Source organism: Lathyrus oleraceus, chromosome 3 (genome assembly GCF_024323335.1).
Source record: "Lathyrus oleraceus cultivar Zhongwan6 chromosome 3, CAAS_Psat_ZW6_1.0, whole genome shotgun sequence".
Lineage (NCBI taxonomy): Eukaryota > Viridiplantae > Streptophyta > Magnoliopsida > Fabales > Fabaceae > Lathyrus > Lathyrus oleraceus.
In genome coordinates, this window is record NC_066581.1 from 514,063,695 (window position 1) to 514,135,783 (window position 72,089).

General features: G+C 38.0%; 1 protein-coding gene, 1 non-coding gene and 1 pseudogene across 2 annotated transcripts; 1 reads left to right on the plus strand and 2 right to left on the minus strand.

The window, feature by feature from the left end:
- Positions 1–18,162: 18,162 nt before the first annotated feature.
- TRNAI-AAU (transfer RNA isoleucine (anticodon AAU)) lies at positions 18,163–18,236 on the plus strand. The gene has a single exon. It is a non-coding gene; the product is annotated as a tRNA-Ile (tRNA).
- Positions 18,237–23,074: 4,838 nt separating this feature from the next.
- LOC127131905 (protein FAR1-RELATED SEQUENCE 9-like) lies at positions 23,075–23,897 on the minus strand (annotated as a pseudogene).
- A 6,018-nt stretch (positions 23,898–29,915) lies between these two features.
- LOC127131906 (uncharacterized) lies at positions 29,916–31,103 on the minus strand. Its single transcript, XM_051060791.1, has one exon. It carries the CDS (start codon positions 31,101–31,103, stop codon positions 29,916–29,918), a length of 1,188 nt encoding a protein of 395 aa, XP_050916748.1.
- Positions 31,104–72,089: the final 40,986 nt, after the last annotated feature.

Below are 72,089 nucleotides of genomic sequence, written 5' to 3' on the forward strand. Positions count from 1 at the left end.
TCGTCCTCGGCAATCCCGTCACAAAATCCATGGAAATGCTATCCCACTTCCATTCAGGAATCTTCAAAGGTTGCATCATACATGCCGGTTTCTGATGTTCAATCTTTGACTTCTGACAAGTCAAACAGGCATACACAAACTTAGCAACATCTCTTTTCATACCAGCCCACCAAAACAACTTCTTCAAATCTTGATACATTTTAGTTGCACCTGGATGGATGCTCAATCCACTCCTATGGCCCTCTTCAAGAATACTCTTTTTCAATTCAGACACCTCAGGAACACAAACTCTACCTTTAAATCGCAGGATGCCATTCTCATCAATCTCAAAATTACCACCATTACCCTGGTTAACCATAGTAATATGATCAACTAGAGCGACATCAACTTGCTGACCATTCCGAATATCTTCCAGAATTCCACTAGTCAACTTCAGCATACCCAACTTTACACTATCAGCGGAAACTTCACAACCCAAACTCATATCACGGAACTGTTCAATTAACTCAAGCTCCCGAACCATCATCATAGACATATGTAGAGACTTTCTACTCAGCGCATCTGCAACTACATTAGCCTTACCGGGATGATAACTCAATTCAAAGTCAAAATCCTTCAGTAATTCTAACCACCTTCTCTGCCTCATATTTAACTCTTTCTGATCAAACAGATACTTCAGACTCTTGTGATCACTGAACACTTCGAATCTGGAACCATACAGATAATGCCTCCACATTTTCAACACAAATACAACAGCTGCAAGTTCTAGATCATGCGTAGGATAATTCCTCTCATGAACTTTCAACTGTCTAGAAGCATAAGCTACAACTTTACCATTCTGCATCAAAACACCACCAAGACCCATCAAAGAAGCATCACAATAGACAACGAAGGACTCACCAGGATTAGGCAAGATCAACACTGGAGCACTGGTCAACCGCCTCTTCAACTCCACAAAACTCGCTTCACAAGCTGCATCCCACACATACACTTGACCCTTCTTAGTCAACTGCGTCAACGACAATGCCAACTTAGAGAAGCCCTCAATAAATCTGCGATAATAACCAGCTAACCCCAGAAAGCTGCGTATCTCAGTAGCAGACTTCGGAGTCTCCCACTGTAATACAGCATCAACTTTAGCCGGATCAACAGAAATCCCACCACTCGAAATCACATGGCCAAGGAAACTCACTTCCTTCAACCAGAACTCACATTTAGATAACTTTGCATATAATTTCTTTTCTCTTAACACCTGAAAAACAATTCTCAGATGTCCTGCATGCTCTTCTTCCGTCTTAGAATATATCAGTATATCATCTATGAACACCACAACAAAATCATCAAGGTACGGATGAAATATACGATTCATATATTCCATAAACACACCTGGAGCATTAGACACACCGAACGGCATCACAGTGTATTCATAATGACCATACCTCGTACGGAAAGCAGTCTTCGCAATATCATCTGACTTCACTCGGATCTGATGATAACCCGACCGCAAATCAATCTTACTGAAAATATGAGCTCCAACCAACTGGTCCATCAAATCATCAATCCTCGGCAATGGATACCGATTCTTGATAGTCACCTTATTCAACTGCCGGTAATCGACACACAACCTCATCGTACCTTCTTTCTTCTTCACTAACAATACTGGTGCACCCCAAGGAGAAACACTTGGACGCACAAACTTCTTCTCAAGCAATTCTTCAAGTTGCTTCTTCAATTCAACTAATTCAGTTGCCGACATTCTATAAGGAGACATCGACACTGGACTCGTACCTGGTACTAAGTCAATGGCAAATTCGACTTCACGTTCTGGAGGTAATTCACTTACATCCTCCGGAAACACATCTTGAAATTCACAGACAACAGGCAAATCTACACTCACCACTTTCTTATCCGCTTGCAGAGACGCAAATAAAGCGAATATCTGAGCTTCATCTTTCACAAAATCCCCCACCTGCTTAGCAGATAGAAATCTTGCCTCATCATTCTCTCCCACTTCAGAAAATCGCACCGTCTTCCTATAGCAGTTGATAAACACGCCATAGAATTCTAGCCAATTCATTCCCAGAATAATATCAATTTGGTGCAAGGGTAAGCACACCAAATCAACCACGAACTCTCTCTCAAAGATCGTCAACTGACAACCTCGACAGACCACAGAAGTCTTCACAGAACCATTAGCAGGAGTATCTATCACCATACTTCCGCCTAGGGACGACATAATCACACCAATCCTGGTCGCACATTCATACGAAATAAACGAATGGGTAGCACCAGTGTCAACAATAGCAAGCAATTCAACATTATTAATCAAGCAAGTACCTTTAATCAGATTATCTTCTTTAGGAGCTTCAGCCCCACTCAGAGCAAACACCCTACCAGTAGTATGAGCTGCAGTAGCCGCCTTCTTCGGTTTCGAGCACTGCGAACTGATATGGCCTTTCTCGCCACAATTAAAACATGTCGGACCAGCATCCTTACATTCAGTAACTCTATGACCAGCCTGACCGCATCGGAAACATCTCAGCACTTTCTTGGCACAGCTATCAGCACGGTGGCCTGGCTCGCCACACTTGAAACATTTACCAGCTATGGGAGATCCTCCCCCACTTGGCTTCTTCGCATCTACCACTTTCTGCTTACCTTTACCATTCGGAGATGCATAAGGACTACCACGATCCTTATTCTTCTTCTCACTAAGACTCTTGTAGTGAGCAGTCCTAGCCTTGCTATCTTCATCAAATATCCTGCACTTGTTAACCAGTGTAGGAAACCTACGAATCTCCTGGTAACCAATGCCCTGTTTGATCTCGGGACGCAACCCGTTCTCAAACTTGACACACTTGGATTCCTCAGCATCAGCATTATTATAATGAGGACAATACTGCACCAGCTCCTCAAACTTCGAAGCGTAATCAGCAACAGACATGTTACCCTGCTTCAGTCCCAGAAATTCCATCTCCTTCTTACATCGCACATCAGCAGGAAAATATTTCTCCAGAAAGGCCGTCTTGAACCTTTCCCAAGTCATCTCAGCACCTGGTACTTCAATCCTCTGTCGAGTGTTATCCCACCAGTTTTCAGCCTCTTCAGATAACATATGCGTACCAAACTGCACCTTCTGTGCTTCGGTACACGTCATCACCCGAAAAATCTTCTCAATTTCCTTCAGCCAAATCTGAGCACCATCCGGATCATAGCGCCCCTTGAATGTAGGAGGGTTATTCTTCAGAAACCTTCCCAAATTCCTAAACTCGTCGACCGGCGGATTCTGCTGCGCCTGCATAGCCTGCGCCATAGCAGCCAAAGCCTCAGCAATCGCACGGTCATTTTCTCCAGCCATACTCTGCACGACACAACTACAACCGTTAAATATCGACAGTGTCATTTACACTAATCGACCAACAGGGAAAACATCACATTATGACTCGACTGGACTGACCATGCTCTGATACCACTAATGTAACACCCTTCTACCCAAACGACATATTTAAATAGATTATCAGAGTACAACATGTAGAAGAGTTTACATTTCTTACAACATAACAATTATCGCATCACAACATAAAACATATTATTTATTTTATTAAAACTTCGCAGCGGACAACAACATTAATATTATCATTCATCATATAACAATTCATAATAATGGTTCAACATGATCTCAACAAAACGTCTCAACATGTTAGTCATCATAAACAACGTAAATAATAATCAATTATCTATCGAATCCCATAACCCCGGTGTCACATGACCAGAGCATTTGACTCGACTCTGTAGAATAACTCTACACTTATTCTTCAAACCTCAACAATAGCTACTCCTCTTTATCTGCACATTGCTCATCATAGATGAACATAAACACATGCAGAAGGGGTGAGAATTACATTATTAAATAATAATATAACGACAGAAATATAAACATAAATATATTTCTCATATGCCAACACAGCTCATCATAATCATCATAATCAACATATTCATGAACATCAACAAAACAACATATCAAATGCAATGCACACACCCATGCATGACTCAACACGACTCGGTATACCCATTTTGTGACCAACTACAGGATCACCACTCCCAGATTCATCACCATAGAATCCGAGTTCCCCGCAAGGAACCAAGCCTCTCAACAAGCCGGAGTCAACAACATCATTGGAACTCAGTCCGTTCATCACTAGGCACCGGCCTTTCATGAATGCATGCACACCAAGCATGCATCATAATCAACATAGCAACAACAGCATCATATAGTCATGCTATCATCATCATTAACACATTCTATCACAAAAGCATATCACATCATGCCACATAATCAAACACAGTATTATCACACTCTACTAATATCTATACCACTCAAAGCAACGGGAAATGATCCCTCGTATACCATGCATCAGCTAAGTTACCTCGCTCAGCCTAACCAACCAAAAACTGCACAACAACAGCCCAGGAAAGACCACAAGTCTGCCCATACGCGTATTGCCTATGCCCATACGCGTATTACCCACGCCTGACCAAATCCATACGCGTATTGCCCATATCCATACGCGTATGCTACGCGTATCACATTCCCATACGCGTACCAACAGAGACCAAAACACGTTCAAAACATCATCTTCTTCATCCATACGCGTATTGCCTAGTGCCATACGCGTACCAGCAATCTCATACGCGTATTGCCTAGTGCCATACGCGTATGACCAGGAACCAGATTTCCAGATCTGCAATGGCTTTTTCTGCTACGAGATCTATCCAAATTCATCCTTCCACAGTCCAAATTTCACACAAAATCACTCATATCATCTAATACAAATAGTCCCCTATTCGATTTCACAAATCCTAACATCATTGCATATAATTTCTACGAATTCCTTCGATTAAAAACCCAATTTCGTTCATCCAATATTTCACCATTTTCAGCATATTATTGTTTAATAAGGTTCAGACCCCTTACCTCTTTGGATTGAAGGAAGCTCTGAGCAATTTTTGGCCTTTTCCTCTTCCTTCTCTTTCTCTTCAGCGTTTCTCCCCCTTTCTCCGACTCTGAGGCAAAACACGTGAAAAAACCTGAGTCCTCACTTTGGCCTCTTTTATCCAATTTCCACTTTTACCCTTCCACTCTTCATATTCCATTTATTTTATTTAATTATTATTAAAATAAATAACATCTATAGTAATAATAAAAATAATCCAATAATTCAACTTTATTTAATTAAATTAATAAAATAATATTAACTCAATTAAATAATTCTCTTATTTTAATCGGGGTGTTACAAAAAACATCAAGAAAATTGTACAAAAGATGGTGGAAACCTATAAGGATTGGCATGAGATTCTCCCATTTGCGTTTCATGGTTACCGTACATCCATACGTACCTCCACTGGGGTAACCACCTTCTCTCTTATGTATGGCATGGGTGCAGTCCTGCCTGTTAAAGTAAAGATTCCTTCCTTAAGGATTTTGACCGACGTCAAGCTCGATGAAGTTGAATGCTTGAAACCTATCAATGAATGATCAATGGATCATTCATGATACTTCTAGGTATTGATAGGTTGCCTATATTTCAACCAAACTTGAGTCATTTGATACATAGATGAAGTCATGTTTGTGTATACTAACTTGCTAATCTATTTGCTTGTTTTGATTCCATTGATTACTAACCCTCTCATACTTGTACTTTCATATTTAACTTGTATATAACCTATACATAACTTAATCAATCCTTAACTTGTACATTAATCAACTTGTTAATTTGTAACCACTGAGTGGTACAATCTTCCATTTGTCAAATTATTGGTAGATGGACTTGGGGTTGTATAACTTTCTTTGTTTCAAATCTATTGTTAGATGATCATTGGATCATCTTCAATAATTTGCGTCAATGATAAGTTATCCCTTGATGTGCCATATTTTGAATATTTTGACCTATGGATAGATAATCCTCAAATGTTTACCTTGTATGTTTAACTAACCACTAACTGTTTTCATCATTAACTTTGTTTATTACTAACCTTTATTATTATGATCTTGTTGTTATTATTACCTTGTGATTTAATTTATGTTAAATATATTGCATTGTAATTTACATATAAGCATCCATCATCATCATTATATAAACTCCTCATGCATGTTTATTATTGTCACTTATCATATTGTTATCATACAATTGAAAACAACAAAAACATGATAAATTAAAAGACCCAAAAAGATGCATTTCACTTGTAATCAACCATTGGACTTAGAGGATTTTACTTAGGACCCCTGATTGGAGACCATGTCCTTAATCTTTTGACCATTTGCCTTAACTTTGGATTTCATCTGTAACTTACATTCATGTTATAAGAATGGCATCATGGAACTACATGATAACGAGAGATTGTATCATGTTTTTAGGCTTATATCATCTGTTATTCGTATTTATTTCAATATGTTTTATCACCTTTTAGTTCATTTTTATTCGTTTTGCAGTTGTCAGCGAGTTTCGGTGCTGATCTGAAAGCAAATCGGGAAACAAAAGAGCAGCAAAATAGAAAGATTTTGCCCATTCTGCCCAAAAGGCGTTCACCGTGTGTATATGGCGTTCGCCATTGGCCTGCCTGCCACGTCATTTAATGATCAAGGCAATGGTGTTCACCATTTCTCTAATGGTGTTCGCCATTATCATGCAGAAGTAGTTATGCGCTAGTGGGCAATTTTGTGCAGTTTTCTCCAACCTATTTTCCCTCCACTTTGCTTTCACCATCAAGGGAGGCTACAAGGATGCAAAACCTCTATAAATAGGACTCTTGGAGGTGTTTGAGGACATCCAAGTTGTGCGAAAGTTCTTTCGAAATTGATTCATAGTCTTAGGAATAAATGCACCTGTAAAAGTGACAATAACTCGCATTGAGGGATTGTCACACTTGATTTCCTTTTATTTTCATTGTACTCTTGGATCAAGAACAAGCTTTTCGAAATTTTCAATTCAACTCAAGTTTCTGTTTTCTTTAATTTCAGGTTTTTACTGCTTTATTGTTTATACTTATTATTGCCTTTATTACATTACATACCATGTTGCTTTTAAGTTTAGTTGCTTTGATCATCTTGTTTTTAATTAAAATAATGTCTTGCTAAATATCCTTGAGTCCGGTGTATGAGGATCGTTGTTACCGATGTGACTAGGTAGAAATAATAGGTGCGAAATTGTGATTAAATTTTGTTTTGGTTTTAGTTTCCAATTGTATGATTCATTATTTTGACACGAGAGTGAAGAACAAACTAAGGTTCTAGCCGATAGCGCGAGAGTGTGAGGAAGGAACCGGATAGTGGAAACTAGGCATCTATCCTAAGAACAGCGAGAGAACTTTATGCATCGTTTAGGATCTCATTGGTTTTCAATATGCGCTTTCTAATTGAAACGGGCGAGCGAGAGCAAAATCCCGTGGTTAGGAGGTGTGGTTTTAGTCAATAGCGCGAAAGTGTGAGACGGAGTCTTTAAATCAATATTTTCTACATAACATAATAAAATCGTAATTAGTACCCGAATTCTACCTAATCCCTTAGGAATGCGGAATCCATATTTCGGGCTCGTTTTATTATCATTTTCAAACCTTTAGGAATTAGCGTTTATATTTACGTTCATATCCTTTTAATCTTTAGCCTTAGCTTTGCAATTGCAACGATAGATAACATTAGTTTGATTATTAGTCTTTGTGGGTTCGACAATCTTTTAAAACTACTCAATAAACTGTATACTTGCTGAAATTCTGGTATCAGATATGAGATGTCGAAGGTAATGTCACGACACTAATATCTGAACAACAAGTGAAATATGAACAGAATAAAAACCAGGAAACAATTGAAAAACGACACAGGCAATTGTTAACCCAGTTCGGTGCAAACACACCTACGTCTGAGGGCTACCAGGTCAGGAAGAAATCCACTAAACAGAATTAGTTCAAAGACTCTCAGCAAACAACTTCAAGTTACAGTCTTTTCACCTAATCTCTACCCGTGTGATTTCTATGTAAAAACTCTTAGACATGAGACCCTACTCACTCCCCCTCAATCACAACAGTGATACTAGAACAAATACCAAAAAGAAAGAAGACACACTTCAAGGACACACACTTGATCTTGCTTAAAGGCTTCAATCAAGTAAACAAATACACTCGTACTTCAAAGCTTAGAGTGGACAAATTACAACTAAAAAACTCAGTCCAATTCACACATCAACAAGATGGATGAATGGCTCACAATTCACAAATGCACACCAGACTAAAACCCTAATACTCATTCACTTCACCGTTCGTGTTTTCTATGTTTAAAACAGGGTTACATAGTCTTTAAATAGAAGGTTTCTAAATGGGCTTGGGCAACATGAAACCCTGATTCTATTTATTGTGTATTCCCTAAGGAATAGCAACGAATCATTCCTTTTCGGGAAACAGAATATTCTGGTTTTAAATATAATTACTCCTTGAATAATGCATCATGCATCTCAATAATATCATCATGCATCTCAATTTCTCTTTGTTTTTCCTAGTACATGTAGTTTTTGTCTCTCTACTCCCATTTATATTGTTCTATAATGTCAACGACATCATAGTTGAACTTGTTGATTCTAAGAGATCCATTTTGTTTATGATTCTTTTGTTTAGATTTTGTTCTCTAAGGGTTAGATAAGATTCACATCATCTTCTTTATAGGATATATATCATATATGATTAAGTCATGTGTGCTTTTGTATAATCCTAACAAAACAATTTATGATATGGATATTTTGAAGTGTGACTAGGTAGAAAATAGTACTAGAGATTAGTACTACATTTGTTTGAATAAGACTTTTGTTATGAAGTTTGATTTGGATCATTATACTCTTTGGTTTGAATTTCATCCTAGGCTTCATGTTGCTTCATGTATTAAGTGTGATATGATTTGTTTCAATAAAGGTAACGAGGAAGAGTTAGAGTTCTTTTATGTACATAAGAATATTTTTATTATGACGAGTTTTCGTCTCCCCTTTACCTATTTGAGTGTGATGTGTTGGTTTAACGATGTTTCTTCCCAATTCAATTTCATTAGTTTAAAGTACATGAGATATTTTAAGTTGGTTTGTAATCTCTGAAAATTTATTTGTTTGGACGCCCTATTTTTCCTACTTTTATACCCTTAAGGCAAAGTGGATATGTGCCCCATGAGTGGTTAATTGTCTCGGAGTTTTTTTTCTTGTTTTTTTTCTTCTAATAAATCCTTCAAGAATAACTTCTTAAGTTTATTTTTATTCTTGAATAGCCACATATGTTCCACAATAAATCTAGAAATCTTAACTTCTTCTTTTATTACAATTAGGATATAGTATGGATTAAATCTATGGATGAGGATTTGTTGCTCCCTATCATACGTAGAGTATTTTTTGTATAAACATTTTATGGATTATATTGAAATATTAGGTTTTGATTATGATCCCATAATCTGAAGAAGAACTTTTCCAAGTATTTTTCATTGTTTTTCTGGTATATTTAGTTCGAATGTGAGTTAAATGTTGTTGTTGTTTTTGCATATATGAAAGCCTCAAATATGAGAATAAATAAGTTGGTTTTCTTTATTATCTCTTATGAGGTATTTGGGAATGTTCCTTGCTAGCCCATGTCACTACCGAGGTAACGAAACTGGATCGACTATGAAAATGTGTGCCTCTTGAAAGAAAAGGAAAACACAGAGTCACCGCCGAATTTTATTTGTTCCCATAAGAAGGAAAGGGGAAATAGTCGATAAAATCCTCAGGGAAAAAGAGATGCACACGGGAAGTGCAATTACGGATAAAGAATTGGTCTCAGAACCGAGATTGGGTCCGGAAGTTGATTACGCAAAGGGAAGGTATTAACACCCCTCACATCCATGGTACTCCATGGAAACTATTTAAGTTGTCTGCGTGTGTGGGTATTTATCTTAATATTGCTTTATTTTCAAAAAGAGTGTGAAAGAATGGCATTTTGGATTTTTATTATTGTGCTCGCTAAGGATTGTGACCCTTGGGCCTATGCATCATTCATCGGTGATGAAGAGTCAGAGCTTCGTAGTTCGAATAGAAAATGTTTGTGGGTTGGTTGATTTTAACTTTGAGAAAAGGGTTTTCGGTGTGATGCCCTAAGCACAAAATGAGTTTGATGGGTTGTGTTGATTTTACCTTTAAAAGGGTTTATGAAGAAAAAAAGGAGTTTGTGATTAGATTGAACTAAAGTCTATGGGCGGAAGCGAATATTCTAGACAGACAAGTCAAGTGTCTTGTGTCCAAAATAATCAGAGTAAGGGTATGAGAGTTTCATTATTACTCATTCTCCACCACTTAAGGCTCGTGGTGCGCAATACTTAAGGGTGGATCCCATTGAGTACAATGGAGATGAGGGGTGCCTAACACCTTCCATTTGCTTAATCGACTCTTGGACCTTAGTCTCTCCCATTAACTTTAGGTTTTATCATCGTTTCCGTATTCCTTAGGAACATATAAACAATGATGGTGACTCTATAATTTTCCATCCGCGATAGAGATTATGTACCCCTTTGAAAAATCGTCATGTTAGTGTGTCGATGAAAGACCTTAGGCTTATATATCCCATAGACATAATTATATATTAGGGCGTCGATGAAAGAAATCAGGTCATATATTCCACTAACAAATTAACATGATTCATGTGTGGTCATTTTATAATAATGAGTGGGTATAGATTATTCGTAGCACATTTATGGAGTGTTACCACCAATAGTTTGTGTTTCCCCCTTCCATTCCCATTATTTATACGACTTGCACAATCTTTTTGAACTTTTCATCTAGGTCACTCATGTCCTTCAGCGTGTTTTATGGAGTACCTATCAATCATTTTTATAGTCATCCTATTATGGACAACATTTGAACGGTAAGAAATTATTTGACCCAACATCTAGGGTTTATAGTGGTTTCAAGTCAAAGGGTGGTATATACCACTGTCACCTTGAGAATAACTTATGATACTTATGTAAAATTTTATATAGTATTATCATGATAGGGTTGGCAATATAGATATTACTCATAAGATGTATACATATATGAAGACTTGATAACTTTTTATGCATGATCCATGAGATATGATCACCAGTCTATCCACATAATAGATTTAATGTTTTAATGTTATCCCTCTTGATAATGAAGTTGTATTACACATAATTTAATAATATTGACCTTATATTTAATGTCGTCTCAATATTAAGTCGCATTTAATGTTTCATCAAACAAGCTAATTATTTTAGGGGCTTTGTTACTTTGGAAAAACAAATATACTCTACTACAAAATAGACCCTTCATAACACCAATTTAACAACGGTCGTCGTTTTAACCGTGTTAATAGTTTATTTTGGGACATTTTCTTTTGTATTTACTAAAGGACATGTATTAACGGTCATGTAGAACAACTGTGGTGAAATATACATGGAGTGAAATAGTTCGAATCTCAACACCAACAATTTGGTCATTTATCGTGATAATAATGTTATTGACCTTGTATATCACCACGATTGTTGTTTTTAACCGTGGTGAAAGGTGATACTCATTTATGTGTAAGCAAAATTACCTCTCACTTCAATACCTAACAGTCATCTCTCTAAAAAAAACTAACTATTTCACTCGTCTATCTCAAAATGAAACCCTAACAACCATGTTAGTCGTCTCTCTCATATGGAAACCCCAAAACAAAACCATAACATCAAATCTTAACCAATGGGTATTCACACGTTTGTTTTCACTGTAGTTTTTTTTAAATCTATTTCAATAGCTTGTTTTATAATGTTAGAAATTTCTGCTTGTTTTGACATGTAAGTAGGGATACTTGTTTCAATAAAGAGGACGAAGATAAATTTAGCGTTACAAACTTGTGTCAAAGATCCAGAATGACATCCATTTAAGATAGACACAAGTTTGTGTCTCTAACTTTAGCTTAATCCTTATTTCATTGTAGACACATCATTATGGGACATGTATGGTACATTACAGAAGCATTCTATGACTTGATATGTTTGTTGTATATCGTATTTGTTGTTTATGGTTTGTTGTTGATGAATGTTTTTTATGAATGTTGTTGTTAATGTTTATTTAAAAGATGAGTTTATTATATATTATGTTGTTTGCTTATTTTTCCAATTCCTTACCGAATATATAACTTTTCAGAATGCATTAGAAAATTATAATATGATAGATAAATTGTATTAGAAAACAAGTACATGTTCAATTCTTGACAATAATTCTTCACATTGTTATCTGCAGGTTGTTCTTTGACAATTAGAATTTGGTTTTGTGATTTTAGTTCTTTAACCACCCCTCTCCCCACCTCTAATTTTGTTTGCAAAATATTATTTACTTTGCAAACAAAATTAGAGATGGAGAGAGGGGTGGTTGAAGAACTACAATTATTAAACCAAGTTCTAATTGTTAAAGAGTAAAATGAGGATAAGGAGTTGAAGAACTCTTGTCAAGCATTGACCATGAACTTGTTCTTCTAATATAACTTAATTTGTTATATTATAATATTATAGTGTAGATTGAAATGTTATATGTTTAGTGAGCATGGACTATATAAGAATTCCACATAGTTTATAATAAACTCAAGTGTATATATCACAATAGTTGTTTAGTACAACCGTTATTAAATATTATGCATTAAAAAATATAACAATGGTTGTTTAAAGTAACCGTTGTAGTAGGAAGTGGGCTACATAGATACAACCACGGTCACACGACCGTGGTGGGAAGCATTATACATACAACCACATCTTACCTTACAACGGTTGGCTCAACATGGTGACATCCCTTTTCTAACCATTGTTGTAATAGGTATTTTCCGTAGTAGTGATAATAAAGAAATACCTTATTCTTATAATAGATAATTGGAAAATTATACTAGAGGTCCTTTAAGTTGTTTTTTTAACAGGTTGGTCATTTAAGTTTTTTGGTAATAACTTGGTCCTTTAGGGTGAGTTTTACATCCCTTTTCTCACATTTTGAATATTTAGAAATGTGTGTTGGTTGTATTTATAGTTGTATTTCATTATTTTCATACCACTCAAAATAATTTCATTGATAATTAGCACTTTCAATCTGTTAAAAAAGGGTAATGGTGCACATGTTTCTTAACTTAAAGGATTAAGTTGTTACAAAAAAAAACTTAAATGATCAATCTGTTGTACAAAAATAGCTTAAAACAACCAATGTTCTCTAAGATCTAGGTCACATCAAATTCTTCTTCTGATAGATATGATATATGATTAGAGTCTTGTGCACTTTTGTATAATCCAAACTAAACAATATTGTGTTACAAGATTTTATTTGAAATAAACTTTGAGGCATGTGGCATTCCACGAACTCAAATATTTTGTTCTAGTTAGGTCTTATAGTAGATATGTTCATTTTTTTGAGTATAAAGCTTATTGAATATGGTCCTTTCCAATTAGTTGTTAGTTTATAATATGGTATTCATTTCATTGCCTACTCATCCTTTTGCAAGATTTGATATTTTTGGTTGAAGTTTCTAGGTTTAAATTTCATTTTAAACATGTTTGCATCTCTGGATTTTTTAGAGTACTCAATTACGTGTGTCAACTATTTCACCTTGTTACGGCTAGAAAAATGACAGAGTCGCCACCATCTTTTATTCGTTCCTAAGAAACAGGGAAATAATGAGAAAACCTAATAACTAAGGGTGAGATGTTAAGTTCGGGAGTCGGTTAAATAAGGGGAATGTACTAGGCACCCCTCACCTCCATTGTACTCAATGGGATCCTCCTCTAATTTTAGAGTTAGTGTGTGTCTAAAGATGTTTGATTTATTATTTATTAATTGTGTAACTATTTATTTATTTTCAAAAAAAAGTTTTATTATTTAAAAGAAAATTTATTAAGAGGGGAAGACCAGAAAGTATTTTTGATTATTATACTCGCTAGAGTCTTACAACTTTATGCCTACATACCCTCAAATTTATCGAATGATCAGAGTCCCGTAATTTGTCTCGAAAATGTTGGTTAGTTGATTATTTTTATCCCTTGAAAAATTCTCACGCATCGGGGACAAAGAAATACTTAATTTTGAATTAAGACATCAATGCTCAGGGTAAAGGACTTACGATTTGAGGGGTGTTAGACTAATTTTATCCCTTTTTGATTTATTGCAAAAAATCTCATTACTTTGATTTTAAGAAACTAACCCCTAGTGATATTATATAATCATTCCAATATTAAAAGTTTGATTCAGAAATCCAAAGACCATATCTCTTATACCTGACTTTAATCTTTGATTTTATCCCTAAAAATTGTTATAGACTTTTATCTCATGTTATCCATAACTTATCTCATGATTATCCTATGAATTATCCCTAATTATATCCTCTCATGCTCTAATTTTTTTTAATTAATAGTGATAATATATATTCAATTAATAAAAATATTAAAAAGTTAATGACATATCCCTTATCCCTGATATTTTTATCCTAAAATCCTAGAAATTTATCTCATAATTTTATCACATATTATTCCTAAAATTATCCCATAGTTATCCCATAATTAACCCTAATTGATTAATATATCATAATTAATCTCATTATTACTTTTTTATTTATATTAACCCATTTTTAAGAATTTACCCCTAATTCCAACTTGCCTAATTGTTTCAAAATTAATCCCTAACATTAATTATATGTTTGTCAATTATAATTATCTAAGTAATTATTTAATTATTATTTTTATTGAGTCCCTAATTATATTAAATCCCTAAATTATTTTAATCAATTTAAATATTATAACTCTAATTAATAATTGTAAAAATGTTAATTAACCATAATTATCCTAATTTAATATTACTAACCCTAAATTCTCGATTAATATTTCATAATTAATTATATTTTTTATTCTTTTTATTTTATTCATGGAATTACAATAGTATAATAATCCTATTAATCTTAATATAATATTAATTAATTAATTTTTTTATATTTTTGATAGAGTTTAATTGAAATACACTGACAGTGTAAAAGGATTTTACACCGTCAGTTAATCATAGACGTCAAATATTAACAGAAGTTTGACTTTTATTTTAAAAATCTATAAAGTAATACAAACGGATGATGATGATGAATCGACGGTGTAAAACTTTTTACACTGACAGTGTATAGTAATTAATCTCTTTTTGAAATAAAGAATAGAAGAGCATTTTTGTATTTGGATTAGATGAGAAAAAATATTTTAGTATTTTTATATTTTTTTTATTATTGTTCAAATTAATTAAATATTATGATAGAAATAAAAGGAGGATTTTTTTTTGGTTAATAATAATCTAACATAATTAAAAATCCTAAGGAAACATAAATCAAACCAAACTTAAGAAAATGATATTTTAGTATATTTGCAATAGTCATTCTTAGGAACCTTTAGTAAACATAATGATTCACATGACATGTATATACATATGAATCATAAAACCCTTTTTTAGAAAAAAAACACTTTAGTCAATGTTTTCTTTTTATAAGGTCCAACACAATATTTTTATTTTAGACGAGAGAAACAAAAAAATTCTAACTACCAGATCATCATAACCGTCAAATGTTACTATAACATGTGCAAAAAAATTATGAGAGATTTTAATATATAAATCCTAAATACATACCGGATGAGTATTGGTTTAAGTTTGATAAAAACTAAGGTTTATTTTGAACCAGGACAACATGGAACTCGAATCTTTGAACTCGTTGTCTTACCCAAAAACTTCAGAAGTATGTAGTAGGAATTCTACTGGAAAGGATTTCGCAGAAGAGAAATATTGTCGCGTAAGTTTATATGATAGATACATGTATAAAAGGAAGAATTGGATGACTCAGATCGGGTAGACGGTACAGTTGCCATGTGTAATTTTCCTGTGACAATTGAATTGAATGTGACTCATCATTCATTTGTAAAGAATACCCAATTGAATGATCCATCGCTACCGAATCTTGATGGTCCAGCGATGAAGACATGTACGCTCACCGACCACTTCTTTGGGATGAATACATTGTTGTTTCTCGATGCTTGGGGCAAGAATATGTAGAGATATCCTTCCTGTAAAGATTTTTGAATAGAATGATTGTGTGGCATGGGAAAGTTTTATCGGGTCCTCACGGTGGGCGCTAAATATTTTTTCTACAAATATTAAAAGGGTAACCTCCCTGATGCTAGCTAGGGAAGGTCGTGTTTGTAATGGATAAGAGGTTCGTGGCCACCACTATTGATGGTCTAAGGTGTTTTTAAGACTTAATCTTTTCTATCTTATTCATAGTGTTTATTTTCCAAACTCTCAGCTGGTCTTAGGACCTATATATACCACCAACCTCCTCCTACTAAATAGTCATAACAACTAAGTTTTATGGTCATCATAAACATAACCGTTTTAATTAGTTTACTTGTAACAGAGGCAATAAGTAATTGTGACTGTTTATGACAATTAGTGATATGTAATCGGTTTATTAATCATTTTATAATGGTTTTCACCCCTTAGCCTGCCTCATAATTGCTTAAGAAACACGATCGTCGACCTCAGAGGTCTGCATATGTGTGTTGGTTTGGGGTTCCTATATGACAATCTCGACCAAAAATGGATATCTCAACTAAGTTAGAAATTTCAGTTTCATACCCCGATCGGCCAAATAATTTACGGGATGTACAATCACGACCTCTATAAGAGTTCAAGAACGGATGTGTTTAGTTTTCAAATTATTTGCATCTTTTACACTTTTAATTGGCTTTGTAATTTCATTGTATGGGTGATCGGTAATATCTTGACTTGAGCACCTTCCTTAGCCCTACAATGACTTTCACATACTCCTTCATGGATTTCCTTTATGGAATATTGTGACTCATTTTCTTCCAAACACTGCAATAAAAGTCAAAAGATAGACATTATGTATAACTTATTAATTATGATGGTGTATTGGGCACCAACTCGCTCGATTATTTGAGATTCTTTATCATTGTCACATAGTATCTCATTAGAGAGATAACTTTTATGATCCCCAATGAGTTGGAAGTCACTGTAGATACTACACCAATGGAATCCCACACAGTTTCTTGGTTTTTTCTATCCCCAATTCTCTAAAACAAGGTTACAAAATTCAATTTTATCTTTATTAGACATCATCCAATTCAACAACATATAAGAGGTCATGAACATACTTACAAAGTTGAGACACTTGAAAGTGATTTTGAAGGCAGGAAAGCGAATGATGTAACATTATATGGTAAGTTATATTATCGACGTGTTTCATAATTTGGAAAGGACCGGTAAAACGTGAAGTAAGTTTTCACGTTTTTAACACTCAACAACCTCTGTCACCATAGTGACCCTAAAAAATATAAGTTACTTGTCATGAAATTTCAAGTATTTCATTTTACTATTATGGTAACTTTTATACCTACTTAGATATGCTCTATTTTTTTTTCTAAATTACCTTTACCTTTTATGTAGTATACTAGACCACATTTAATCCTAACACAAGATTGCAATTATAACACCCTAACATTAATACTATTATGGAAAATACAATGATTGTAATTGGTTAGTATCTTAAAGGCGTTGATGCTTTTTTTAAAGTATTTACTAGTTTTTCCTTTACACATGACTTTTTAGTAAACTGTTTTTTACAAAAGTAAACAAGTGGCCAATTAGCTCAGTTGGTTAGAGCATTGTGCTAATAATGCGAAGGTCGCAAGTTTGAGACATGCATAGGCCATTTAGAATTTTTTTTTGTTAAATTTATGATTTTTTGTTCTAATACCCTTTCGGTACATACGCGAATCTGTTATTTGCAATCCTAGTAAAAATAACTTTAATCACAATTACAAATCCTTAATTGCAGTTTGTTATTTGCATCCTTAATTGCAAATGATGTTCAAGCCTCGTTAAAATTTATGAGAAGATTTTTAACTTCCCTAAAGATATTCCTAACATAACTTTAATCCTCCACCATTTTCCCTACCCAATTAAAAATCATCTTTTAATCTGTTTCGAAAATCACATTTTTAAAATTGTGTTTCATCGTTAATTCCATACTTAAAATCATAGTTATGATATTTGCTGTCACATATGAATCTTCAAACCTTTTTAAATAAGTGGCCCATTAGCTCAGTTGGTTAGAGCGTCGTGCTAATAACGCGAAGGCCGCAGGTTCGAGACCTGCATGGGCCATTTAAAATATTTTTGCAAAATTTGTGATGCCTCTTGTGTCGGGGAGACCTTTAATCATATACCTCAGAGTCCTTGAGGGGTCTATGGGATGTGTCCTCGATCAACATGACGAATCTGAAAGAAAAGAGCATGCCATATACTACTTAAGCAAGAAGTTTACTGATTGTGAGATTAGGTATCTGATGCTTGAGAAAACCTGATGTGCCCTTGCTTGGGCTCCCAAATGCCTAAGGAAATACATGCTCATGCATACGACACTCTTAATCTTCAAGATGGATCCAGTCAAGTACATCTTTGAGAAGTCTACTTTAACCGGTAGAGTAGACCGTTGGCAAATGGATTTAACTAAGTATGACAACCAACATGTCACTCAAAAATCTATCAAAGGGAGTGTACTGTCAGGTTTACCTTGCACATCAACCTTTAGAGGACTATCAGTCCATGCGCTTTGAATTCTATGATGAGGAGATTATGTTGATAAGGGATGGCAATATCCCCGACCTTGAAGAAGGACCAAAACCTGGGTCACGGTGGAAAATTGTGTTTGATGGAGCTTTTAAAGCTCATGGCAATGACATTGGGGCAGTCATCACCTTCCCGATTGGTTTTCACTTATCTTTCACTGCAAGGTTGTGTTTTGAGTGTACCAACAATATGGCAGAGTACAAGGCTTGTATCTTCGGTATAGAAGTTACTATTGAGCTTAGGATCAATATTCTTGAAGTCTATGGAGATTCATCCTTGGTCATCAGCCAAGTCAAAGGAGATTAGGAAGCCCGATATCACAAGTTGATCCCTAATAAGGAGAATGTCCTAAAGCTCATCCTATACTTTGATGAGATTACCTTCCATCACATCCCTCGAGAAGAAAATCAGTTGGCCGACGCATTAGAAACTCTTTCATCCATGTTTAAGGTCAAATAGAAAAATGAATCACAATTTTTCCACCTTGACTACGTAGACGAGCCTGCTTATTGTTTGGCAGTCGAAGACGGAGCTGATGGCCATCCTTGGTACTACGACATCATGAGATTCTTGGAAATCCTAGAATACCCTGAGAATGCATCCATGACCAATAAGAAGTACCTTCGAAAACTATCAACCAAGTTCTTCTTAAGTGGAGGGGCATTGTATAAATGGAATTATGATTCGGTTTTGCTAATGACGTGTAAACGAATAAGAAGCAAACAAAATTATAATGGAAACTGTCGCACCTCGAAAAATAGGGATACGACTTTAGAGCGAAGCGCGATCACACGCTCGCAATGATGGACTGAACAGAGTCGCCACCGAACTTTATTTATTCCTAAAAAGGAAAGGGGAAATATCGATAAAACCCAAGACAAAACGATAATGATTATTGGTCGTCGCAACCAAATTAGGGTTCGGGAGTCGATTACGCAAGGGGAAGGTATTAACACCCCTCACGTCCGTTGTACTCAACAGGAACCATTAGTTAGTTGTGTGCGTTAGTGTTAGTCGAAATATTAGGCTTTTCGAATTATTAGGTGGGAAAGAAAGGAAGGATGAGAAGAGAATGTTTTTGGATTTTTGACGAAGGACTACACCTACGTTTTTTATTAGTGGGCCTGACAAGATTTTAAAATCCTGCTCCTACGTATCTCAAAAGAGAAATCAAGGCTTACGTAGCTCTGGGTAGAAAAATGTTTGTTTGTTGGTCGATTTTAGCGAAAGCTATACTGTATTAATCGACATAAACATTGTTTTACCCAAAACAGATGAGGAGTAGACGCATACCACACATCGAACAGATTTATAAATCTACATTCGGAAAAGCATCACTTATCTCGACTCAACAATCGTGGCCGAAACATTGTTTTGTATCACCTTAAGATAATATATCTTTCATTTATGAAAAAGGTTTTTGATTAATCGCGCGACGGTGAGAAAGAATTTGATTGGTTGGATGTATTTTGAGTGATGGCGAGAACTTGGATGAGCGAGATATCCATCTCGAATCCTAGTCTCAGGAGTGCATGGTATACACCATGTTCCATTTCCATCTTTATTGGCGAAAAGTGTTTAATAAAAATTAGGTGTTTTGAATTTGATTGAGAAAGGGTTTGAAGAAACCGCATTGACAATTTTAAACGATGGCGAGAGCTAAGATAAGCGAGGCATCCGCCTCGAATTTTAATCTCAGGAGTGCACGGTATACACCATGTTCCATTTCCATCTTTATTGAAAGAGGTTAAGATAGGAATTAAGTATTTTGGAGTTTGAAAGACGAGCACTTATGACTTGCAAGCTCTTACAGCTTGGGTCTAGTACTCGGGACTACGTTTGGACATTCCACCCAGGCAGTCTGTTTCTTTCCAATATTGCTAAGAAAATGATTCGAATATTTGCGAATGTTTTGGAGGGAAGACGAATATTTATGGCTTGCAAGCTCTTACAGCTTGAGCCCAATATTCGGGATTATATCTGGATATTCCATCCAGGACAATCTTTTTCTTCCAACTTTATTAAGAAAATGGTTTAGATATTCATAAATGTTTTGGAGAGAAGACGAATATTTATGGCTTACAAGCTCTTACGGCTTGAGCCTAATATTCGGGATTATAACTGGATATTCCATCCAGGATAATCTTTTTTCTTCACGTTTTATTTAGAAAAGGGTTTGAATATTGGAGTGTTAATGGAAGAAAGGCTTGAAATTGTATTTGAAGGTGATGAGGAAATGAAATTGAATGTTGAATGTGATTATTTACATGTGTATAAGTATGGACATGGGTACTAATAACCTAACTAAATTAGTTAACACACAAAGATCGACTAATCGAATAAAACAATATCGGAAATTCAACCCCTAACTAAATCTAAAAGGTAAGCATTTAAAAATACAAACCACTAAATAACGACTAAATCAAATTAATAAAAGTAAAATAAATGGTGGAAGTTATATATAAAAAAATAAAATAGTAAGCATAACAAATAAAAACATGAAGATTTGCTATCCCCAAGTATCAAACCCACTCCACTAAAGGCAATGAAACTGCTCTCTCTCCACTAGACCACTTATGATTAGTTATTATTTACAATAATAACTTGGGTATATAAATAGAACTAGCTGAAGATAGTTTAGAAAACAAATTAATTAAAATGTGATGGGCTACTGTTAATGGACCACTTAACTAAATGATGGAGGAATATAAAACACAACCCTAGCCGCCTGGCTGTTGGGTTTTCAAAAGAAAAATTAATTGGTGGAGATAAACATGAATATGTTACTAATACCCATAGGCCAAAGTTAATGACCAACTGTAAGGGAAACTAAATGGTCACTTAAATGAATTTAATGGTCTGTTTAAGAAAGAGCAAATAAAAAAGAAAAGAAAGAGTGAGGATGCAAATGAAAGATCCAGAACTCAGTCGTCTTTCTCCCAATCGATTTCGCTCTCAAAATCTCTCTATCTCACACCTCTCTCAATCGCGTCTCTCTTTCGCTCATCCTCAACCTTTCGCTCTCACTCCAAAAATCAAACGCTTCAGAGAGATTCAAGCAAAAACTCACCTTCGGCGGCGGTAATGACGAGCTTGCAACTGCCTCCCTTCGCTAGCTTTCAAGTTTTCGTGGTCTCCGAATTTAGGGTCTTTCTTCGTCTCTTGTCCGCCTCCTCAATTTTTCGTCCTCTCACCTTTTTATCCCTAACAAATTAGGGTTTGGGGTTGTTGTATGGTAGATTGAAACAGGTATCTGCCAACTCCTTTCGGTGGACTCAGTTTGGATCGGTCTTTTTGATGCTTGGATTTGGAAAAGGTAACCTGAACCTATGCTTTTTTCTTTGAATTTTGTCTCCATTCCATTTTGGGATTTTTGAACTTTAACTGCCTTGGCTAATTTACCTTGCTCTTACTGTAGTGGAATTTGGAGCATTCATGAGTAACTTCGGTTCTTTTCACGTGGCCTTGGTTTTGAACTCAGCTTTGGATGGCTATTAGGGAGGTTTGATGGATATCATTTGGATTGAAATTCGTTGGACAGTTGGAAGTTCGGTTTCACGAGCGAGACGTTCAGCAGCATCCAATGCATTGCCGGTTTGAGTTGCATACAGTATGATAAGCTTATGCTGATGCTGCATCTCTCCTTGGTCTGTTGTAATGTAAACAGGTTTGCAATATCGGTTTGACTTACTATTTTCCTCAGTATATAATAGAATTAATTCCTCAAGGCTGGTTCTTGCAGGACTGATTTTGAGAAAAGTATGGAAATGGAAGTTTTTAACATTTTCCAAGGATCATTTCCGCAGTACTTCCTTGTTGCAGGTCTCCATGTATCACTGAGTGATATCCTTGATAAAAAAAGTAAGCCTTAGATAAGGTTCAGCAGAGTCACTATCATTTTCAACCTGAAAAGATGTTTCTGATTTAAGGGGAATGAGTCCAATCCAAGAAAGCAATCCTCTCAAGAGCCTTTCACGAAGACCAACAGGTGACAAAATCCCTTCATATCGAGTTACTGCCCTCTGAGCTGCCAGCCAAATAGGGAGTTCTTCATTTGGTACTTGGTTTACACCTATTTGCTCATCCAAAGCATTTTCATTGTGGAGCAGTGACTTTTTAAATACTGACAGTTCCTCTAGCCAAAGCCTAAATCTTTCTGTCCAACTGTGCATTTCATGTTTCTGACTGAAATTTTCATAAAGCTCGCTGATCCTGGTGGCAAGTTTTGCAAGTGGTTTTGATGTAAGAGAGAAGATTGTTTCTAGAAGCTTGGACTGATGTTGTACTGCTTTTCCTTTGCCATTTGCAGGTTTTACTTGGAATGTGTGTGGAGTATTATCATTGCAAACTCGTAGTGGTATGGTTCTGCAGTATCATTGCTCTAGGCCATTTGCAACACGATGTGTTTGGACTGATTCAACACCTTCTTCCACATACTTGATTGCTTCTTGACGCAAACTGTTGTAACGTACTGTCGTAGAGTCAGGAGAACTACAAGGCAGTTGAGTTGCACGTTCATCTAACGGGACACCAGTTTTGGCATTCCTTGTCCAGCGTTTCAACACATAATAAGGCGGAAGGGTAAGAACATTTTTAGCTCTAAAGACTGCTAATACGTGCCAGCAAATGATTCCTGAATATTCAAACATCTGATAGTTGCAACTAGCTTTCATCTCAGAAGAATTAAAAGTGACAGTGTGAGATGTTTGGTTTTCCCCAAATTTGGCAACCCGGTAAGTGGTGATAGTTCCCGCATCATCGATTTTGGTAGCAGGATTCTCCATTGTCTCTACTAACTCGTCTTGGAATTTGATGAATATATTTATGGTATTTGCAGCTTGCTTTTCCATAGGAGAGGGTGTTTTTTAAAACTGGGCTAGTATGGGTAGTTTCAAAATCTGCTTTCAGTTCTCTTTCATGCCAAGTTGATACAACCTTCTCATATTGTCTAACCAACAACTGTAATGTGGTGGATGCATTGACATGTCCGTCAAAGAAAAAGTTCAAACATTCATTTCCAGCATTTAAAGATGTCTGTCCAAAAAACGTGTCGCGCAGGTAGACAAGGACCCAATGGTGTCGTGCATTGTAAATTGAGTGAAGCCATTGATTATCCACGACACAGTATGCATCCAATAGGGAGCGCCAACAAGACTCAAACTCATCAATGGTCTCGGTGTCGTGAACACATTTCATGAACTCAGTTTCAAACGTAGGATGTGATTGACATAAATGAGGCAATTTGGGTGTATGTATTTGTATGGTTTATATATGAAATGGAAAGTTTGGAAATTGGTTCAAACAATGGTTTTTGTATTGAAGTGAAATGGTTTATGTAATAGGATCCCACATGCAATTGTGACTTGGGATTATGTAATGAATGTTCATTGAATTGTATTGAATGGAATTGGATATATTGAATGAAAGTTTGAAAGTTTGAATGAATGGTATGGTTGAATATGATTTGATTTGAATTTGGTTAAATGGTATGTAATTTTGAAATATAATGAATTTGTGATTGTAATCTGAACTTGGTTGAAGTGTTTGTAAAAATGTAATAAGAATGGTTGTAACTTGGTTTATGGAAATGGATATGGATTTTAGAAATAATCTAAGACTCATCTAAATGTCAATTTAAAATCAAAAAACCAATAAAACCAATTAAAATCAAATTAATCTATAATTTGTTAAAATTACTTTGATATCAATCCTATCATTTATTTGAAAATTAAAATCAATTAGAGTTTGAATCATTAGTAAAAAAATAATTAAGATTAACTTGAAATTTGGAATTAGACGTAATTTGAAATTAAAATCAAATTAAAAATTAAAAAGTCAAATAATTAGAATCCATTTTATAATCAAAAAAGCACCATGATCAAAAAAAGCCTAGACAATGACCAATGTTTTAACAAAAAATATGGATTTGGGAATGGACGGTTGCCTTTGGTCATGAATGTATGCAAATGAACTTTAGGCCACGTGCCAAATAAAAAATGAAAAAATGAAAAAATTCAAGACCAAAATCGGGGTATGACAGAAACCCATGAGGTTTCTTTGGGACACATGCTAGTGGACACATGATGGTGAAGAAAATGTTGAGGGACAACTGCTACTGGATCATTATGGAGGTTGATTGCTACCTCCACGTCCAAACATGCCATAAATGCCAAATTTATGCCGGCAAAATCCATGTACGACCAGTACCATTCAATATCCTAACATCACCTTGGCCTTTCGCCATGTGAGGCATTGATGTGATTGGACACATTGAGCCGACTACAAACGGACATCATTTTATCTTGGTAGTTATAAACTATTTCACTAAATGGGTGGAAGCAGTCTCATACGCAAATGTCACAAGGCAAGTGGTGGATCGTTTCTTGAAGAAAGAAATAATGTGTCATTATGGGGTCCCAAATAAAATCATTACTGATAATGGATATAACCTTAATCAAAAGATTATAAAATAGCTATGTAAGAGCTTCAAGATCGAACATCATAACTCATCACTATATCGGCCAAAGATGAATGGTGTTGTTGACGCAGCGAATAAAAACATCAAGAAAATTTTACAAAAGATGGTGGAAACCTATAAGGATTGACATGAGATGCTCCCATTTGCATTTCATGGTTACCGTACATCCATACGTACCTCCACTGGGGTAACCACCTTCTCTCTTGTTAATGGCATGGGTGCAGTCCTGCCTGTTAAAGTAAAGATTCCTTCCTTAAGGATTTTGACCGACGTCAAGCTCGATGAAGTTGAATGCTTGAAACCTATCAATGAATGATCAATGGATCATTCATGATACTTCTAGGTATTGATAGGTTTCCTATATTTCAACCAAACTTGAGTCATTTGATACATAGATGAAGTCATGTTTGTGTATACTAACTTGCTAATCTATTTGCTTGTTTTGATTCCATTGATTACTAACCCTCTCATACTTGTACTTTCATATTTAACTTGTATATAACCTGTACATAACTTAATCAATCCTTAACTTGTACATTAATCCACTTGTTAATTTGTAACCACTGAGTGGTACAATCTTCCATTTGTCAAATTATTGGTAGATGGACTTGGGGTTGTATAACTTTCTTTGTTTCAAATCTATTGTTAGATGATCATTGGATCATCTTCAATACTTTGCGTCAATGATAAGTTATCCCTTGATGTGCCATATTTTGAATATTTTGACCTATGGATAGATAATCCTCAAATGTTTACCTTGTACGTTTAACTAACCACTAACTGTGTTCATCATTAACTTTGTTTATTACTAACCTTTATTATTATGATCTTGTTGTTATTATTACCTTGTGATTTACTTTATGTTAAATATATTGCATTGTAATTTACATATAAGCATCCATCATCATCATTATATAAACTCCTCATGCATGTTTATTATTGTCACTTATCATATTGTTATCATACAATTGAAAACAACAAAAACATGATAAATTAAAAGCCCCAAAAAGATGCATTTCACTTGTAATCAACCATTGGACTTAGAGGATTTTACTTAGGACCCCTGATTGGAGACCATGTCCTTAATCTTTTGACCATTTGCCTTAACTTTGGATTTCATCTGTAACTTACATTCATGTTATAAGAATGGCATCATGGAACTACATGATAACGAGAGATTGTATCATGTTTTTAGGCTTATATCATCTGTTATTCGTATTTATTTCAATATGTTTTATCACCTTTTAGTTCATTTTTATTCGTTTTGCAGTTGTCAGCGAGTTTCGGTGCTGATCTGAAAGCAAATCGAAAAAGAAACAAAAGAGCAACAAAATAGAAAGATTTTGCCCATTCTTCCCAAAAGGCGTTCACCGTGTGTATATGGCGTTCGCCATTGGCCTGCCTGCCACGTCATTTAATGATCAAGGCAATGGTGTTCGCCATTTCTCTAATGGTGTTCGCCATTATATTGCAGAAGTAGTTATGCGCTAGTGGGCAGTTTTGTGCAGTTTTCTCCAACCTATTTTCCCTCCACTTTGCTTTCACCATCAAGGGAGGCTACAAGGATGCAAAACCTCTATAAATAGGACTCTTGGAGGTGTTTCAGGACATCCAAGTTGTGCGAAAGTTCTTTCGAAATTGATTCATAGTCTTAGGAATAAATTCACCTGTAAAAGTGACAATAACTCACATCGAGGGATTGTCACACTTGATTTACTTTTATTTTCATTGTACTCTTGGATCAAGAACAAGCTTTCTGAAATTTTCAATTCAACTCAAGTTTCTGCTTTCTTTAATTTCAGGTTTTTACTGCTTTATTGTTTATACTTGTTATTGCCTTTATTACATTACATACCATGTTGTTTTTAAGTTTAGTTGCTTTGATCATCTTGTTTTTAATTAAAATAATGTCTTGCTAAATATCCTTGAGTCCGGTGTATGAGGACCATTGTTACCGATGAGACTAGGTAGAAATAATAGGTGCAAAATTGTGATTAAATTTTGTTTTGGTTTTAGTTTCCAATTGTATGATTCATTATTTTGACACGAGAGTGAAGAACAAACTAAGGTTCTAGCCGATAGGACGAGAGTGTGAGGAAGGAACCAGATAGTGGAAACTAGGCATCTATCCTAAGAACAGCGAGAGCACTTTATGCATCGTTTAGGATCTCATTGGTTTTCAAAATGCGCTTTCTAATTGAAACGGGCGAGCGAGAGCAAAATCCTGTGGTTAGGAGGTGTGGTTTTAGTCAATAGCGCGAAAGTGTGAGACAGAGTCTTTAAATCAATATTTTCTACATAACGTAATAAAATCGTAATTAGTGCCCGAATTCTACCTAATCCCTTAGGAATGCGGAATCCATATTTCGGGCTCGTTTTATTATCATTTTCAAACCTTTAGGAATTAGCGTTTATATTTACGTTCATATCCTTTTAATCTTTAGCCTTAGCTTTGCAATTGAAACGATAGATAACATTAGTTTGATTATTAGTCTTCGTGGGTTCGACAATCTTTTAAAACTACTCAGTAAATTGTATACTTGCTGAAATTCTGGTATCAGATATGAGATGTCGAAGGTAATGTCACGCCACTAATATCTGAACAACAAGTGAAATATGAACAGAATAAAAACCAGGAAACAATTGAAAAACGACACAGGCAATTGTTAACCCAATTCGGTGCAAACACAACAAACAACTTCAAGTTACAGTCTTTTCACCTAATCTCCACCCGTGTGATTTCTATGTAAGAACTCTTAGACATGAGACCCTACTCACTCCCCCTCAATCACAACAGTGATACTAGAACAAATACCAAAAATAAAGAAGACACACTTCAAGGACACACACTTGATCTTGCTTAAAGGCTTCAATCAAGTAAACAAATACACTCGTACTTCAAAGCTTAGAGTGGACAAATTACAACTCAAAAACTCAGTCCAATTCACACATCAACAAGATGGATGAATGGCTCACAATTCACAAATGCACACCAGACTAAAACCCTAATACTCACTCACTTCACCATTCGTGTTTTCTATGTTTAAAACAGGGTTTACATAGTCTTTAAATAGAAGGGTTCTAAATGGGCCTGGGCAACATGAAACCCTAATTCTATTTATTGTGTATTCCCTAAGAAATAGCAGCACATCATTCCTTTTCGGGAAATAGAATATTCTGGTTTTAAATAGAATTACTCCTTGAATAATGCATGCAATCTCCACATAAGCACACAAAGACTTGCATGAAAAGCGCAACAATGAAATACATAACATTCAGACTGAATATTCTGTATGCACATGTTGTAACATCGGGTCTGACATCTTGAATAAATCCTGCACAACCATATCAAACAACCTGCAGAAAGCTGATATCACATGTCAAGACTACAAGCGTGACATCTTATGATAACACTAAATTTTACCAAAATTGATGCCAATTCATAGAACCAACAAACTCCCCCTTTGGCAAATTTTGGCTAAAACAAACAACAGATCACACGTTCACAAGAAATCAATCAGAGCAACAGTTCAGCAGCAGAAAAAAACATACACACATCACTAGCAAAAATAACAACTAGTAAACATCAGGACACACAAGTGCTTGTACTCTCACTCAAGTCATGCAACTTCCCAGAACACAACAACTCCCCCTTAAGCCAGTCCACAACAAGCAATAACCACACTGCTTCACACAAACAGAACACAGAGAATTCTCCCCCTGTACCAATCAAAGAAACACCAGAATTCTCCCTCTGTATTAGACAAGTAGAGCAACAACAATACTACAGAGCTAAGCTAAGATACTCAGCTACATCTACAACTACTTATCCCCCTTTTTATCCAAAAGAGACCAAAGAGACAAAATAAATGTCTATCTAGTCATTAACAAAAATACCAGAAGTTAAAGAGTTACATCACCAAGTACATACACAACTGTAAGAATTCTGAGAAACAAACAAAAAAACACAAAGAAATCCACCAAAAAACTAAGAAAACCATCAAAACAAGAGGGACCAAAGCCAACAGAGCTATTCAGTAGAGCTTGAGTTTGCAGCCTCTTCAGCAGCACCAGAAGCAGAATTGCCACTCGCATCATCATTGTTAGCAGACCTCTCACTAGAGGTGTGGGCTTCAACTTCTTCTTCATGGATGGCATTAGCATGTTCAACATTTTCACCCTCAGTATGCTCCAAGCTTTCAATCAAGGCTTCCAAAGATTGTTTTCTAGTTGTGGCTACCCTAATCCATTCACCTAGCTCTTTGCATGTCTCCTTAAGCTCAGCAATTGCTCAAACTTTTGAGACTGGCCTCCTCATGGCAGATGTCATGACAATATCCTCAACATGACTGCCTTCGAAGAGTTTGTAGTGCATAGACATAGCTGGTTTTCTCCTACTAGGTAAATCATTTGAGCATAGAATACCAGGATATTGATTCAAGATAATTCCACAGATCATAGAGGGAAAAGTAATTGGCAGCTTAACTGCATTAGTAGTTACATGCTTGATGATTTGATCAAACATATATCTACCGTAGTCAAATTTCACTTTTGTCCCAACAACAAAAATAAACCTCCCAATAGTACTAGCAATGGTGGAGATATGGTTGGTAGGGACCCAGTTAGCAACTCCTATTTTATGCAGGATGACATACTTGATAGTCAACTTCCCAGCAGGAAGATGCTTTTTAAAAGGCCAAACTTTTCACCTGCTTAGCTGTAATCTTCCTACAGACCTAATTGTCTGTAACCTCTAATTCTCCTGCACCCTCATTATTTATGCCTAGAAAATTATTAATAACAGTAGGAGAGAATGTTATACACTTACCCCTCACATACACCTTGCAGAACTCCTTGTTGTTCTTATCAGAAATACCCTCAGGAATATTAACAATAAATTCCTTGACTAAACCTTCGTAGCATTGAGAGAACCCAGCAACAGTCTTCAAAAGCCCAATAGCTTGTATCAGGTCCATGACCTCCTTGACATCAGCAACATCTTTTCCCAATTCCCTTTCCACAGCTACCATTCTCTGAATCACAAATTTCCACTTAGCAGCTCCATCCTCAAGATGGAAGGAGATGTTATCCAAATGAACAACAGGTACTTTAACAGGAGACTTCCTAACAGTAGTTTTCTTTGCAGGCGAGATGTCAGGGACATCTTCCTCAACATCCTCTTCAGGCTCAGAATCATCTCTGACCTTCCTCTTCTTTATTTCAACCTTGCTCCATGGTTTGGAGGGACCAATGAAAACAGTCTTCTTAGCTTCTCTAGCTAACATAAGTTCAGCCACAGATTTTCCTTTGCGAGTCTTCATGCGTTTAGCCACACTTGGATTTATGTGATGAATCAAGCTTTCCTCTTGATCATCAGAGCTACCATACTCTAGATCAATCACAACATTTTCATTATCATGCTTCTCAAAGTGGGAAGCATTAGCTGTGTTAGAGGCCACAAATTTCCCTTTTTCAGACACGGTTTTCCCTAGAGAGCGCAACCCTTCAGCAGCCAAGACCTTTTTAGAACTGGAGGAATCATCACCCTTACCACTAGGTTGTTCGACCTCAGGAGGGGGATACATTTGAGGAAGGGGAGTAGAAACCCCATTCACAGAGTGGCCTTCATTAAGAATTCTAGTAACTATGTCTCTTATAACACGATCAGTATAATGTGTTCCTTCCTTATACTTAGTGAAAGGAGTTGAACCAGACGGAATACTAGAAGGATTACCTTGATTGGAACATGCAGAAGCGGAGGCATCAATGGAGATAGGTTGGTTCAAATCAATGTCCGCAGCGAGAATAATAGAGAGATGAGCAACATCCAGAATCTCATCATCAGGGACGCCCATGGGAGGAACACTAAATTTTGGAGTAGACTTAGTATTTTTAGAAGCAGATGTATCTTGATGTTGTGACATTTTGGAGTTTTTCTAAAAAAAGTAAGGTTGCCCTAGTAGAGGTTTGTGGAGAAGGAAAAGGAAGATGGAATAGTTGGAATAGGTAATCGTGTTATGGGGGTAGCGTGTGAAGATGGAATAGATGGTATTTCCAATACAAGGTAATGATTTACCATAATGGGGGCATTTTATTTTAGGAAAATAGACTATAATTTGAGTACTTTTTCCACTCCATATTAATTGCTACAAATTTTCATAATGCAAATCCCTAATCTCCCTCTTAGGAATTCAAATTGATTTGCATCCAAGGCCTTTGTAAAAATATTAGCTAACTGCATCTCAGTAGCAAGATGCTTTAAGGCTACAATCTTATCCTCCACAAGTTCTCTAATAAAATGGTGACATATATCAATATGTTTGGTCCTGTTGTGCTGAATAGGGTTCTTTGAGATGTTTATAGCACTCAGGTTGTCACAGTACAATGTCATGACATCTTATGTGACATTGTATTCAACCAGCATTTGTTTCATCCACACCAGTTGAGAACAACTACTTCCAGCTGCTATGTATTTAGCTTCAACAATAGACAGAGAAACACAATTTTACTTCTTACTAAACCATGATATTAGATTGTTCCCCAAGAAGAAACATCCTTCTGATGTGCTTTTCCTATCATCAGCACTTCCAATCCAATAAGCATCACAATAGCCAGACAACGCATAATCAAATTCATGAGTGTATAACATCCCATAGTCACAAGTGCCATTGACATATTTCAGGATCCTTTTCACTTGGTTTATATGGATCACCTTTGGTTCAACTTGATATCTAGCACATACACCTACAGCAAGAGCAATGTCAGGTCTGCTTGATGTAAGATATAGCAGACTCCCTATCATGCTTCTGTAGAGACTTTGATCCACACTGACACCATTTTCATATTTAGACAACTTCAGATGAGTAGGAGCAGGTGTCCTCTTGTAGATTGTATTCTCCATGCCAAACTTCTTAACTATATTCTTGGCATATTTACTTTGAGATGGAGAGATAGAATCTTCCATCTGCTTGACTTGCATGCCAAGAAAATAAGTTAGTTCTCCAATAAGACTCATCTCAAATTCAGACTGCATTTGTTCAATAAAATGTTGAACCATCTTACTTGACATCCCACCAAACACAATATCATCCACATATATCTGAGCAATCATGAGCTTTCCTCCTTCATCTTTGACAAATAAAGTCTTATCAATGCCTCCCTGTCTGTATCCATTGTCAATGAGAAACACTGTGAGTCTCTCATACCAAGCTCTAGGAGCTTGTTTCAACCCATAAAGAGTTTTCCTCAACTTACACACATGCTTTGGAAGATTTGGATCTGTGAATCCCTTTGGTTGTTCAAAATATACTTCCTCATTCAAGTAGCCATTTAAGAAGGCAATTTTCACATCCATTTGGAACAGTTTAAACTTCAGAATACATGCCACTCCTAGCAATAATATAATGGACTCCAGGCGAGCCACATGTGCAAATGTTTCATCAAAGTCAACTCCTTCAACTTGAGTGTATCCTTGAGCTACTAACCTTGCTTTATTCCTAGTAACCACACCTTTTTCATCAGATTTATTCTTGTATACCCACTTTGTTCCAATAACATTTATTCCTTCAGGTCTTGGAATCAAATCCCATACTTGATTTCTCTTGAATTGGCCTAACTCTTCCTGCATGGCATTGATCCAGAATTCATCAGTTAAAGCTTCTTTAACATTCTTAGGCTCAATCTTTGACACAAAACAAGCATGTGAGATCACTTCCCTTGATCTAGTGGTGAATCCTTTATTTAGATCTCCTATAATGAGATCTTTAGGATGATCCTTCTGAATTCTGATAGAGGGTCCCTTGTTTACTTGATCAGCTTCAGGTTCAGCCTGGGTAGACTCACTCTCACTACTTTTATCAGAAGGTTCAGCTGGGGCATCATTTAGAAATGTTTCAACATCATTTGTGACATCAGTCTCTTGATCATCAACAACAACATTGATAGATTCCATCATAACTTTAGTTCTAGAATTAAAGACTCTAAAGGCTCTGTTGTTTGTTGAGTAGCCCATAAATATTCCTTCATCACTCTTGGGGTCCATTTTCCTTCTTTGTTCATGATCAACCAGGATATAGAATTTACTACCAAACACATGGAAGTATTTGACAGTAGGTCTTCTTCCCTTCCAGACTTCATATAAAGTGGTTGAGGTCCCTTTTCTCAAGGTTACTCTGTTGTGAACATAACAAGCAGTGTTCATAGCTTCAGCCCAAAAGTGGTAAGGCAACTTCTTAGCATGAACCATAGCTCTAGCAGATTCTTGAAGAGTTCTACTTTTCCTTTCCACCATACCATTTTACTAAGGGGTAATGGGAGAAGATAACTCATGTCCAATCCCTTCAGATGAACAGAAATCAACAAATTTACTGTTTTCAAATTCTTTCCCATGATCACTTCTGATTCTGATAACATGACTCTCTCTTTCTCTTTGAAGTCTTTAGCAAAGGTCTTTGAACACATCAGACACATCAGATTTTTCCCTTATAAAGTTCACCCAGGTATATCTAGAGGAGTCATCCACCACAACATAAGCATACCTTTTTCCACCAAGACTTTCCACCTGCATAGGCCCCATCAAGTCCATGTGGAGAAGTTCCAGCACTTTAGATGTGGTGTCATGTTTGATCTTCTGATGTGACATCTTTGTCTGCTTTCCAATCTGACATTCACCATATACTCTTCCTTCTTCAATCTTTAATTTTGAGATTCCTCTAACAGCTTCAACAGATATGATCCTCTTCATCCCTCTAAGATGCAGATGGCCCAGTTTTTGATGCCATAGTTTCACTTCTTCTTCTTTAGCTAGAGCACATATTGATGAATAGCTAGTTTCTTGAGGAATCTACATGTAGCAGTTGTCCTTAGATCTGACTCCTCTCATGATCACTTCATTTTTTGCATTAGTAACCAAGCATTCTGTTTTTGTGAAGTTCACATTGAGACCATGATCACATAGTTGACTGATGCAGATCAGGTTTGCAGTCAATCCTTTAACAAGCAACACATTATCAAGGTTAGGAACTCCATAGAATTCTAGCTTTCCAATCCCCTTGATTTCACCCTTTGCCCCATCACCAAAAGTTACATAGTTGGTGACATGAGATTGGAGGTCAACCAACAGATTTTTGCTTCCAGTCATGTGTTTAGAGCATCCACTGTCAAAGTACCAATCTTCTTTGGCTGAGACTCCAAAGGAAGTGTGAGCTATCAAGTTAGTAGCACCAACCCTAGGAACCCACTGTTTTCTGTTAGAAGAGATGTGTTGTTTGGGTCTAGGTTGATGAATAGGACTGGGATAACCATACAGCCTAAAGCAGAATGGTTTTATGTGACCAAATTTCCCACAATAATGACATCTCCATCTTTGGTATTTTCCTTTTGAGTGCTTATGTTGTCTTCCCTTGTGATGTTGAGACACCTGATGTGACATCTTTGGTTTGCTATTAGAGGGACTACAATCAGGAGAAGATTCATTGAACCCAAGGCCAGTCATGTCTCCTACCATCTTTCCAGCCTAGAGGATTTTGTATAAGGTGTTAGATCCATTGTTTAGCATTCTGACAGACTTAGTCATCTCATCCAGTTTGGAATTCAGGAACAAGGCATCAATCTTCAAATTATAAATGGTTTCTAAGTGTTTTGTCTTCTCAGCCTTTAGTTGGGTTATCAGTTTCTTCTGATTCTCCACTTGTTGACACACTTCTTCACTTCTGAGACACAACTTCATGTAAGAAGTAGCTAATTCATCAAAGGTTAATTCATCATCACTGTAATCTTCATCAGGATCACATCTCCCAGTCAAGGCAATCACAAGATTGGCAGATTCTCCTTCTGTTTCACTTTCAGAGTCATCATCAGACCAAGTAGCAGCAAGACTCTTCTTCTGTTTCTTGAGATAGGTCCCACATTCAGCTCTAATGTGACCATACCCTTCACATTCATGGCACTGAATTCCTTTGCCCTATTTGGATTTTTCTTTAGATCTTGTTCTTCTTCCAGCATCATTGGACCTACTGATGTCAAATGAGTTGTTCTTAACATTAGACTTTGACCTCACATCCATCCTCTTCAGGATTTTGTTGAATTGTCTTCCAAGTAACACTAAGTCATTTGACATACCTTCATCAGTATCTTGACTACTTTCTTCCTTTTTATCTTCAGTGTTGGACACAAAGTCTATGCTTTTGACTTTCTTTTCAGATACATCACCCATTCCCAACTCGAATTTTTGGAGGGATCCAATTAGCTCATCCATTCTCATCTTGCAGATATCTTGAGATTCTTCTACGGCTGTTACTTTCATGGCATATCTTTAGGGAAGTGACCTGAGAATTTTCCTCACAAGTTTTTCATCTGACATCTTCTTACCCAGGGCACCTGAGGAATTAGCAATCTCAAGAATATTCATATGGAAATCATGAATACTCTCATCTTCTTTCATCCTCAAATTTTCAAACTTGGTAGTAAGCAGCTGAAATCTAGACATCTTCACTCTAGAGGTACCTTCATGAGTGGTTTTGAGAATATCCCAAGCATCTTTAGCCACCTCACAATTTTTTACTAGTATGAAGATGTTCTTATCAATCCCATTGGATATAGCATTCAATGCTTTAGAGTTTCCAAGAGCTAGTTCATCCTCCTCCTTGGTCCATTCTTCCTCAGGCTTCTTATCAATTGTAACTTTTCCATCCTTAGTAATGAAAGGATGTTCCCAGCCTGTTAGAACAACTTTCTAAGTCTTATTGTCCAAAGATTTCAAGAAGGCTACCATCCGAGGTTTTCAGTAATCATAGTTAGGTCCATCCAGAATTGGTGGTCTATTTACAGATCCTCCGTCTCTATCCATAGTACCAGAAAGTAACGTCCTAAGATCTCACCCAGAACCAGAGCAGGATGCCTGCTCTGATATCAATTGAAATTCTGGTATCATATATGAGATGTCGAAGGTAATGTCACGACACTAATATCTTAACAACAAGTGAAATATGAACAAAATAAAAACCAGGAAACAATTGAAAAATGACACAAGCAATTGTTAACCCAGTTTGGTGCAAACACACCTATGTCTGGGGGCTACCAAGCCAGGAAGGAAATCCACTAAACAGAATTAGTTCAAAGACTCTCAGCAAACAACTTCAAGTTACAGTCTTTTCACCTAATCTCTACCCGTGTGATTTATATGTAAGAACTCTTAGACATGAGACCCTACTCACTCCCCCTCAATCACGGCAGTGATACTAGAACAAATACCAAAAAGAAAGAAGACACACTTCAAGGACACACACTTGATCTTGCTTAAAGGCTTCAATCAAGTAAACAAATACACTCGTACTTCAAAGCTTAGAGTGGACAAATTACAACTCAAAAACTCAGTCCAATTCACACATCAACAAGATGGATGAATGGCTCATAATTCAAAAACGCACACCAGACTAAAACCTTAATACTCACTCACTTCACCGTTCGTGTTTTCTATGTTTAAAACATGGTTTACATAGTCTTTAAATATAAGCTTTCTAAATGGGCTTGGGCATCATGAAACCCTAATTCTATTTATTGTGTATTCCCTAAGAAATAGCAGCGAATCATTCCTTTTCGGGAAACAAAATATTCTGGCTTTAAATAGAATTACTCCTTGAATAATGCATGCAATCTCCACATAAGCACACAAAGACTTGCATGAAAAGCGCAACAACAAAATACATAACATTCAGACTGAATGTTCTGTATGCACATGTCGTAACATCGGGTCTGACATCTTGAATAAATCTTGCACAACCATATCGAACAACCTGCAGAAAGCTGATATCACACGTCAAGACTACAAGCGTGACATCTTGTGATAACATTAAGTTTTACCAAAAATGATGTCAATTCATAGAACCAACACTTGCAGTTATTATCCGACAGACACGTCCGTCGTGATCGAGTTTTTTGGTGCCGTTGTTGGGAAATAATTTAGTTAATATTGTGATTCCGTTATTGCGCCGTATAGACTAAGGCAACTTTTATTTTATTTACCCTTATAAACTGTCAATTCTATATCAAGCACTCGCTCAAAAAGCAAAGAGCTTGAACAAACAATTGACGAAATCGAGCATTTTATTAATTTACAACGCCGAGTTCATAATTTCCAAATTAAGTACAATCTTCCTTTTCCAAAACAAAAATCAGAATCTAAACTTGTAATGGCTGAAGGACCACAGAAACGTCCTCTTAAGTATTATGTGTTTCCTTCACATGAGGAACCACATAACAACATTGTTGCTCCTGCCATCAACCGAAATGATTTCGAGTTAAAACCTTCGTTGTTATCAGCCGTTCAACAAAACTAATTTTCAGGTAGTCCTACAGACGATCCAAACTTACATTTGTCAGTGATTGTGTAGTACGCAGACACAGTGAAAGCAAATGGTGTCAGTCCCGGAGCGGTCAGACTATGTCTTTTCCCCTTTTCCTTAAGAGATAGAGCTAGAGCTTGTCTCCAGTCTCAACCTTCGAACTCTATAACCACATGGGATGAGTTGAAGAAAGTCTTCTTAGCCTGATATTTCCCACCAAGCAAGACGATTATGTTAAGAGCTGAAATCAATGGATTTAAGCAAAAAGAAAACAAATCTCTTTTCGATGCTTGGGAAAGATACAAGGACATGATGAGAATTTGTCCATACAATGGATTTGAGTAATGGCTGATTATCCATACTTTCTACAATGTTCTTTTGTACAACACTAAAATGAATTTGAGTGTTGCAGCTGGCGGTGCTTTAATGGACAAACCATATAATGAAGCCTATGAACTGATTGAGAACATGGCTCAAAATCATTTCCAATGGGGAGATGAACATGCTGTTGTAGAAAAATCAACTTCGAAAGGAGAACTGTACGAATTCAATGGCATAGACCGCGTCAACACTAAAATGGATGCACTTACTCAAAAGATCGAAAGCTTAGCCATAACACCAACAACTACAGTAGCTGTTGTAACACCAAACTGTAAATTGTGTGGAACCCCTGAGCACGCTAATGCTGATTTTTAGTTATTGGCTGGTATTCCTACCGACCAAGTAAATTACGCTCAAGGAAACCCATATTTCAACACTTACAATCCTGGCAAGAGAAACCATCAGAACTTTTCTTATAAAAATAACAATGCTTTATTTCCTCCAAACCCAACACCTGCTATTCCACTTGGTTATCATAAAAGAGCCCTTGTTGCTCCACATGCACCTAGAAAGTCAAATCTAGAGATCATGATGGAAAACTTTATGAATGTTCAAGCTCAATAAAACAAGGATTTCGCAAATCAAAATGCTCATACTAGCGAACTGATTAAGCAAATGTCAAGTAAGCTTGATGTTATGGCTACCCATAATAAAATGGTGGAAACACCAACTACAAGCAACAATAGTAGCCCCAACTGGAGCATTTATTGGTCGACCACAACCAAACCCAAAAGGTCATCCTAATGCTATCACATTGCAAAGTGGGACATAATTAGATAAGCCGGTTGACCCAAGACTCCCAAACCCAACCATGTATCAAAACTCTGGCAAAGGAACTGAAAAGGTAAAAGAGCCAACCAATGATGGAAAGGAAGACAAAAGCGGAGAATCAAAAGATAAAGAAACACCTTATGTGCCTCCGCCACCATACAAACCACCTATACCTTATCCTCAAAGACTTGTTAAGTCCGAAAATGAAGAATAATTTAAGAAACTCGTAGAACTTTTGAAGCAGCTTAATATCACTATACCATTCACAGAAGCCACTAAGCAAATGCCTTCATATGCTAAATTCCTTAAAGAAATCTTATCTAATAAGAAAAAGCTTGAGGATAACGAAAATGTTATGCTTACTGCTGAGTGTAACGCTATTATTCAAAACAACATGCCTCCAAAGCTGAAAGACCCTGGTAGTTTTTCTATACCATGTGTAATCGGAAAGTTTATCATATACAAAGCTCTGTGCGACTTAGGAGCCGGTGTTAGTTTAATGCCTTTATCAACATGCAAGAAACTCAATTTATGAGAACTAAGACCAACAAAGATGTCTCTACAACTAGATGACCGTTCTGTTAAATTCCAATAGGTATGCTAGAGAACATTTTCGTTCGAATATGTCAATTCTACATTCCCACCGACTTTGTAATAATGGATATAAAGGAGGATTCCCACATCCCTATTATTTTATGAATACCCTTTTTAGCCACATTTGGATCCATCATAGATGTCAATAAAGGAAATCTAACTTTCGAAGATGGGGAAGAAAAAGTCGAATATATTTTAGCTTAATTCTTACAGGCGCCAACTACAGAAGATTCATGTTGTCTCTTAGACGTCATCGACGAATATGTGAAAGAAATGGAGAGGGAACCATCTAAGTATACTTAAGTACTAAAGATTTCAGTACCTCTTATATTCGAAGATGATAATTGGCATGACCCATACGTAGATGACAATCTGAGGGAATGTCTAGCACTAACGCCCAATCCAATGCCATGCCCAAAGAAACCTTCAGTAGAACTTAAAACATTACCCAAAGACCTAAGGTATGAATTCCTAAACACCGATCTTGAACGACCAATAATAGTCAACACTGACTTAGGGCAGATAGAAACCGAAAAATTACTTCAGGTCTTAAGAAAGTATCCGACATCTTTAGGCTATAACATCTAAGACCTAAAAGGAACAAGTCCCTCTATATGTATGTATCACATTATGCTAGAGGAGGATTGTAAAACCTATAGAGAACATCAGAGACTAATAAATCCTATCTTGAGTGATGTAGTAAAAAAGGAGGTGCAAAAGCTATTAGAAGCGGAAATTATATACCTGATATCCGACAGTAACTGGGTAAGCCTAGTACATGTCGTACCAAAGAAGGGAGGTGTTACAGTTGTCAGTAACGAAAAGGGAGAATCCATAGCTAAGCGAATTCAAACCGGATGGAGGATGTGCATAGACTATAGAAAATTGAATAAAGTCACTCGTAAAGATCATTTTCCATTGCCTTTCATCGATTAAATACTTGAATGACTGGTTAAACATTCTTATTTATGTTATTTAGACGAATACTCAGGATTATTCCAAATTCCTATTCATCCTGATGACCAATAAAAGACTACTTTCACTTGTCCTTATGGTACGTTTGCTTATCGATGAGTGTCGTTTAGATTGTGTAACACGCCTGCAACATTTCAGAGATGTATGATGTCGATCTTTGCTGATTTTATAAATGACATAATGGAATTATTTGTGGACGACTTCTCTGTTTGTGGGAAAAGTTTTGAAGGATGTCTTTCGAACCTATATATTGTACTTGAAAGATGCGTTAAAGTCAATCTCGTATTAAATTGGGAAAATGCCATTTCATGGTCCGACAAGGTATCGTACTTGGACATGTTGTATCCGACCGGGGAATTGAAGTAGATAAGCAAAAATAGAAATTATAGAAAATATTAAACCTCTGAAAACTGTTAGAGAAGTTCACAGTTTCTTAAGAAACACCAGTTTTTACCGACGCTTCATTAAAGATTTCTCTAAAATAACCAAACCGCTAACGGGCTTACTAATGAAAGATGATGAATTCATATTTGATGAAGACTTCTTAAAAGCGTTCGAACATCTGAAAAATGCTCTTATTATAGCACCTATTATGTAACCACCTGATTGGAGTAAACCATTTTAAATAATGTGTGACGCTAATGACTATGTCGTTGGCGCTGTCTTAGGACAAAGAAAGGATAAAAGGATTCATGCGATTTACTATGCAAGTAGAACCTTAGACAACACGCAGATGAACTATGCCACAACTGAAAAGGAACTCCTGGTTATTGTGTTCGCTTTGGATAAATTTTGCTCCTACTTAGTGGAAGCAAAGATAATTGTTTATACCGACCACGCCGCAATTAGGTATCTGTTAAGTAAGAAGGATGCTAAACCAAGAATTTTAAGATGGATTCTGCTTTTATAAGAATTTGATTTAGAAATCAACGATAAGAAAGCCACTGGAAACATGGTGGTAGATCATCTCTCTAGGACTGAGGACCTAAAGCCCGAACAAGTGCCCATCAATGACAATTTCCCCCACGATCGACTTGTGGCCCAGTTAGAAAGTGAAACAGTTGAATGTTCTTTGATGTATAATGCGCAGAAACTAATGAAGTTGTGGAATCAATTTTCACAAAAACCACGCTACCATAGTATGCTGACTTTGTCAACTACTTAGCAGTTGGAGTACTTCCACCAGACTTAACTTATCAGCAAAAGAAGAAATTCTTCCATGATCTTAAACATTACTATTGGGATGAACCCTTACTCTTCAAAAGGGGTGTCAATGGTATTTTCCATCGATGTGTCCTTGAATCAAAAGTAAATGATATCATATTTCATTGCCACTCTGCATCCTATAGGGGGCATGCAAGCTCCTCAAAGACTTGTGCGAAGATCTTACAATCTGGTCTCTTTTGGCCTAATCTTTGGAAAGATGTTCACACCGCAGTTATAAATTGTGACCAGTGCCAACACATTGACAATATCTCTAGGCGTAATAAGATGCCACTGAAAGGTATCTTATAGGTAGAAGTCTTTGATGTTTGGGGTATAGATTTCATGGGCCCTTTCTCATCTTCTTTTGGTAACAAATACATACTCTTTGCAGTTGATTACGCATCGAAATGGATCGAGGCAGTAACCTATCCTACTAATGATGCACGAGTAGTCATCAAGCTTTTCAAGAATGTGATTTTTCCTAGATTCGGTGTACCAATGACTGTCATTAGCGATGATGGTTCCCATTTCATTTCAAACATTTGAAAGACTATTTACCACCCTCAAATATGGAGTCCTACACCGAGTAACAACTCCTTACCACCCTCAAACAAGTGGGTAAGTTGAGGTTTCCAATAGAGAAATTAAGCAAATATTAGAGAAAACCGTTGCCACTTCTAGGAAAGATTGGTTTGCGAAACTTCATGAAGCTCTGTGGGCCTATAAGATAGCTTATAAAACTCTGATAGGAACCACTCCATTTAAACTAGTTTATGGTAAATCATATCACCTGCCTGTAGAACTCGAGCATAAAGATTATTGGGCCATTAAGACCCTAAACATGAATTACACAGCCGCATGAAAGAAAAGAATCTAAGATACCATAAACTAGAAGAACTTAGATTAGATGCCTATGAAAATGCCCAGATTTACAAGGAAAGAACCAAACGGTGGCACAATAGACGAATAACAAAGAGAGAATTCCACAAGGGTGACTTAATCCTTCTCTTTAATTCTCTACTTAAATTATTTCCAGGAAAACTTCGTTCTAGATGGTCTGGCCGTTTTGAGGTCATAAGAGTCTTCCGAAGTGGAGTTGTAGAAATAAGAGGTAAATCCAATGAGACATTCGTCGAAAACGGACAATGACTTAAGCATTACCAAAGCGTAGAAAACAAGGATTTATGCATGAGTTACAAATTAGAAGAGCATCCCTCTCTTTTGAAAGAATATCCACATTCTGATTTTTGTCGAGTTGCCGACATTAAACGAAGCGCTATGTGGGAGGCGACCCACGATCTTAAGTTTTTATTTTCACTATTTATAATTGTTACTAGTATATTTTATTTTTATTTTTATTTTTATTTTTATTTTTGTTTTTACTTTTATTCTTATTTTTCTTATCATTATTACTATTATAATCTCTTTTAACACTACTTGCGGTTCAACTAACTAATAACTTAATTTTCTACACTTTTAGGCTAACGTAACTTAGGATAACTCAATACTAACTTAGGAGAATGCAACATGTTGATGACACGAAGGTTTTCTTTAGGAATGAAGGTCAGAGGAGACGTTTCGAAGTTTTAGCTCAGAGAGATATGGCATTATCTATTTATCCTGATGGACTCACCATGACCACCATAGGAATCCGAGACTGTGTGATGTACCTTCTTGACCAGATAAGTTGGGACAACTTTATTGTGAGGAAGAGGTTTACCCCGTATCATAGGCTTACCCTTTAGTTTCTCAGTTCCCTTTACTATGATCCTAACAGAGGACTTGGATTTGGGAGAAGCCTGGCTACTTTTAGACTATTTGGGACCAAATACTGTTTCATCCTCCATGAGATGGCTGACCTTTTAGGATTTCCTAATGGCCCAGATGCTTTTACCATGACTCCAGATGATGCCTTTACCAACCTTGACCTTGACTATTTCTGGGGAACCATAACCGGAAACTACAACCTTGAGCCACACACTATGTTTTCCGAAAATATTCACAACCCTGCTATCCGCTACTTCCATAAAATCCTAGCCCACACTCTATTTGGTGAGGAAGAAAACATTACCTCTGTTTCTAGAGACGAGTTATTCATCATGTATTGTGCCTCCCAAGGTAGACCAGTGAATGTTGCTACTTTCATGTTAGCAAACTTAGACAGAATTGCCCGAAAGACCCAAGGTACTATTCTCATCGGAGGGTTAGTCACTATGATTGCTGGTGTCATTGGCCTAAGATACCCACTTAACCGCATACACACCTTTGGAGGTATCCGTCCCATGCACCTGAACTTTTGCTTTAACCGTGGCATCATTGCTGAATTTGAGCTATTAATTGACAACCAAGTGGTCCTAAACTTTATACTACCTAACCATGAGAAAACGAATGTTTACAACCGGGATAATTGGCTGTATAATTTGGAGGGTCAAAGTGAGTCTCCCACACCACCTGACAGTCCTTAGCCTCATGAAAACTGAAATGGCAATATCCCTGATGCTGCTTCACACGTCTCTCGTGCTTAATATATTGATCCTCCCATTGATTTCGACACCGTTATCCATACTCTACAGTCTGAAGTTGATTTTCTTAGAGGAAGACTTACTTCTCTTCGAGTTGATCTCATCAAATTTATGGACGTTGCTAATGAGCAATTCGACCATATGTTCTAGCAAGTTTATTCCTTGCGACGTTCCTCCAAGCTTAATATTAGACACCGTGATGGCTAGTATTGTTAATTGTACCGTTGTTTCCCTGTTGATTGTACTGTCGTTTCCCTTCTTTCTAGCTTAGATTGTTTATTATTCATCTATATTTTCCCTTTGTTGTTCAGTTTTAGTTTATGTTTACTTCACTGTCGAAATATCAACGGTGAACATATGTTACTACTATTTAAATTAATGTAATTTCCCTTTTAGTTGTTTATTTTTATTTTGATGCCGTAAATCCCTTTAATTTCGTGCATTTTTATGTTTCAAATTAAGGCCTTATACGAAAATTATTTCAACTAGCAGTAGTATGACCATGAAGGCATAAAACTTCCCTATTTTTAAACCAAAATTCCAAATTTGCGCATTTTGGGCAGTTGGCGTTCGCCATTAGCCTCATTTTAAAAAAAAACTACATTTTAGGCATATGGCGTTCGCCATATCAGGAAAACATAAGTTTTTTCGTTTCTTAGTTTCCCTCCTGTGCAAATTCCAAAAATTCCTCATTCAAATCTCTCAACTTCCTACTCTAACCACCATTTATTCCTATTCCTCAACCCCTAACCATCCAACTTCCTTCCAATCATTATAAAACATATTACAATCCTTTTTCTCATCTCAAATCCTTATTCCCTCATTCTTCCCTTTTCACAATATCCATATCCCTTTCTTTCCAACTTTCTCATTCTCATTCATTCATTATGCCTTCTAAAATAGCAAGGCCAAGAAGAGAGATTAATTACATGGGTATCACATTCGCAGAGGGTATCATAGGCGAGAATCAAAGGAGCATTTATCACAAGATCTTCAAGAGGAATGTCTTAGCAACGAGGTATCCTGATAACTCTACTCTTTATGATTTAGGATTAATCGATAGTGTTAATTGGATGCTTAGCAACCTAGGTATGTATTACTTCTGTTCTTTAACTATTCCTACATACATTAGGATTACCTATGAGATCCTAAGTTCTTTTAGATGTGCCACCCCCGTAGGAGGTTCACGCACCACGAGCACTATTTATTTTAGAATGTTCAATAGAGACTACACCTTTAGCCAAGACTATATGGCCAATATATTTTCATTCCCTGATAGAGATGAATATGCTTGCCAAGCTCCTCTAGAGAGAGAATGGGAAGCTAGTGCTCTTGACTTTTGGAGGCAACTAACAGGCAAAACCACCTTTAACTTGGAAGGTCTTAAAGCAATTGCTATTCAGAACCCATCCATTAGGTACTTGTACCGCATTTTGGCCATCACTATCTTTGGCTGGGAAAACACTGGAAATGTGAATTCTAGGAATCTTTTTCTAATTTATTATGCATTATTTGCGACAAAATTTAACTCGACACCTTTCTTATTAGCACGCCTCCAATCTACTAGTGTTAGGATATGAGGTCCTATTTGTGTTGGAGGGTTGATTACATCCATAACCCCTGAGTTAGACTTAAGTACAAAGTTGGATACACTTGAGCCATTAGAGACTCCTTTTGTAGACCTTGATTACTGACGTAGCATGCTCCTTATTAAGAATAAACCAAATGGCAAGTATTATCTGATGATTAGTAACAGAAAGGTGAGGGGAGTTACTTTACCTTACGCTGCACGCATTAACGTGCGATTGAGCACTAACTGGATTTTTGATGCTCTTGCCCCTGACCCTGATGATACTATCAGGCCTGATCGCATGGAGCAAGATGCTCCCTAGACTGGCACCCATGCACACACCACACATGTTTTTCCTGACTCCTTTGCAGGTACCTCATCCGGATATCAACCCTGCGAGAAGTATGACTACACCACTATGAGGATAACTCTTGATGACATCCTAAGTGATCTTAGACATAAGAATGATGTCGATATGGATCGTGACGTGATACTTAGGAGTATACAGAGGCAGCAGGAGAAGATAAGGGTCACCATTGATCAGATCAGAGAGACTTAACTTGACTTTGTTGAGAGGACCGAGCTTAACATAGGTGACCTCACTGAGTAGATGAACGAAGCGCACATGTAAGTATCGACATGCGGGATTATATGCAGCATGTACCTCACCATATATATGGTAGAGGCAGTATTGGATGTAACAGAGGCCGCGATCGACATCACCAAGTCACCTACCAGGTTTTATCTACTCCTTTTTTCGCCTTGCATTGAAACACTAGGGATAATACGGGGGAGGAGTTTTCCAGCTTTATTTTACTTTATTTTATATTTTTACTGTTTTTCTAGTTAGTTTCTTTTAGTTTAAGTTGTTCTTTGCTGTTTATGTTTGATCGAGTCATACATGTGTTGTTGAGTCATATTACACGATATTCTTTTCTCTTGTTGGAAAATTCCCTTAGATTTGACCCCCAATGAAAAAATTGTTTTGATTAAATGGCATGACACCTCGAGAGTATAGGTTGTTTCTCATTCTTAGGCTTTGTTAAATAGACTTGGGAAAATTTCAATAATATCGGTACCGTCCTAACACCCTAAGCTCCCTAAGTATGCGACATCGATTTGAATAACCATTATGCCAAGACCTTAAATTCGAAGTTTTTAAAGTAGCCTTTTAAGTAGTTTATTTAAGTAGTCAACACCATCTTAAGTACATATTAAGTAAGGAAGTCGATGCAAATAAGTGTATGGTCTCAGGCTAAAAGCGAAAAAAAATTATGATAAGATATGTCCGTTTTAAGTTAGGTGATCCTCACCCGATCATTTAGCCCAACGGTACAAACTCTTAAAAATTCAGTTGATGCTTAAGCAAATTCGCTAAGTAAGTGCGAAAAATAAAAAAAAATATGAAAACGAGACCATAGTCACTAGCAGGTTCTCCTACCATGAATGTGTACGGATAACATGCTTAATGTGATTGCACTAGAATGAAAGAGAGGTGAAAAAAACAAAGAGTATAGGTTGAATTATAATGGCATGATTCAAATTGGTTTTACATAGGGGGAGTTTTTGTCTGTGTGATGCGAATATGTGTCATTACAGTATCCTTATTGTCGATATCTAATACCTATCTATTTCACACTAGCCTAGTAACCTCTTACTCTTTAGAGCTTTGTCATGCCTATGTCTCAGACGCTGTACTTGATTGTTTTTTCATTTGCGTTGGGTGATTGCTTGAGGATAAGCAACAGTCTAAGTGTGGGGGAGTTTGATAACGAGAAACTGTATCATGTTTTTAGGCTTATATCACATGTTATTCATATTTATTTCAATATGTTTTTATCACTTTTTAGTTCATTTTTATTCGTTTTGCAGTTGTTAGCGAGTTTCGATGTAGATCCGAAAGCAAATAGGAAAAGGAGCAAAAGAGAAAGATTCTGCCCATTTTGCCCAAATGGCATTCGCCATGTGTATATGGAGTTCGTCATTGGCCTGCCTGCCACGTCATTTAATGATCAAGGCAATGGCATTCACCATTTCTCTAATGGAGTTCGCCATTATCATGCAGAAGCAGTTCTGCACTAGTGGGCAGTTTTGTGCAGTTTTCTCCAACCTATTTTCCCTCCACTTTGCTTGCACGATCAAGGGAGGTTACAAGGATACAAGACCTCTATAAATAGGACTCTTTGAGGTGTTTCGGTACATCTAAGTTGTGTGGAAGCTCTACCGAAATTGCTTCACAGTCTTAGGCATAAATTCACCTGTAAAAGTGACAATAACTCACATCGAGGGATTGTCACACTTGATTTCCTTTTATTTCATTGTACTCTTTGATCAAGAACAAGCTTGCCAAAATTTTCAATTCAATTCAAGTTTCCGTTTTATTTAATTTCAGTTTTTTACTGCTTTATTATTTATACTTGTTATTGCATTTATTACATTACATGCCATGTTGTTTTTAAGTTTAGTTGCTTTGATCATATTCTTTTTAATTAAAATAATGTCTTGCTAAATATCCTTGAGTACGACGTATGAGGATCGTCGTTACCGACGAGACTCGGTAGAAATAATAGGCGCGAAATTATGATTAAATTCTATTTTAGTTTTAGTTTCCAATTGTATGATTCGTTGTTTTGACACGAGAGTGAAGAACAAACTAAGCTTCTAAACGATAACGCGAGAGTGTGAGGAAGGAACCAGATTGTGGAAACTAGGCATCGATCCTAAAAACAGCGAGAGCGCTTTAGGCATCGTTTAGGATCTCATTGGTTTTCAAAATATGCTTTCTAATTAAAACAGGCGAGCGATAGCAAAATCCTATGGTTAGGAGGTGTGGTTTTAGTCAATAGCGTGAGAGTGTTGTCGCAACCTGCAAAAAAACAACCGGCGAAGAAAGAAATGACAGAAGAGTCGCCACCGTGCGTTATTTATCCCAAAGGAGGGAAAGGAAACGCTCGGAGAAAACCTGAAGAAAAAGGAAAGGAAAAGACAAGGTCTCGCAACCAAATCTTGGGTTCGGGAGTCGATTATGCGAAGGGAAGGTATTAGCACCCCCTACGCATCCGTAGTACTCTACGGGATCCACTTTTGTTGTTCTTGTATAAAGGGTGTGTGTTTATCTAATGTACTATTTACTAAAAGAGGGTCAAAAGAAAATGACTCGCACGGATGTCGCATCCACTGCATACGTATCTCATCTGAGTATGAGAATCAGAGTCTTTGTAGCTCGGCTACCTATGGGTGTAAGAGAAGTGTGCTCGCTAAGACATCGCATCTTATGCCTATGTATCTCATCTGGAATGAGAATTAGAGCAAAACGTAGTTCAGCTAACTACGGGAACAAAGGGTCTCGATTGCAACTAGGGCTAGAGAAAGGGAAGGTCTCGATCGCAACGAGGGCGAGAGAAAAAGAATCGCAACGAGGGCGAAAGCAAGGATTAGTTGTTAGTCGTCAGTCAAAAACTCGGCAAGACATCACATCTCGTGCCTACGTATCTCATTTGGAATGAGAATCAGAGTTGCCGTAGTTCGGCTACATAGGGATTGCCATCTGAACATGGACTTACAAAGGACGACACCAGTTGTGTCAAAGGAGAGTGGGCAATATGTTCACGTCCTAGCAATAGGTGTCGCAGCTCGCTGAATCGAGTATTAGGCAGTTACCTCTTTGCAATAGAACAGACTACATGCCACAAGATCGGAGACGCACAGAAGGTCTAAAAAGTGGGGAAGCTCTGCCCTAAAGTTGTCATGCAATGTGGACCTAGGTGTTAGGATTTACAAATGGGAACATCTACCTAATGTTAGCATGCAAATAATAAGGGAATTCTACCTATGTTATCATACAAAAGAATAAGGGAATTCTACCCATGTTATCATACAAAGGGTTCTACCTAATGGGTGCTACCTAAGCGGAACAAGAATCGACGGATGGAGCAAGGAGAGGAACCATGGGTAAGGGTGGATGGCGATGCTAGAAGCAATCGACTTACAGGTATATGGCGATGCATGAAGCAATCGACTTACAAGAGAAATGGCGATGCATGAAGCAATCGACTTACAAAAGGAATGGATGAATACGTGCTGGTTCTGTTAAGTTTTGAAAATGATTACTCGACGTTGGATCGAGGTTTTGATCTTATTTTGAAATGGTTATCAGATGTTCGTTTTAGTTGTATTAACAGATGAATAAAGAATGAAAGAATAAACATTATACACTTCATGGGAGAGGGGTACATTTGTTATGAATGAGGATTGTTCATGACAATCAAACAATAAAAATATATGCCTCATACATCATACAAGTAGGAAACAGTTAATCAAACAATAAGATATAGAAACAAGTATATGATCAAGTCAAACAATCAAAGAATGAAATGATGAAGCATTAGACAATGCATGAGAAGTATATACATGTTAAGCAGTCAAACAATAGAAGCATGGATGAAAGAAACAAGTATAAAAAATATCAGATGAATCAGACAGATGCAACTATGCACACAAAGGATCACTGAATAATTTAATCGAGAAATGATGCAAGGATCAAATAAAATCAAGATGAAAAGCCTCTAATACATGGCATATGAGATGAACAAGGGAGGATCAAAAGATCTCTTCAATTGCACTAAGCAATCCCTAAGTCAAACATCAATCACAAAAAAGTCAACCGAAAAGTCAAGTCAACTTAAAAATTACCAAATAAATAGTAAATTAATCAAGAAAATTATGAAAAATTAAACTAACTAAGGTGGGGTCAGGAAATCATCATCCCCCAAAAATATTTTAAAAATAATGAAAATTAGTGTATAAATTAATTGAAATAAAACAGAAGTCAAAGGAAAAGTCAACCAAGAAAACTAGGTCAAAAATAAATCCAAAATAAATTGAAAATGGGAAATAAAATTCCAAGAAAAGGTAAGGTTGATCATGAGACATTAGTCAACCCTCATCCCAAAAATCAGAACCTAAAAATAATTTTAAGTCAAGAAAATAAAATTAATAAAATTATGTGTGTTAAAATGAACCACTTGAAATAAATAATTAAAATAAAATATTAACAATAAATAAATATGAAAATAAAAATTAAATAAAATTACTCAAAACATTAAGAAATCTGAAAAGTAGTTTTTGGTATTTTTATGAATAAATAAAATATTTTTATTATTTAAAAACAAAACAGAAAAATAAAATGAATTAAAAAAAGGAAATGAAAATGAATGTGTTAATGGATTGCTGATGGGCCAGGCGCGTGGGGGTGCCAAAAGCAGGTGCAAGGCCCGGTCCAACATGGATATTCACACGTGACACAAAAAACTAAATGTACATTTTAATAAGTTATGTGAACATTGCTCAACCGGTCAGCTTGTTCACTTAAGCACTAAATGACAAAAACAGTTGGACGGATGAGATCATAAAACACACGCACGATCCAAGGGCTTTGCAGCGTGACACCTCATCGTCTCTCTCATTCAACATACAAAACCCTAGGGCCATGCACTAAAACGCGTGAAAAACCAGTATGCTTCGCCAATCTTCCAACCAGCATTTCTCATGCTATGGTTCACCAAACGTCATGAAGTAAAAACCAAAGTTCTAGTATGGAACGAGTAGATCATCATGGCATTTTATTTTAATAAAAATAATGGCCTTAGCATAGAGAAAATTGAACAACAAGGGGAGCATGTGAACACGACATGAGTAGAAAACAATAGCACACATTCAAACTTAATGGTAATGCCTCATGTTGAGGGCTTCATAAACAAGTAGGGCACGATGTTAACATGGAAAAACAACATGATACAAGCATGGCAATGGCATGAAAAATAGTAATGAACAATGGTAAGCATGATGATAAACATGGATATATGGTCATGAAAATGGATAAGTAAAGGTACCTAGTGGATGCAAGGTCCATTGCCTCTTGGTGTTGGAGGAATGGAAGAAAGAAGGTGTTGTTTCAATGGTGCTGCAAACTTGAGAAATGGAAAAATGAAAATGAAAACCAGCCTTGCCCTTGCTCGAAAATAGTAGCAGCCTCTCCCTTTTAGATTAGGGTTTATGTGTTTTAAATATGTAGGGTTTAATGTGTCTAAATGGGCTGAAATATTTGGTTTGGATTCATGAGCAAAAAGTGCAAAAAGTGAGGTGTGAAATGAAACTCTAATTGTGGCAAAACTTAAGTGAGTGAAACAAAAGCAAATGGCCAAATGAGGTAAAGAGTGTGTTGGTTGGTTTGTGCAGCATGGCATGGAAATAAGTCCAACAGGGTGACTTTGAGACCTTGTATCTTGATGAGTATGTAACCAAATGGCAAGGCAATGCAAACAGTAGGAAGAGTGCATGGAGCTTAACATCTTTCATGTTGAACACAAGTTGAAATTATAAGTGGAAAGAGGTTAAAAATGGCCTTAAAGTTCAGGTTCCATAACTGCAAAATGGCTGGGCCAGTTTGGCCTAAATGCTGCCTAAACATTCATTCCATGATGCCAACTTTAGATGAGTGCATCTCCCAAACCAATAATCCAAATGGGATGATTACAAAAAGGTATGAAAAAGGACATTGCAAGGTACAATTGTTATGAAGAAAGTATTTTCAAAAGATGCCTTGAAATGAAAGAAATCTGGCCCATAAGTCTTGACAAATCTTGCAGATTTTGGACTTAGAAAATTTTCTAAGTGTCCTAAAATAATGTCTCACTTTGACTAAACATAACTTTCTCCATTTTGATCCAAATGGAGCAAACTTTATATCTATAGAAATCTTGGAACAAGAGGAACAACTTTCATGTTGGATAAATTTTCACATGAAGCTTGCATCTTGATGGATAATAGGCTTAAAGTGGGTGCAACAACCATGAAAACTTGCCTTAAATGGAAAGTCAACTATTTCCAAATTTAGTAACTTTTCCAACTCCTGATTAAATGATGAATCCATGATCCAACCTTGATAAAATTTCACATGTAGGCTCCCTTAGGCATGAATTTTGAGATTCCACTTTCAAAATGTCAAGAGTTGACTTTTCTGGCCCCACAGTTGACTTTTCCCAAACTATCTGATTCCCGATTCCATTGATCAATTGAAGGACCTCTAGCTCAAATAAAGAGCTGATTTTTTGTATGTAGACCCTTGTGGACATATAGAGCGCCATGGAAAATTTTTTTACCCAAGGAATCAGAAATAGACTGATTTTATACCAAACCCTAGTTTAGGGCAAAAATGATCGGGAACTGATTGCATTGATTGCCAATGGATCTTACTGAGATAATTGTGAATCTTCCTAGGCCAAGATGCCTCCCTAATCATGACATGAATGAGCTCTTTCACTTCCAACCAAACATTGCCTGTTGCAGATAGCCATGAAACCCTAGTTTCCTGATTAAATCCAGATGCACCCTCTGATAGCTCTGGATCTTTCACTGATGAACTGTAGACCATAATAGGATACCTGGACCACCTTGAGACCCTTGAGACTTGTATATTTGGAGAATGAAGTCCAATTCTCAATCTTGCTTTGTGTGGGCTCCTTCTATCAAGGGGTGATCAATCAAACCCTGATTTCCAAGTCACTAATGCAGTATGCAATGAGTATGACCTAGTATGATGCTAATGAAGTGTAAAGAAAAATCCCATGTTCCTAGGGGAAAATGAAAGGTAAATTTTGGGGTATTACAGCTTCCCCTATTCAATCAATTGGAGACCCGAAAAGGGAGACAGCAACGGCTTTCGCACTTTCGAGGTATCAAGGGATTGAATACAATAAAAACCCTGAAATTTACACTGAAGTGAAAACTAAAGTAACAATGCCTGTCAGAATCGGCAAAGAGATGATCTTGAAAAAAGAATCCGTCAGGTACGGTGAGAGTTGGTCTGAACACCAAAAAAAGAATGTTAGCCTGAATACCAAAATAAATGGTAATACAGAGATAATCCTGGTATGAATACTGGAAATGACTTCGATCTGAGCATCGAAACATACGAGATTATCAAACATCGATCTGGACACCGGGAAACTGGCCTGAATGCCACTTCGGTCTGAATACCGGAAAACTGGCCTGAATGCCACAAGTTACATCGACCTGAACGTCGGAAACTTCTTCGATCTGAAAATCGGAAAATTGGCCTTAATGCCACTTCGGTCTGAATACCAGAAAACTGGCCTGAATGCCACTTCGGTCTGAACACCGACAAACTGGTCTGAATGCCACTTCGGTCTGAATACCGGAAACTGGCCTGAATGCCACTAGTTGCATCGACCTGAACGTCGAAAACTTCTTCGATCTGAAAATCGGAAACTGGCTTGAATGCCACTTCGGTCTGAATACCGAAAAACTGGCCTGAATGCCACTTCAGTCTGAATACCGGGAACTGACCTGAATGCCACAAGTTGCATCGTCCTGAATGTCAGAAACTTCTTCGATCTGAAAAATAGAAAATTGGCTTGAATGCCACTTCGGTCTGAATACCGGAAAACTGGCCTGAATGCCACAAGTTGCATCGACCTGAATGTCGGAAACTTCTTCGATCTGAATATCAGAAAATTGGCCTGAATGCCACTTCGGTCTGAATACCGGAAAATTGGCCTGAATGCCACTTAGGTCTGAATACCGAAATTTTTTCATGCCTGCCAGCATCCGCAGAAATAGGGAAAATGATAATCGAGGCGGTACGTGGGCTAACGACCTATGCTGGGAATAATAGGATAAGTCATGAACAACCTTCAGTCTGAGTACTGGAAACAAGCTTCTGGTTTATTACTTGGGATACCGAGAATGTTTTATGCTTCACATGCGTATGTTTGAATTTTTCAATGGCGTAATGCTCCATGAAAATGGAAATGCTACGCGATTTGGGAGGATGCAATGCAATATGATTCTACATGCAGGGATGCGAAATGCTAGGAAGAATGCCAAGCCGAGGCAAGGAATCCTGCCGGGGAAATGATCACAATCTTCTGGACCCTAGCAATGCTGTTGGAGATACACATCATAATAAACTCTGTGGGGAAATGACCGGCCATGCGGTGTTCTGGCAATAACAAAATACCGAGACTCTGACTGGGGAGAGAATGACACTGAGAGCTTGTGGCTGAGGGAAACGACGGTTGTTCTGGCAACCATAATCTGCGAGAGAGACGACTCAGCCGAGGAAGCAAACATCGATACGGTACCGAGATTCTGCTTCAAGGGAAGAGACAGTGGGTCTGGCATCGAACTCTGAGGGGCAGCTGCTTCTGCTGGGAAGATATAGTCTAGCACTGTCAACTCCGCTGGGGATATACAGTCTGGCACTATCAACTCTACTGGGGAGTGTATAGTCTGAAATAACCGCTTGGGGGGAGCACAGTAGTGAGAACCTGTTGGGGATTGAAGAATCCAACGCTTGGACCAGCTCTGCAGGGATAAGATACCAGATACCAACTGTTGAAGAGAAACATCCGCGATCATCTGCTGGGAACCTTAAGGGAATGCCCCGAGTGTACCTGTTCTTAAATGACGATCCAAAGCACTTAAAATTTACAACAATTTTAAATGTTTATTAAGCATGTACCTGTAAAGCTCTTATGTTTCATGATGCAATGTTTATCAAAAAATTCGGACGTCATTTTTCCAAACAAAACAATAAAATGAAAATGCAAACAACGATATACTGAATAACATGATTTTATTGATTGAATGGCCTCTGAATAGGCATTTACATCAGGAAGCAATCCCTAGAAAGAGGTAATTGCACAAAAGATAAAAACAGGAAATTAATCTAATGGCAATGTGAAATGGATTTCTATCGGGTTCCAATTCTGCTATGACTCGCTCGTCTTCAAGATCCTTCAGATGATCAGCTTTCTGAAGAAGGGTGATTGGACTGTTTCCTATCCTTCGAAAGTTTCCAGTTATCGACACGGGATGAGATTCAGAACTACTCAGAACGCAATCATTCGCTTAATCCCTAACTTTTTCCTGGATCGCCCTTTCGGGTTTTCAATCCACCGGGATACCCATTTTTGCCTAAGTTGCCCTTTTCGGGTTTTCAACTTACCGGGTGTACAATCTTTTTTTCATTTTTAATCCCTAACTTTTTCCAGAACCTTTTTCATTTTCTTGGTTCTCCGGGATGCCCATTTTTGCCTGGACTATTCTTTTTATTGTCCAGCGGGTCTATGTTATGCGAAGTATTTTTTAACTGCGTCTGAGTTCACAGGGGAAGTGAAGTCTTCACCATCCATAGTTGTGAGCATTAAGGCTCCACCATCAAAAATCTTAGTGACAATATATGGTTCATCATAGTTAGGAGTCCACTTGCCCCTGTGGTCTGTCTGAGGAGGAAGGATCCTTTTCAACACCAAATCTCCGACTTGGAAGCATCGAGGACGCACTTTCTGATCAAAGGCTCTTTTCATCCGACTCTGATACAACTACCCATGACAAATGGCTGCCATTCGCTTCTCTTTGATAAGACTCAACTCATTGAACCTCGTCCGAATCCATTCAGCTTCGTCTAACTTGACATCCATCAGGACTCTTAGAGACGGAATCTCCACTTCAACAGGTAGGACTGCTTCCATGCCATACACAAGGGAGTAAGGGGTTGCCACGGTCGATGTACGTACTGAAGTACGGTGCCCATGCAAGGCGAATGGTAGCATCTCATGCCACGTAACGACCATCTTCTGCATAATCTTCTTTATGTTCTTATTTGCTGCCTCAACAACATCGTTCATCTTAGGACGATAAGAGGAAGAATTGTGATGTTGTATGTTGAAGTTCTTGCACAACTCCTTCATCATTTTGTTATTGAGATTAGAACCATTATTAGTAATGATTCTTTCGGGAACCCCATAACGACAAATGATCTCTTTCTTAATGAATGGGGCAACCACATGTCTGGTGACCTTCGCAAATGACGCTGCTTCGACCCACTTGGTGAAATAGTCGATGGCAACAAGGATGAAGCGATGCCCATTGGAGGCGGTCGGCTCAATCTTTCCAATCATATCAATGCCCCACATAGCAAACGGCCACGGCGAAGACATCACATTCAGAGGATTGGGCGGCACATGCATCTTATCAGCATAAATTTGGCATTTATGGCACTTTCGAGCATATTTGAAACAATCAGATTCCATGGTCATCCAGTAATAACCCGCTCTCAACAATTTCTTAGCCATTGCATGTCCGTCGGCGTGAGTACCGAAGGAGCCTTCATGAACTTCCTGCATTAACATGTCCACTTCGTGTCTATCCACGCATCTGAGCAAGACCATGTCGAAGTTCCTCTTATACAGCACATCGTCTTTGTTCAAGAAGAAACTGCCTGCCAATCTTCTCAAAGTCTTTCTGTCATTGTTGGATGCCCCTGCAGGGTACTCTTGATTCTTCAGAAAACACTTGATGTCGTGATACCAGGGCTTGTCATCAACTACCAGTTCAGCGGCAAACACATACGCGGCCCTATCAAGGCGCATAACATCGATCCTGGGAGCATGGTTCCAACGAATCACCCTGATCATGAAGGATAGAGTAGCAAGAGCGTCTGCCATCTGGTTCTCATCACAAGGTATGTGATATAGCTTTACTATTGTGAAGAAAGTCAACAGTCTTCTCGTGTAATCTTTGTAGGGGACCAGAGTAGGCTGGTGAGTATTCCAATCACCATTCACTTGATTGATCACTAGAGCTGAATCTCCGAAGATGTCCAGAGTCTTGATTCTCAAATCAATGGCTTGCTCGATACCCAAGATACAGGCTTCATACTCAGCTTCATTATTGGTTCACTCAAAAGTCAGACAAACGGTGAAAGGCATGTGGGCACCTTTCGGAGTGGTAATGACAGCACCAATTCCACTTCCTTTGGCATTGACGGCCCCATCAAACATTAAAGTCCACTTCTCATCTGGATTAGGTCCCTCCTCAACAACTGGATCTTCACAGTCTTTCATCCTGAGGAACATGATGTTTTCATCTGGAAAATCAAACTTCATCGGCTCATAATCATCAATCGGCTGCTGAGCAAGATAGTTTGATAGAATACTCCCTTTGATGGCTTTCTGGGATGTATATTGGATGTCATACTCTGTCAGTACCATTTGCCAATGAGCAACCCTTCCGGTGAGAGCTGGCTTCTCAAATATGTACTTGACTGGATCCATCTTTGAGATCAGTAAGGTTGTGTGAGTCAGCATGTATTGTCTCAATCGCTTAGCAGCCCATGCAAGTGCACAACATGTCTTTTCAAGCATTGAGTATCTCAACTCACAATCTGTGAATCTTTTACTCAGGTAGTAGATGGCATGCTCTTTCCTACCTATCTCGTCGTGTTAACCGAGAACACAACCCATGGAATTATCCAGTACTGTCAAGTACATAATCAACGGTCTCCCCAGGACTGGAGGCATGAGGATAGGAGGATTCTGCAAATACTATTTTATCTTTTCGAAATCCCTTTGGCAATCATCATTCCACCTGATAGCCTGATATTTTCTCAACAACTTGAAAATTGGCTCACACGTGGCTGTTAGGTGAGAGATGAACCTTGCAATGTAGTTCAACCTCCCTAAGAAACCACTGACTTGTTTCTCTGTTCTTGGCTCAGGAATTTCTTGTATTGCTTTCACTTTGTCAGGATCCACCTCAATCCCTTTTTCACTTACAATAAAACCCAGCAGTTTTCCAGATCTCACCCCAAAAGTACACTTGTTCGGATTAAGCCTCAGCTTGAATTTCCTCAAACGCTCAAACAGTTTCCGCAGATTCACCAAATGTTCTTCTTCTGTCTGAGATTTGGCAATCATATCATCCACATAAACCTTGATTTCATGATGAATCATATCATGGAAAAAGGTTACCATAGCTCGTTGATATGTTGCCCCAGCGTTTTTCAGACCAAACGGCATCACCTTGTAGCAGAAGGTGCCCCATGGGGTTATGAAAGTTGTCTTCTCCATGTCTTCTGGTGCCATCTTGATTTGATTATAGCCAGAAAAGCCATCCATGAAGGAGAATACCGAGAACTGAGCCGTGTTATCCACCAAAACGTTGATGTGAGGTAATGGGAAATCATCTTTAGGACTAGCTCTGTTCAGATCCCGGTAGTCGACACACATCCGTACCTTTCCATCCTTCTTGAGTACTGGGACGATATTTGCAACCCATGGCGGATAGTTGTAAGTGCTAAAAACCCTGCATCCAACTGTTTTTGCACTTCTTCCTTTATCTTGACAGCCATTTCTGGTCTTGTTCTTCTGAGCTTCTGCTTAACCGGAGGACAATCCTCTTTGAGAGGCAAACGGTGTACCACAATGTCTGCGTTAAGCCTTGGCATGTCCTGATAAGACCAAGCGAAGATGTCGACATACTCTTGCAGGAATTCAATCAACCCCTTCTTCACATCATCTTCCAAAGCAGCCCATATCTTGATTTCTCTCTTGACGTCCTCGGTGTCAAGATTAATCACTTCGACAGACTCTTGATGCAGTTGAATGATCCTTTCTTCCTGTTTCAACAACCTGGCAAGTTCTTCAGGGAGTTCACAGTCTTCATCACCCTCTTCTTCAGCTTGAAAGATCGGATTTTCAAAGTCGAAGTGAGCCATAGCAGAACTGTTATCAATAGGATTCGGTGACGTGCATCTGCATGAGTGATGGTATGTGCTTATGAGTGTGAACAGTGAGTGAAAACTAAACAAAACGTTGCCATTTTTTTTTTTTGAAAACTGCAAAAATAGAAAGACAGTGAACAAAATTTTTGGATGCAAAAAGACGTCCTTTATTTATGATAAAAAATTGCAGGTATCCACATAGATGAGCCCTACAATGAGTCATTACGCCCTGGGCGGAACATAAGACTTGGATATGCATGAACAAACAAGAAAAAAATTACTCTTCAAGAAGAGTGACTTGGATAATCTCCTCGGAAGACCAGTTGTTGATGACTTCACCCGGGACCCTTGGACGCACCCAGTTGTCAATGTCGCAATCATTATCCCCGTCTTCTTCGTTGATCGCAGAGATCTAGCCATACTGAATGACGCCAACACTGGAGAAAGTAATCGGCCCCTGACGATTCTGAGGCGCTGAAGTTGTAGAAGTCAAAGTTGGCTGATACCCAATCCCGAACTTGTCTTCTTTCATCGGTAACTCCAACAGACGTCCCCAACCGGGGGCAACACCTGAATCTACCAAGGCATGTGCCTGCTTGAAAGACGAGATAGAGGCACCCGCTTTAACCTCTTCCACTGGAGATGCGTCCTTGATCTGAATTGCCTCAAAGGCTTGACACAGGGTCTCATGAATTTCACCTTCTACCTCTACGTACTTGAATGTAGACAGGTTACTGACCAGAATGTCCTCCTCACCACAGACAGTGATAATTCTTCCATTGGCTGGGAATTTGATCTTCTGATGTAAAGTTGAGGAGACTGCCCCAGCATTGTGGATCCAAGGACGACCCAACAGGAAACTGTACGAGGGACTGATATCCATCATGTAGAAGACGGTGTTGAAGGTTTGTGATCCAATCTGGATTGCCAATTCTACCTCCCCGCACACCGACCTCTTAGAACCATCGAAGCCTCTCACAATGAGACCAGAAGGCTTCAAGACCAAACCTTCTACTTCTAACCTTGACAGGGCTCTCTTGGGTAGCACATTGAGAGAGGAACCTGTGTCCACCAGAACATGGGATAACACGGTGTCTTTGCATTCCATCGAGATGTGCAAAGCCTTGTTATGATTGCGTCCAGCTGGTGTTAAGTCAGAATCAGTAAAACCCAACTCGTTGCTTGCATGAACATTTGCAACGATCCCTTCTAGTTGGTTTACTGAGATCTCCTGAGGCACATATGTAGCATTTAGGACTTTCAGAAGTGCCTCCCTGTGTGCCTCTGAGCACAACAGGAGTGAGAGGATAGATATCTTGGACGGCGTCTGAATCAGCTGATCAACTACCTTGTAGTCGCTTTTCTTTATGATCCCCAAGAGCTCGTCCATGTCCTTCGCGAAAGCAGGCCCAGAGCCAGCCTGTGGTGCAGAGGTACCCTCATTCACAGCTTGCTTACCTTTGGCCTTGGCCGCGGTGTCAGCACTATCAGCTTGGGTAACCGGTGGTGAGAACAGTCTACCACTTTTGGTGAATCTCCCGATTCCACCAACATTGTCCACTACGGGATCTTTTATTCCGACTTCAAATTCAGACTTCTGATCCTGCACCTCTTCTGTTTTCAATGGTCGTTCCACCCCATGATCATGCGTGTACACGCTCCCCCCATAATGCCAAGGAATGGCCCTTTCGCTGGTGAAAGGTAAAGGACCAGGGGTCGTGATGGTCATAGTGGACGGTCGCACTGATGGCACCGGTTGCATTTCTGGCACACTAATCTGAGCAGTTGGGTAGAAAATGGTGATAGTAGCAACATCACAGTCATACTCAGAAATCTCATTCATTGAAACATAAACATTTGAAACATCGGAATCAAGTTCAATTACATCAGAATCAACCATATTGTTTGGGATATCAACAACGACATTGGAAAAATTAAATACATCATCAGGGATTACAATATCATCAGAAACAACACTCGGAAATTCTTCAATGGCATCTTCAAACACCTCTTCAGCAACCTCTTCAACGGACTCTTGGCCAGACAAGTCTTCAGCCTGGAGGATACCATTGTCAAGCAAGGTCTGGATACCCTGCTGCAACTTCAAACAACCTTTGCTCTGTGTAGCACAATCCAAACAACCATTTCCACAACCGGGGAAAACACTGGCCTTCAGCAAGTGTTCTTTAACCTCCAACAGCGGAGTCTTCAATTTCAACACATCCTTGATGGACTTGGATTCTCCTTCCACCATATTAACATTTGAACCACCATGCCGTAGCATGGGATTGTTGACGACATTAGGATTCGGCGCAAAGTTGATGGCCTTTGAGTCTATGAGGTCCTGAACTACGTGCTTAAAAGCTTTGCAGTTCTCAATATTGTTGTCAGGTGCCCCAGAGTGGAAGTTACACCTAGCGTTGGCATCATAACCCACCGGAAGCCTGCCGACAGGAGGAGCCAGAGTGCGTAACTGCACAAGTTGTAGTTGTTGAAGGCTAGGAAGCAACTGAGCATACCAAATTGGGAGAGTGTCGAAACGCCTATCCATCGCCTTTTGCCTTTGTTGATAGGCGGGTATGTTACCCTGCTGTTGTTGGTACTAAGTTAGTTGACGTTGTGGTTGTTGTTGTTGCACTGGTGCTGCAGCCGGAATGGTCATAGCAGCAACATACAGTTGCTGATGGTAGTTTTGGAAGTTGTTCCCTCTGATACCCCTGCTCTGGTATAAAGACAAAGAATTCACATCCCCCTTTCTCCGCTTCTGTTCCTGAATGAACGGCTTCTTCACCCCTGATGATGATCCAACTCCATTTTGGATCTTGCATGTCTTCAAATAGTTCTCCACCCTCTCACCGGTAGAGACTACATCAGCAAAGTTGGAAGCGTTGCAACCCACCAGACGCTCCAAGTAAGACCCGGGCAGAGTGTTCATGAACATGTTGGCCATCTCCTTCTCCAACATAGGAGGCTGAACACGGGAAGTTGTCTCTCTCCAGCATTGAGCATATTCCCTGAAGCCTCAGCCAAGTCCCTCCAGATTCTGGAGTTGAGTTCTGTCAGGCGCCATGTCTGCGTTGTACTGATAATGCTTTACAAAAGTCTCAGCCAAGTCCCTCCAGCAGCGGATGTAGGCTCTGTCCAGCCTCATATACCATCCTAGGGATGCCCCAGCTAGGCTGTCCTGGAAGAAGTACATAAGCAGCTTTTCATCATCAGAGTATGTAATCATCTTGCGGAAGTAGGCTTGCACATGAGTCTTCGGGCAAGAGTTGCCATTGTATTTGTCAAACAGTGGGACTTTGAATTTTGATGGCACCCTCACACCTGGGACCAGCCCCAAATCAGCAACATCTACCCCCATAGCATTATGTCCATCTACCTCCTTCAACCTCTCCTCCAATCTTCTAAACATGGGGTCCATGCCATGGCCCATGCCAAAGTCTTCCTGCACCAGGGTGAACTGATCCTCCTAATTGTCATGAATGGGTTGTTGATCAGGGTTAGCACGTGGGATTGGGATAGGCCCCGGTCCGTTGGGTCCGTTAACTTCTCCAATTGGAGGATCAGTTACCATCTCTGGTTGAGTAGTGGCGGAATTCCTGTACATCATCTGTCTGAGCTCTTGCTGTCCTTGAGCGACCCCCTGGACCACATCCATGAATTGGTTCATGCGAATTCTCATCTCGGCGAGCTTTGCTTGTAGGCCTTCCATTGCTCTCTGCTGATTTCTTCTAGTACCGTACCGGTGAATGCCTGAATCAGCTATCTTGCTAGTGGAACACCAAATAATATGAGAACACCGCAGCGGTACCTGTTATACAAGACATGCAAATGAGTATGTAAATGCAATGACATGTTTATCAATTCTAAAAGGGTATTCTACCCCCTTGATTCCAGTCTCACATCAGGTGAATAGTGCAAGAAGACCGAGTCGTAGATAAGCTTCTGAGACCAAGATGTAATAAAGAGAAACTGTCATACAAGCGAGTTCAAAGAGAAAGGCCTTGGCCAACAGTACACCAAAAGAGGATCTCCACAACAAGCATGTGGATCATCACTACAAAGCAACAAAGAAACAAGTGAAAAGAGGAGCAAAATCAGGAATCAGCCTCCTGTATACAACCCATAAGGACTGCTCCTCACTTCAGCCAATAATGCCATTGTGTCAGGATGATCTGGAGATTCTGTCAAACGTCGGATAAGCAAATTCCTCTTGTGAATAATCTCATCCAGTCCGTTGATGTGCTCTATGTAGTAATTCCCATCATCCTCTCCGAATACCTCTTCAAGACTGGATTTCTTCAAACCTGCCAGCACCTTGAGTTCTTCAATCTGTTCTTGAGCTTTGTCGAGTTGATCTGTGATGTAACCATTGGTTGAACGGACGCACAAAAGCTCATTGTTCTTCTCCTTCAGCAAAGTTTTCAATTTCTCCATCTGACCAGTCAATTCGGCAACCATCGCCTTCTCTTTCGCCTTCCTAGAAGCTGAAAACGCGTCCCATTGCTCTTGCCAACCAGTTGCTTGACTCGTCTCAACTCAGAACTGGATGACCTTAAGGCTTTGTCTGTCTTCCTGAAGAAGTTCACCTCCACAGCCAATTTATTCTCTACTTCCTCTTGCAATCTGATAGCTTCCTCCTTCTGATATTCCGCCTCATGGTATAGATGCGTACAGTCTTGCAACTTCACACTCAACTCCGAGTTTTCAGTTTGAAGCTCCTCCATGGAATTCTTCAGTTTGTCATACTCCTCTTGGCTCACCATTGTTGACTGCTCAGGAGTTGGTGGATACAAAGGTTCTTCAATAGCAAATGGCAGACCAAACTCTTCGACTCTTCCCTGAAGCCAATCTTCATACTGAGGATAAGTCCTGCAATCTCCTTTTCCAAGCACAGTCCTCCCTCTCTTGATTACCTTGAGCCAGGCCTCAGCTGCCTTACGGGATACAGTCAGATCAGATGAAGAATGGAAAAACAGAGATTCTTCCACATCCTTTTCCAAAGGCGGAGTTCTTAAAGCATATCCAAACTGTCTGACTGCTAGAGAAGGATTATAGTTGATTCCTCCTATTCTTCCTACCAACGGTACATTCGGGAAGTTCCCACAACTGTGAATAATATCCGCCCGAAGAAAGTTCTGATCTGACCACCAAGAAATATCTTTAGCTCTTATCCCCATCAGTCTCTTCGACCAACTCAACGAGTCCTTGAGATCAACGAACGCTCCTGACTTGGGTAGGTGGGAACTGAACCACTTATGAAACAAAGGCGCACAACAATTCACCAATCCTCCTTTTCTATTCTCATTCCTGTGATGCACTAAATGAAATAAATCTCCCAACAAAGTCGACACTGGGTTTCCCAACACGAAGAGGCGTATTGCGTCTATGTCCACAAATTTTTCAACATTAGGGAACAGGACAATCCCGTATACGCAAAGAGCCAACACAGCATTGAAACCCCTCCAATCACCATTTTCAAGCTTCTTCTCGGCTTCTCCCACTAGGAAACTCAGATGAAAACCATTGACTCCTCCCTTCTGACACATATTAGACTTCAAGACTGATTTCCCCAAATATGTGGCTGAAGCAACCATGTTGAGATCGGGCAGAAACTCGAAACTGTAGAATAGCAACTGCGGCTTGATAGGAACTCTGAGAAAACTAGCAACCTCCTCCAAAGTAGGGACCAAGATATAATCCGGGAATGTAAAACACCTCAATGGAGGGTCATAGAACTGCAACAGTGTAAAGAGAGCATCATGTTGATCTTTGGAGAGAACCGTGACGAAACTGAGAATCAAACCGTAATTCTTCAGGAATCCTTCTAGAGAATCATGATCCATTAACTTCATCAGCTGTTGAATGGGCTCCAAACAAACACAAGGAAACTTGTAGGCGATGTGTCTCTTTCTGTCAATATCCATCTTAAGAGAACCAGAAAACCCCGACCGAAATCAAGAAGAAGATGTAAACCCTTAGAAATAGATAAACATGTGTTAAATGATATGAATGCAAAATGATGCGATGCAATACAGTGACATGGAAATCAGGACTGCTGTATCTGCTTGAACATCTGTCAGGTTGCACTGTCTGAAGAGAAACCCACTCAGGAATATAATACGAGATCAAAACTCTGCTCCAGAAAACCGGGTCGGTTGGAGGTTAAGGTTTCCTGAATTTAGCCCGCCCCTCACTGGTAGGTTCTAAGAACAGAAGTTTGTCAGCTTCAGCCCTTCAGTCTAGAGTAATACGTTTACCACTGAAGGTTTGGCATTATTACGGGATAAAAGACCTCCACTGACTCCCCTCAACAGGACATCCTAAAGCAAGTTCCCAGTCTCGGGGTCCTCGAACTGAGCAGCGAGAATGCGCCCACCAGAGCTAACAGAATCACGTCTCGGAGGAGAGGCCTCGACTGAGTTCTCAGGAAATGGTCACCAGAGTCGATGATTTCTAAAGGAACATCTGTCATTATGGAACACCCATAGGACATAATATATCCAAAAGAAACCTCATCTAGACGTGGGTCTCATGAACAACTTAACGTAGCAACATGCCACGCAAGCCTCATGACTATCCACTCTAAAACCTATGTGTACGCTCAAGCCTGGTTAGTGGGCTTATCTCTCATAAAACATCCCACCCCAACAGACAATCAACCCCATAGAGCCAACAGATACAAGTAATGATATGTACACAAATGTAATAAGATAAAGTAGGTAAATGCTGAAAGTAAATAACTGTACAAAAGAATAAACACCCTACAAACAAGGAACCTACAAAATCTAGGAGGGACTCGCTTAGGGAAACCGGTTCCCCAGCAGAGTCGCCAGCTGTCGCAACCTGCGAAAAACAACCGGCGAAGAAAGAAATGACAGAAGAGTCGCCGCCATGCGTTATTTATCCCAAAGGAGGGAAAGGAAACGCTCGAAGAAAACTTGAAGAAAAAGGAAAGGAAAAGACAAGGTCTCGCAACCAAATCTTGGGTTCGGGAGTCGATTATGCGAAGGGAAGGTATTAGCACCCCTACGCATCCGTAGTACTCTACGGGATCCACTCTTGTTGTTCTTGTCTAAAGGGTATATGTTTATCTAATGTACTATTTACTAAAAGAGGGTCAAAAGAAAATGACTCGCACGGATGTCGCATCCACTGCATACGTATCTCATATGAGTATGAGAATCAGAGTCTTCGTAGCTCGGCTACCTATGGGTGTAAGAGAAGTGTGCTCGCTAAGACATTGCGTCTTATGCCTACGTATCTCATCTGGAATGAGAATCAGAGCAAAATGTAGTTCAGCTAACTACGGGAACAAAGGGTCTCGATTGCAACTAGGGCTAGAGAAAGGGAAGGTCTCGATCGCAACGAGGGCGAGAGAAAAAGAATCGCAACGAGGGCGAAAGCAAGCAAGGATTAGTTGTTAGTCATCAGTATAAAACTCGGCAAGACATCACATCTCGTGCCTACGTATCTCAACTGGAATGAGAATCAGAGTTGCCGTAGTTTGGCTACATAGGGATTGCCATCTGAACATGGACTTACAAAGGAGGACACCAGTTGTGTCAAAGGAGAGTGGGCAATGTGTTCACGTCCTAGCAATAGGTGTCGCAGCTCGCTGAATCGAGTCTTAGGCAGTTACCTCTTTGCAATAGAACGGACTACATGCCACAAGATCGGAGACGCACGGAAGGTCTAAAAAGTGGGGAAGCTCTGCCCTAGAGTTGTCATGCAATGTGGATCTAGGTGTTAGGATTTAGAAATGGGAACATCTACCTAATGTTAGCATGCAAAGAATAAGGGAATTCTACCTATGTTATCATACAAAAGAATAAGGGAATTCTACCTATGTTATCATACAAAGGGTTCTACCTAATGGGTGCTACCTAAGCGGAACAAGAATCAACAGATGGAGCAAGGAGAGGAACCATGGGTAAGGGTGGATGGCGATGCCAGAAGCAATCGACTTACAGGTAGATGGCGATGCATGAAGCAATCGACTTACAAGAGAAATGGTGATGCATGAAGCAATCGACTTACAAAAGGAATCGATGAATGCATGTTGGTTTTGTTAAGTTTTGAAAATGATTACTCGATGTTGGATCGAGGTTTTGATCTTATTTTGAAATGGTTATCGGATGTTCGTTTTAGTTCTTGTATTAACAGATGAATAAAGAATGAAAGAATAAACATTATACACTTCATGGGAGAGGGGTATATTTGTTATGAATGGGGATTGTTCATGGCAATCAAACAACAAAAATATATGCCTCATACATCATACACGTAGGCAACAGTTAATCAAACAATAAGATATAGAAACAAGTATATGATCAAGTCAAATAATCAAAGAATGAAATAATGAAGCATTAGACAATACATGAGAAATATAGACATGTTAAGCAATCAAACAATAGAAACATGGATGAAAGAAACAAGTATAAAAAATATCAGATGAATCAGACAAATGCAACTATGCACACAAAGGATCACTGAATAATTTAATCGGGAAATGATGCAAGGATCAAATAAAATCAAGATGAAAATCCTCTAATACATGGCATATGAGATGAACAAGGGAGGATCAAAATATCTCTTCAATTGCACTAAGCAATCCCTAAGTCAAACATCAATCATAGAAAAGTCAACCGAAAAGTCAAGTCAACTTAAAAATTACCAAATAAATAGTAAATTAATCAAAAAAATTATGAAAAATTAAACTAACTAAGATGGGGTCAGGAAATCATCATCCCCTAAAACTATTTTAAAAGTAATGAAAATTAGTGTATAAATTAATTGAAATAAAACAGAAGTCAAAGGAAAAGTCAACCAAGCAAACTAGGTCAAAAATAAATCCAAAATAAATTGAAAATGGGAAATAAAATTCCAAGAAAAGGTCAGGTTGACCATGAGACATTGGCCAACCCTCATCCCAAAAATCAGAACCTAAAAATAATTTTAAGTCAAGAAAATAAAATTAATAAAAATATGTGTGTTAAAATGAACCACTTGAAATAAATAATTAAAATAAAATATTAACAATAAATAAATATGAAAATAAAAATTAAATAAAATTACTCAAAACATTAAGAAATATGAAAAGTATTTTTTGGTATTTTTATGAATAAATAAAATATATATTTATGATTTAAAAACAAAACAGAAAAATAAAGTGAATTAAAAAAACGAAATGAAAATGAATGTGTTAATGGATTGCTGATGGGCCAGGCGCGTGGGGGTGCCAAAAGCAGGTGCAAGGCCCGGTCCAACATGGATATTCACGTGTGACACAAAAAACTAAATGTACATTTTAATAAGTTATGTGAACATTGCTCAACCGGTCAGCTTGTTCACTTAAGCACTAAATGACAAAAACAGTTGGACGGATGAGATCATAAAACACACGCACGATCCAAGGGCTTTGCAGCATGACACCTCATCGTCTCTCTCATGCAACATACAAAACCCTAGGGCCATGCACTAAAACACGTGAAAAACCAGTATGCTTCGCCAATCTTCCAACCAGCATTTCTCATGCTATGGTTCACCAAACGTCATGAAGTAAAAACCAAAGTTCTAGTATGGAACGAGTAGATCATCATGGTATTTTATTTTAATAAAAATAATGGCCTTAGCATAGAGAAAATTGAACAACAAGGGGAGCATGTGAACACGGCATGAGTAGAAAACAATAGCACAAATTCAAACTTAATGGTAATGCCTCATGTTGAGGGCTTCATAAACAAGTAGGGCACAATGTTAACATGGAAAAACAACATGATACAAGCATGGCAATGGCATGAAAAATAGTAATGAACAATGGTAAGCATGATGATAAACATGGATATATGGTCATGAAATGGAGAAGTAAAGGTACCTAGTGGATGCAAGGTCCACTGCCTCTTGGTGTTGGAGGAATGGAAGAAAGAAGGTGTTGTTTCAATGGTGCTGCAAACTTGAGAAATGGAAAAATGAAAATGAACACCAGCCTTGCCCTTGCTCGAAAATAATAGCAGCCTCTCCCTTTCAGATTAGGGTTTATGTGCTTTAAATATGTAGGGTTTAATGTGTCTAAATGGGCTGAAATATTTGGTTTGGATTCATGAGCAAAAAGTGCAAAAAGTGAGGTGTGAAAGGAAACTCTAATTGTGGCAAAACTTAAGTGAGTGAAACAAAAGCAAATGGCCAAATGAGATAAAGAGTGCGTTGGTTGGTTTGTGCAGCATGGCATGGAAATAAGTCCAACAGGGTGACTTTGAGACCTTGTATCTTGATGAGAATGTAACCAAATGGCAAGGCAATGCAAACAGTAGGAAGAGTGCATGGAGCTTAACATCTTTCATGTTGAACACAAGTTGAAATGATGAGTGGAAAGAGGTGAAAAATGACCTTAAAGTTCAGGTTCCATAACTGCAAAATGGCTGGGCCAGTTTGGCCTAAATGCTGCCTAAAAATTCAGCCTAGGATGCCAACTTTAGATGAGTGCATCTCCCAAACCAATGATCCAAATGGGATGATTCCAAAAAGGTATGAAAGAGGACATGGCAAGGTACAATTGTCATGAAGAAATTATGTTCAAAAGATGCCTTGAAATGCAAGAAATCTGGCCCATAAGTCTTGACAAATCTTGCAGATTTTGGACTTAGAAAATTTTCTAAGTGTCCTAAAATAATGTCTCACTTTGACGAAGATAACTTTCATGGGTGCGACAACCATGAAAACTTGCCTTAAATGGAAAGTCAACTATTTCCAAATTTAGTAACTTTTCCAACTCCTGATTAAATGATGAATCCATGATCCAACCTTGATAAAATTTCACATGTAGGCTCCCTTAGGCATGAATTTTGAGATTCCACTTTCAAAATGTCAGGAGTTGACTTTTCTGGCCCCACAGTTGACTTTTCCCAAATTGTCTGATTCACTATTCCATTGATCAATTGAAGCACCTTTAGCTCAAATAAAGAGCTAATTTTTTGTATGTAGACCCTTGTGTACATATAGAGGGCCATGGAAAAGAGTTTTACCCAAGGAATCAAAAATAGACTGATTTTATACCAAACTCTAGTTTAGGGCAAAAATGATCAGGAACTGATTGCACTGATTGCCAATGGATCTTCTTGAGATAATTGTGAATCTTCCTAGGCCAAGATGCCTCCCTAATCATGACATGAATGAGCTCCTTCACTTCCAACCAAACCTTGCCTGTTGCAGATAGCCATGAAACCCTAGTTTCCTGATTAAATCCAGATGCACCCTTTGATAGCTCTGGACCTTTCACTGATGAATTGTAGACCACAATAGGATACCTGGACCACCTTGAGACCCTTGAGACTTATATATTTGGAGAATGAAGTCCAATTCTCAATCTTGCTTTGTGTGGGCTCCTTCTGTCAAAGGGTGATCAATCAAACCCTGATTTCCAAGTCACTAATGTAGTATGCAATGAGTATGACCTAGTATGATGCTAATGAAGTGTAAAGCAAAATCCCATGTTCCTAGGAGAAAATGAAGGGTAAATTTTGGGGTATTACAAGTGTGAGACAGAGTCTTTAAATCAATATTTTCTTCAGAACGTAATAAAATCGTAATTAGCACATGAATTCTACCTAATCCCTTAGGAACGCGAAATCCATATTCCGGGCTCGTTTTATTATCATTTTCAAACCTCTAGCAATTAGCATTTATATTTATATTTATATCCTTTTAACCTTTAGCCTTAACTTTGAAATTCCAACGATAGATAACATTAATTTGATTATTAATCTCTGTGGGTTCGACAATCTTTTAAAACTACCCGATAAACTGTATACTTGCAGTTATTATCCGACAGGCACATCCGTCGCGATCACTACCCTAGGGAGTCATGACTATAAGACCATTATCCATTTGTTAGCGTAAGTCACTTTTGCACATAAAAGGCTTTCAGTTGGGCTGCCTTACAATGAGTCTATTTACTTTCTTACTTGGTTACTTTTTATATTCGTTGTATGTCACCAATTTCATAATCAAAGCAATAAATCATTGATCCAACATCAAGTGACATTTTCATAATCAAACTCAAAAAACAATAAAAATACGATTAGTATTGTGTGACATGAGCCTTAAATGGTGGAGAATGAGTAAGGATGGAGCTTTGATACCCTTACTCTAATTATTTTGGACACAAGACGTTTGACTTGTTTGTCTAGAATATTTGCCTCCGCCCATAGACTTTAGTGCAATCTAATCACAAACATCCTTTTTCATAAACTTTTCTTCAAGGTAAAAACAACACAACCATCAAACTCATTTTTGCGCCTTAGGGCATCACACTGAAAACCCTTTTCTCAAAGGTAAAATTAACCAACACACAAACATTTCTACTCCAAACTACGGAGCTCTGATTCTTCATCACCCAATGAATGATATGTAGGCACAAGGGCCACAATCCTTGGCGAGCAAAATAATAAAAAAACCACAATCTCATTTTTTTGCACTTTTTTGAAAATAAAGTAATAAACAAGATAAATACCCACGCAGACAACTTAAATGGTTCCCATGGATGTGAGGGGTGTTAATACCTTTCCTTTGCATAATCGAGTTCCGAGCCCATTATTTGGTTGTGCGACCAATCCTCGTCCATATACGCTCTTATGTGTATTCTTTCCTTTATAAGGATTTTATCGACTATTTTCCCTTTCCCTCTTTAGGGATAAATAAAATTCGGTGGCGACTCTGTGTCATTTTCTTTTTGACATCTACCAGCCGACCCGCTCCATTTTTCTCGGTAACGACAAATATGTAGTCCTAAAACATTTTTATCTATTTGATAACAATTTTATTTGTTCAAATGGAATTCAGATAAAATGGTTGGCTCCAACGAGTCAGTTTGTCTTTTTAGCTGGAGTTTGTACCGTATATCTTTGAAGCCCCAACGTCGGGCCTTAATGATTTGAGGAGTCTCATTAATCTCAAACACA

Coding starts and splice junctions, on each gene's coding strand:
- LOC127131906 (XM_051060791.1), bottom strand. CDS start 31,103: ATGTCACAACATCAAGATACATCTGCTTCTAAAAATACTAAGTCTACT.